Source organism: Rhincodon typus, chromosome 13, assembly GCF_021869965.1.
Source record: "Rhincodon typus isolate 14 chromosome 13, sRhiTyp1.1, whole genome shotgun sequence".
In the NCBI taxonomy this organism is placed as follows: Eukaryota; Metazoa; Chordata; class Chondrichthyes; order Orectolobiformes; family Rhincodontidae; genus Rhincodon; species Rhincodon typus.
This window is the reverse complement of record NC_063344.1, coordinates 27,320,110-27,392,198: the sequence shown is the minus strand read 5'-3', so window position 1 is coordinate 27,392,198 and position 72,089 is coordinate 27,320,110. Positions and strand designations below refer to the sequence as shown.

The window sequence follows — 72,089 nt, the reverse complement described above, 5'->3', positions numbered from 1 at the left end:
GAAGCTCCTTATTCTGACACAGTACAACTGTGTTACTTGATAGTGTTGAGATTCTTGCAGCAGAACAAAAGCAATAAGACTGGTAGAGTCGTACAGCACAGAAACAGACCCTTCGATCCAATTCGTCCATGCCAACTAAACTAGCCCCACTTGCCTGTGTTTGGCCCATTTCCCACTAAATCTTTCCTATTTGTGTACCTGTCCAAATGTCTTTTTAAATGTTGTAACTGTACCTGCATCCACCACTTCCTCTGGCATTTAACTCCACATACGAACCACCCACTGTGCAAAAAGGTTGCCCCTCAGATCCCTTTTAAATTTTTCTCTTCTCACCACAAAGGTATGCCCCCTAATTTTGAACTCCCCCGTTGTAGGGAAAAGACCTTTTACTATTCATCTTATCTATGTCCCTCAGGTCCTGCAACATCCTGGTAGATCTTTTCTGAACTCTCTCCAGTTAATAGTAACCTTCCTATAGCAGGGTGACCAGAACTGGACACATGTTCCAAAAGTGGCCTCGCCAATGAGAGAGAGACAGTATTTAACAGCTGTGAAGACAGCAATCTCTCTATCAACGTCAGCAAAATGAAGGAGCTGGTCATTGACTTCAGGAGGTCGAGTAGAGGGCATGTCCTTATCTGCATCAGTGGTGCTGAGGTGGAGATGGTTGAGAGCATCAAGTTCCTGGGATGCTTGCCAATAATCTGTTCTGGTCCACCCACGTTGACACAACAGTCAAGAAAGCACGACAATGCCTCTACTTTTTCAAGAGGATAAGTAAATTCAGCACATCCATAAAGACATTTACAAATTTTTATAGATGCACCACAGAAGGCATCCTATCTGGATGCATCACAGTGTGGTATGGCAATCGCTCTTCCCAAGACCAAAAGAAACTACAGAGAGTTGTGAACACAGCCTGGTCCATCACGCAATCCAGCCTTGCATCCATTGTCTTCATCTATACTTCCCTCTGCATTAGGAAAGCAACAAACATAATGAAAGACCCTCTCCACTCAGGATTGTACTCTCTTTTATCAGGCAGGAGATATTAAAATTTGTTTACACATATGAACAGATACAAGAAGAGCTTCTTCCCCGCTTTTATCAGACTTTTGAATGGACCTCTTTTAATTTAATGTTAATCTCTCTCTGCACCATCTCAGCAGCTGTATCCTGCACTCTGTTACCCTGATGCACTTGAATAGTATGATCTGCTTGTAAAGTATATAAGACAACACTTTTCACTGTACCTCGATACATGTGACAGTATTAAATGAAATGAAATCAAAACACTCAATGGTCTTAGCAATGAAGGCAAACATGCTAAATGCCATCTCAACCACCCTGCCTACCTGCAACATAACTTTCAAAGGGCTAATTATCTGAACCCCTAGGTCTTTCTGTTCGGCAACACTACCCAGGGCCCAACATTAATTAAGTTAAATTAATTAACTCAACTAATTGAGTTCAATAATTTTAGGGCCTAAACTCCCATGTCCCAGCCCCCTACCCTACACACCAGGCCTTGTTACCACATAGCCTGCCATTACACACTACCTGTTATTAGTCACTAATATTAACAACTCTTCACCCTCCCAGCCTGATCGTTATCAACTCTTTGTCTGTCCAACTGCCGTTCTCTCTCTTTAGGCTCTATCCTATCGTTTACTCCTTACCCCATCCCCCTCCACTTCGTCTGCCTATAAACTGCCATTTTCCCAGCCACCATCAGTTCTGAGGAAGGGTCACTGGACCCAAAACGTTAACTCTGTTTTTTCCTTCACAGATGCTGCCAGACCTGCTCAGCTCTTCTAGCAACTTTGTTTTTGTTCCCAACATTAACTGTTTAAGTCCTGCCCTTGCTCAATTTACCAAAATGAAATACCTCGCATTTATCCAAATTAAACTACATCTGCCATTCTTCAGCCTATTGGCCCAAGTGATCAAGATCCCTTTGTAATCTTGGGTAATCTTCTTCACTGTCAACTAAACCACCACCTTTGGTGCCAATAGCAAGAGGAAACCTAACTGAGGATGGAAGCAAGATGTGGAGCATTGTGTTCTGCCTCGAGTAGTTGTACCTGAAATATTTCCCAATTGGATAGGTAATTTACTGATGCTATGTGGAGCATAATGGAATCATTAACAATTAAGCTCTGTAAATTTAACGGTGTATCAGTCGTCAGGTCTTACTTTAAAAGATTGCTGTAAAGTTTTCTTTAAATCGTAAACTATTGTGTAGTGTTATCTGATTTTCCAATATAAATATCTGAAGTGAGTCTGTCCTAGAATCACTTAAAGAGCATATCTGATCACTAAATCTTGTGGGTTCATGTAACTTATTTAAGTTGCTCTATGTGGAAATACAATGCCCTTACTATATAATTCACTAGAGGTTAAATTTAAGTATAGAGTGAATGTACACTAAATTAATTTTATTTGAATTTCTAATTGCAGTCCTTCTTCCAGCATTACCCTAGTATCCATTGAAATTGAGATTAAGCTATTAATTCTGATTTGTTACTTATTGGATTAATTAGCTGTATTAGTGTGTTTGTTTGGGCATAATTAGTTCATGTTCAATTTTTAAACAAAGTTCTGCAGTTATTAGAATATATCCCTTTCTTTGATCCAGTCAAAGTTGGAGAACAGAATTGCTGCATTTTGCAATTTTAGCCCTCAAAACTATTGCAATCATTTGAAAACAAAAAGGAAAAAAAAGTTCTGTTTGTACTAGCATTTACCATTCCAGCATGTTAGCAATATATCAGAATTCTTTTTATCCACCACATATAATTGTACAAGGTTTGTCACTCAAATGTAAAAGATTATGGGCTCATATCTCTACTTTGAATTTTCCTCACTGTGGTTTTGGATAAACCATACAATGGCACACCGAGCAAAGTACTAGGGTGTAATCTTAACCTCATTTTTTTTCTTTGTTTCTGGCAGCACCATCTCATTGTTCAACCAGAAAAAGGTGGTAGAAACAGCCTAGCATAGCCATACTCACTGATGTCTTACTGACGTGACAAATGACTGACTAGACAATACCATCACCATCCCTTGGGATGTCTTGTCCTACTGGCAGGATACATCCACTGGAGGTGAAGGCACAGTGGAATACAGTTGTGAAAGAGTCACCCTGGGAGTCCTCACATTGACTGCAGACTCGAAGTTTCATGGAATCAGATCAAACATGAGCAAGGAAGTCTCCTGCTGATTACCATTTCACCCCAACCACTACCCTCAGCTAATGAATCATTTCTCCTTCTTGCTGGACACCAGTTGGAAAAAGGACTGAGCAAGCATGGTGTCTTTAATGTCCCTTAACCAGTAGCACCACAATTGATCAAACTGGCTGATTCCTTAAAAAGAATATAGCTGCTGTACTGGGGTTTGTGGCAGCTGGTGAAGAGAGCAGCAAGAGAGAAAAACCTATGATCTTTTCTTCAGCAATGCATCTGCCATAAATGAATGTAGTATTAGTAGAAACGACTAGCACACAGTTCTTGTGGGAAACTTAATTCCTGTCTTCATGTTGCAGATATCATGGATTGTGTATAACTACCACTGTGCTGAATATGTAGATTTGAAACAGATCGAGCAACTCAAAACTGAGCATCCATGAGATACTATCGGCCACCATCTGCAGAATTGTATTCAACCACAATATGTAACCTTGTGTTTTCCCCATTATCATCACCATCAATCTGGTCCAATATAGAGTTCAGAAGGATATTTGTAACTGCTCCAAGGTTTTGTGCAATGATCAGCATTGGCATGGCGATCATGGTATTGACTTCTGTTATCAGAAGTCATCGTCATGCATGGACCCTGGAGGCCCACACAACCTGATGGAAATTAGAGGGAACGCTGCATACTAGGCATAGGACTAGGCATACTTAAAAGTGAGTTATCAACCTGTGATGCTGTAATACATGACTATTTGCATGCCAAACAGCAGAAGCAACATACAGTAGACAGAACTAAATGATCCCCACAACCTACAGATCAGATCTAAGTTGTAGTGCTGTCACATCCAGTCGTGAATGGTGGTGGACAATTTAATGACTAACTAGAGGGGCAGGCTCTACAAATATCCCCATTTTCAAAAAAGGAGTCCAACACCTCAGTGCAAAAGGCAAGACTGAAGCGTTTGCATCTACCTTCAACCAGAAATACTGAGTGGATGATCCATCAAGGCCTCCTCCTGAGGTCCCCAGCATTACAAATCCCATCTTCAGCCAATTTAGATCACTCCACATCATATTAAGAAATAGCTAAAAGTGTTGGGTAATATAGTGGCTATGGTTCCTGACAGCATTTGGGCGATAGTACTGAAGAATTGGGTTCCAGAATTAGCCGTACTCCTGTTCAAGCACAACTGCAACACTGGCACCAAACCGGTAATATAAAAATTTGCCAGGTACATTGTGACTGTGAAAATCAGGGTTAATCCAACTCAACCAACTACTTCCTCATCAGTCTACTCACAATCATCAGCAAAATGATCGACTGTGCTACCATGTGATACTAACTCTGGAATAACCTGCTTACTGATCCTCAGTTTAGGTTCTGCCAAGACCACTTGATTTGACATTGGTATAAACATGAACAAAAAAATCTGAATTCCAAAAGTGAGGTGAGTGTCAGCCCTTGACATCACTGTAAACTTGACTGCGTGCGGCCTCAATGAGCCCTTGCAAAACGTAAGTCAGTGGGAATCGGGGAAAACTCTTACTGGTTGAAGTCCAACTAGGCAGAAAGGAAGGTGGTGCTGGTAGTTGGAGGTCAGTCAGCTCAGGTCCAAGACATCAGTGCAGGAGTTCCTCAGGATAGTTCCTCACTTGGTGCAACTGCCCTCAGTTGCTTCATTAACAACCTTCTCTCAGTCACAACCTCTGAACATGATTGTCTAGTGGTAATTGCACAACATTCAGAGTCATTTGTGACTACTTGGGTACTGAAGCAGGCCTATTTGCAGCAGGGCCTAGATGACAGTGGGGCATATGCCGATAAGTACCAAGAAACATTATACCACACAAGTGCCAGGGCAGTGACCATCTCAAACAAGAGCAAATCCAACCATCTCTCCTTGACAGTCGATGATATTGTTGAATTCACAATATTGATAGCCTGGTCAAAGTCAGAAGTAACATGACACCAGGTTATAGTCCAACAGGTTTATTTGAAATCACAAGCTTTTGGAATGTAGCCCCTTCATCAGGTGAAGTGTGTCACTTAAGAGGCTATGCTCTGAAGGCTTATGATTTCAAATAAACCTGTTGGACTATAACCTGGTGTCATGTTACTTCTGACTTTGACCAGGCTATCAATATTGTGAATTCAACAATATCATCGACTGTCATGTGACTTCTCACTTTATCTCCCCCAGTCCAACCCTGTCACCTCCACATCAATTTCCTGGTGGTTAGAAACTGAACAGAACCAGCAATGTAAGTAAGTACTGTGGGCTAACACCACATAAGGAATTCTTCTGTGAGTAACTCATCACCTGATTGTCCACCATCCAGCAGGCATAAATCAAAGTTTAATGTGAGAGGGGGAAGATTAAAAAGGGACTTGAGGGGAACTTTTTCACATAGGGTAGTACATATATGGGATGAACTGCCAGAGGAAGTGGTAAAGGTGAGTACAGTTACAACATTTTAAAGGTATTTGGTCAGGTAATTAGATCAGAAAGGTTTAGAGGGTTATGGATCAAACGCAGGCAAGGGCATTTTTCTGTGCTATATGACTCTATGATTCTACGTTAATTGTATTTTTTTCTATTAGTGAAATAAAATTAGTTGAATAATACTGATATGTTCTGGAAATGATGAGCAAAGCATTTGGCAAGCAAATGAAATTCTAAACAAGTCTGAAAATTGAAATGGTTTTCTTTTTACATGGAATAAAAACTCCATGTATAATAAATGCCTTGATGTTTGTAACTGTTGGTAGTTTACACCTGTGACTGAAATTTCATACAGAAGTGTGATTTCAGAGTATGTTGTTGAATATATAAAAAAAAAATTCTCTAATCTTCTTTCACAGAGACAATTCAAGCTTTCGAAATACGAAAATCACCTTATGAAATCTTCGTTGCAGTCCATTTGTTTAGTCGGAAGCTATATCCTGCTTCATTCTGGAGGAACACCAAGTTTTTTTAAAACAAAATTGGAACGGGCTGATGTTCAGTGTCAATCCCAATCAGGACGTCTTTATTTCAGGAAAGAGTTACTCTGTCATTGGTCATATTAGTTGTTCTGACCTAATCAGATTTTTATTTTTTAAGTTGTTGATTCTGTTGTGCTCGTGTCTCCCATTTCTAAAATGTTCTGGATACTTCTGTTTTGAAATATGTGAATATTGTAAATGTCTGTGTTCCTGGGTAAAGTATTAAACATGGAGACAATGGCTAGAATTTAATGTCCTTCCTTATGGTGTATTTTGGGGGTAGGGCATTTAATCAGGTGGATGGGTAGTGGGTGGGGATACAGTTGCCTTCCTGCTTCTACCCAGATCAAGTCTATGACGAGAAAATAGTGCCCAATTTAAGGGTCTCATCACACCATTGCTGGTATTAACACAGCAGCAAATGGAGGACTCGCCATGTGTATTTCATTCAAAGACTGTCCATGCTAGATTGGGGATCTTACATGAGGAAGGACGTAGTATGAGAAGAACTAATACTAAAGTCCTGGATGGATGCTGTATCTGTAGCAACCACTGCCTATAGTGCTAGCATACAGTATAGTTACTGGTCTCTGACCAGCTTGCAGAGAACTTTCACCTCCAGAATATCTTGTTGTGGCAAAGGCCTATTAGGGTACAGTAAAGAGCATGAGTGGCACCTAATTCACTGAATATCCTTTTAAAAAGGCACCATTGAACTCTCACTGGCTCTCTAGCTGGCAGGCAAGACTCCTCTCGCCTCATCCAAAAATCACCCAATTAATCTGCGTGCTGGCTGTATATAAATTATTGGTTTCACCTGACTTGATGCATTTTCATCTCATTCTCTGATTTTCTAATTTATTTTCTTTTTTTTAACATATTTATCCTCTGTTCTTTTGCTTTTATGGAGTAATGCTACACCTTTGTAAACAGTCTTTTATTTGAAGATGTAAATGTTTGAATAGGAATCAAAACTTCACATTATTTGTCTGCTTGGTGCTATTTTGAAATAAAGAGCACTTCATTACTGAAAGCATTTCATGTGTATTCAATTTGGCCTTTCCCTTTGGTTTACTATAGCACAGAGATTTGGAATGAGTAAATTGCAAATTGAATATTAACGATGATAATCACATTGGTCTTTACAAAGGGATAACTTTTAAAATTTAGAAGGACCCAGTGAAACCTGGAGAATTAGAAGCACAAGAGATATTGAAGTATCATTTAAGATCCCAGTGTCAAATCATGTCATATGTTGTCAAATAATTTTACTTTTGTTATAACTCATGACTGGCTAGGTGAATTGTCCTAGACACTGATTCATTGTGATTATTATGTGTCACTATATGATCTGAGATGCAAGCTGGTTTGTTGCTGTTCCCTGACTCAGTCAGAAGGGAAAATAGGTTAAAAGGTAATATATTAGAGAATCCGCAACAGACGTTTACGGAGGTATTTTATAACACTCAAACTTATGTTCCACTGAGACAGAAAGACTCTAGAAAAAAGGTGCAGCATCTGCAGTTAACTAAGGAAGTTAAGGATGGTATGAAGTTAAAAGGAAAGATATACAGTATAATTCTGCAAAGGTTTGGGAACATTTTAGAAATGAGAAAATGATGACTAAAATTGGAAATTGAAGTATAAGAGAAAACTAGCAAGAAGTATAAAAATAGACAGAAAAGCTTGTGCAAATATATAAAAATAGAGTAGTGAAAGTTAGCTTTGGTGGCCTGGAGGATGAGACTAGAATTTAACGTTGGTAAACAACTAAAGAGCAAGGACATTTGAACAAATATTTGTAATCTGTCTTCATAGAAAACAAAATGCATTCCAAGAATAGTAGATCAGTAGGGGGCAAAAGGGAGGGAGGAACTTAAAAATAATTACTATCACTAGAAAAAAAGTACAAGGAAACTAATGGGACAAAGGCTAATAAAGCCACTGGACCTGATGTCCTGCAACCTAGGCCTTTAGAAGAAGTGCCTGCTGAAATAGAAGATTACAACCATAGTATCCAGTAACATTCACTACATTATGGAAAAATCGCAGCAGGTTGGAGAATCACAAATTAACACCACTACTCAAGAAAGCAAAGAGAAAAAAGGCAGGATACTGTAGGCCAGTTTGCAATCTTTAGGAAAATACTAGAATCCATTATGAGGGAGCTACTAGCAAGGTATTTCCAATAAAATTGGGCAGAATCACCACGGTTTTGTGAAAAGAGCTGAGCTTGACAGATTTGTTGGTTATTTGAGGATGTAACAAGCAGAGTGAATTAAGGGGAATGAGTAGATATAGTGCATTTAGATCTCCAATGTATAAAAGATTATTACACAAGGTGACAGTTCACAGTTTTGGAGATGATTTATTTTCTTGGGTAGAAGACACGCTTTATAGCAAACTTGCTATTGACAAAGACCAACAGGTTATCCATATCTGCAATGCAAGGATGTCTGTAACTGAGACTTCAAGTTGACTGGGATTGGAGTCAATGCATGGGAAATCCTCACTGCTGACCGGAATGCCTTGACACAAGCTGTTAGGAAGTGCATGGAGAAAGCAGAGGACAAATGAAGTTACAAGATTCCAGAAAAAAACAGCCCACTGGAGTTCAGCAAATCTTTGGCCAATTGTAACAGCTCTGGAAGGGAGGCTATTCAAAGAAACTGTCCAAATAACTAGGAAGATTGGCAAACTAAGAGGAAACAGCTTGAATAAATTGCATTGAATATTGTTTAAAATAATAGTAGATTTTCTTTCTTTTTAGCACCTTATCCATGTTGGATTCTACCTTTACTGTCCTGCAAATTAACCTCCAAACCGTCTGTTTTTCCACAGTATCAATCCCACTTACCTTCCATGTGTAATTGCTACTTTTCTAGCTAAAAATGCATTACCTCAGAAATTATGAAATTGAATTCCATCTGCACCTTGTATTTGGAAATCATTTTTATATGGGAACAGGTAGGGCCGGCTTTATTTCACTTTTACATCACCAGATTGTGTCCTTTCGTTGCCTAGTTCAGTGCAGCATTCCTGGAATCTTTCCTCTGCCTCCCTGTTGAGAAGCAGTGTCTAAGTTCTTCTAGATAGCTGTGGCCATGGGTTTGGAAGGTGCTGTTCATGGAGCATTTTTGAGTTCCTGTCGTGCATCTTGCAGATGGTACACATTGCCGCGACTGAGTGTTTTGGTGGAGGGAGTGAATGTGGATATGGTCCAAATCAAGTGGGTTACTAAGTGGGTTGTGGATGATGTCAAGCTATTCGAGTGTTATTGGAGCTGTGCTCATCCAGGCTTTGGGGAGTCAGCAGATGCATTATTTGCTTCAGGATTCTTAGCCTCTCACCTGATCTTGTAGCCACAGGATTTATGTAGTTAGTCGAGTTCAGTTTCTGGTCAGTGGCAGCCTTCAGAATGTTAGTAGTAGGAGATTCAGCAATGGTAATGCCATTGAATGTCGGGGGCAATGTTTAAGTTGTATCTTGTTAGAAATAGTTATTGCCTGACACTTGTGTACTGTGAATGTTACTTGGCACTTGTCAACTCAAATCTAGATGTTGTCTAGGTCTTCCTGTATTAGGACTGAGGAGGCACAAATGGTGCTGAAAATTATGAAATCGTCAGTAAACATTGCCACTTCTGACCTTATGGAGGGAAGGTCATTAATGAAGCAGCTGAAGGTAGTTGGATTTAGGACACTACTGTGAGGAGTACCTACAGTGATGGCCTGGAGCTGAGATGATTTATCTCCAACAACCACAATCCACTCCCTTTACAACAGATATAAATCCAGCCAGCAGATAGTCAACCACTTCCCCAGTTAAATTTGGCCTCGATGTTAAGCCATTCATCTCCCTCTGGAAGTCAGCTTTTTTGATCATTTTTGAATCAAGTCTGGAATGAGGTGGTGCTGAGTGATCAAGTGCTGCTTGATAGTTATTACTATTGCTGTGGTTATTGCTAAGTAAGTGCTGCTTGATAGCAATGTTTATGATCTCTTCCAACGCTTTACTGATGATCAAGAGTAGGTTAATAAAGTGGTAATTGATTGAGAAGGATATGTTCTGTTTTTTGTAGACAGGACATACCTGGGAAGTTTTCCACATTGTTGAGAAGATGCCAATGTTGTAGTTGTACTAGAACAGTTTGATTAGGGGTGCACCAAGTTCTGGAGAACAAGTCTTCATTTTTATTGCTTGAATGTATTCAGGGCCCATAGTCTTTGTGGTGTCCAGTGTCTCCTGCCATTTCGTTATACCACACAGAGTGGATGGAATTGGCTAAAAACTGGCATATGTGATGCTAAGGACCTTTGGAGGATGCTGAAATGAATTGTTCACTCAGGACATCTGACTGAAGATTGTTGCAAATGTTTTAGCATTATCTTTTGCACTGATATGCTGGGATCACCCATTATTGAGGGTGGGGATATTCTCCACTGAGTTATTTAATTGCCTGTCACTATTCACGATTGGATGTTTGCTTGGATGGCTCTCATTGCCAAGTTGTGGTGAGATAGGAAGAGCTATTCACATGTCCACAAACTATTGCTGAGGAGTTTCTGTTTGACTTTAGAAGGGTTAATTGAATTTTGAAAAGTCTCTTGTGATTTCTTCCTGAGATAAATACAGTCAAGTCTCAATACCAATTGAATCTGCAAGGGTAGTCATGTGACTTCTGGGATCCAATTTTCTAAGGTTCTTTATCCATTTTAAAAACAGATTGGCTTTGTTCACATTATATGTTACACACTTGTGACACTTTGTTCAAATTATTGCTATTCACATTGAGAAAAAGTGGCCTCAAGTTGGAGAATTTAATTATAATTCCTAGATTTCCTGCAATTCCATGCCCCATTTCTGTCCAAAACCTTGAATGTATTCTGTAAAATCTTTGTTTTTCTTAATCTTCCTTTAACTTAGCTGATTTATCTGAACTGGTCCTTTTATCCATAATTGATTTTTATCCTTCCACGGGATGTGACGGATAAGGCCATCAATTATTGACCATTCCTGACTGCCATGGAGTAGGTGGAAGCGAGCTGACTTCTTGAATTGCTGCAGTCCTTGAGGTTTGCCCACACCAGAGTGTTGTTAGGAACGAAGATCCAGGAATTTCACCCAGGGACCATGAAGGCACTGTGATATAGAATAAATCAGGATAGTGGGTGGCTTGGAGAAGAACATGCTGGTGGTACTGTTCCTATGTATTGGCTGTCCATGCCATTCCAGGTGGTAGAGGTCACAGGCAAAGAAGATGATCAAAGGAGCCTTTGCGAGTTGCTGCATTGCACCTTGCATATGATATACAGCTGCCACTGCATCAGTGACGGAGAGAAAGAGGCCCCAATTTTCATTCATGGATTGGACATACAGAGGTGAAAGAAATCCTGGGTGTGGGTTGTAGGCTGTACTAGGAGTCAGGCCAGGTGTCCTGCAAATTGCATGCGAAGCCTGCCTCAGGGTTTCAGCGCTCTAGTCAATGTTTAAAGAATAAAGATGAAAACATAAAACATCTCTCTTGTTCACACCCCTCACTCTAACACACTTTCCATCCCCCATTCAAGCCCCAATACTAATCTCCTTATCCTCCTGGCCCCTCATTTTCCTGTGCCACCCCATGCCCATTTAGCCATTCCCCTGGCTCTTTGTAACACCTGTACCACCCTATACCCATTTACCATCCCTCGTACCTCCCCCCTCACCCTCCCATGTCCCCAATTATTCTCATGGCATCTTTAAAGCCACTATTTCAAATCACAACCCCTACTCACAACCTTTTATCCTTCCCTGTCCGTGCCAACCTATGTGGCATTCACCATGGGGAAACCTCAGGAAGAATGCTGAATGTTTGACTGATAATGTCACTGTTGGAAAAAACACACTGTCATCAATAACAAATATTCAATACACTGAAATTCCTTTAACTAATCTATTGTAAAAACAAGCATTTCACTAACAGCTTAATCCCTTAAAGGCTAGATTCTTATGTAAACAGATGTTTGCAGTCACCAAGCAGTCAGAGCTGTCCATCAAAATTCTTACTTGATGGGTGCCTCATTATGAAAATGTTAGTTTGGGAAATCAGTAATGCAGCATAAATGTTTTTATGGCTTATGTAAACAATTACTCTGAAATACCACAGCATTTTTTAAACATCCTATTATTGGACAGTTCCTTGACAGCTATAGCAGTCTCGATGTGTTTAAGCACTTTTTATTCAAAATCCCCCAAAGGATACCTTCCCTTCACTGGAAGTATCCCAGTTTCAGATCTAAAGGAGCATGTTTGCTCTCTGCAGGGAAGAAATTTAAAATATTCTTCCAGTCCTCACGCCTCAGACTCCCATCATACCCCTCAACCCCATACACACTCCTCATGCCCCACAAATGCCAACACATGCAACGTAATGCCCTCTACCCATCCTCCATAGTCCACCATATCCCTTACATCACTTTATGCCCCCTACCCATCTCCATGCCCCCCCAGTCCACAGTGCTAACTTAGTGCCTACTCCTACCCATCACCTTTTCCTTCTTTACTTATCATGCCAACTCATTGAGTATGCAAAAGAAACCATGCACAAAAACATCTAGTTCTATTGTTACTTAAATCCAGACACTCAACACTCCAAAATCTGATTTTAGTGATGTAGCTGGTAAATTGAATGGCTGGACGGCTCTAGGAATGATGCATGGGCAAACTATGGCACATCCCCAATCATATGCCCAGTGGAAATTGGAAATGTCAGGTTTAGGGCAGGACATTGGATTTCTGACTTCTCCCAGCATTTTCGCCATAGAGATATTCTCAATCCTGATGAAAATTGAGCTTGAATGTTTAAACTACTGGATTGGGTGCCAATCAAGCAGACCGCTCTGTCCTGGAGTTTCTTGAGTGTTGCTGGATCTGCACTCATCCAGATAAGTGAGGAGTATTCTGTCACACTCCTGATTTGTATATTTTAGGAGATGGGCATATTTTAGGGAGTAAGGAGGTGAGTTATTCGTCACAGAACTCCCACCCTCAGACCTGCTCTTGTAGCTGCAGTATTGATATGGCTGATCTCATTAACTTTCTAGCCAACTAACAGACTGTCGATAAGGGGGAGTTCAGCGATGGCAATGCAATTATATGTCAAAAAAAGATAGTTAGATTCTTTCTTGTTAGAGATGGTCATTGCCTGGCACAACATATCTTCTTTGAACTATAATAATATCCTTTATAATTGATGTTTTTACAGTTTTTATCAAACAACCTTGCTTATGATGGGAATGGAAGGAATCCTGCAGTTCAGCTAATTTCAAAGAACATGTAGTTCTGTAAAAAAAGGAAGCATGGGATGGTAAAACTAATTAAAATTTTAACACTGAAATAAAGTTTGATCATAATTACAACTTACGAGTAGGAATGCAGCAGCCAGCAAAAGTGCCTTTGCATTTAGATTCATGTTGACTGGGACTATTAAAAAAAAGTAAGTTAACACACCAGGATCAGTTTTCAATCAAGTGTCTTAACATGAGCATAGAACATATCATACAGGCAAAACAAGTCTTTTTGCTTCACCAGAACCTCCCTTTCTTACCTAACTGTCAGCATAACCTTTTATTCCTTTCTTTGTCATTTAAGTATTTAACTTAGTTCTGACAAAGAGTCACCGAATTCGGAATGTTAATTCTGATTTCTTCCCACAGATGTTGCCAGACATGCCGAGTTTCACCAGTAATTTCTTATGGTGGAGCTGTGTTGTCTCTGCAATAGTATGGATATACGTTTGGAAGTTTGTCTCAGGATCAAATATGACAGCTAAATTGTGAACCGTCTGGTTCAACTTCATATAGTTACCAAGGACAGAGATGGTGTTGGTAGCTGCTGAATAAAGTTTGCAACAGGCAGAGAAGCCAGTAGCCTAATATTTCATTACAGGAAAATTATAAAAGCATTTGAACCCATGGTGCTGCAGCTTAATTGAGCTAGAACAATTCGACATAAAATTGTCCTCGTACTGGTTGAAATAAATAAGAGCAAAGCCTGATTAGATTTACCTCTGCTTAATTATGCCAGTTTGTTCTTTCTGTGCATTGAACACATTTAGCTCCATTAGGCAGCATCCAATACAGCAGGAATCTATCCAGAAAGGTCTGGCTAAGTGCAGTACCTCCTCCGATTGTGGGTCATAGATCTTTATATAACAGGACCAAGCTGTACCACGTAAGTTCAAACACAGGCAGGTAGTATCTGAAGAAGATATAGAACTGATGAAGTTTCATAAAAGGATATAATGTTCTTCTAACTATTCAGTTAACATTATTTTCCAGGTTTCAAATTAAAAGTTTCTTGTGAGTTTGCTTTCTACTAGAGCTGCTTTCCCAGAGTTCAGTGTTAACTCTTCAGGATTCTTAGAATGCAGTGTGCATAAAGCATAGTATTTCAACTTCCCATTGTGTTTTGGAGTATACAGACTCCATACCAAAGGAAAAAAAGCTCACTTACAAGAATAGTCTGAAGCCAAAAATATTTCATCAGAAAAATTCCAAGCACAAGGAACTGTTTTAATACTGTAAACAAAGGGTCTCAAATCTCATTGTCTTTCTACCCTAAATCCCCTTAAGTATTTGCTCAATTTTCAATGTGTATTCTGCCAGATTTATTTCGGTTTCCACTTCATTGATACAGTTCATTTTCATTCGTACACAGTAACGTTTTTTGTCTGTTCCATTGTTGTTTCACCCAAAACTTTACCTTCTGATGCCATGTACAGTTGTTCACCTTTTTGAGAGGTGATAATGTATATTCTGCCAGGATCACAGGTAAGGCCTAAAATGGAAACATAGCATTATAGACTAAATATTATCAGAGCTTCTACATTATAATGAAGTAAAAAATTATCAAACATAATAAGTGAAGGTTAGTCATCCTCTTTTTGTACTTATTCTCAATATACATTTTGTGGGGGTGATCTTGTCTCATAAACTTGATTGAGTTTTTTCAGGAATTGACAGAGATGATTGATGAGGGTAGCACAGTAGATATTGTCTACATGGACTTTATTAAAGTATTTGACGAGGCCCCTTAGTAGGCTGGCCCAGAAGATTAAGTCTCATGGAATACATGCTGTATCTTGTATCTATAGATGAGGCTCCTCTGGTGCCATGGTCTTGTCTCTGGAGAAATCAGTACCCTCACCAGTTTCCAAAATGCAGTACCAAATTAGCAAACAGGAGAGACTGAGCAGATTCTTATATAACCTGCCTGGTTCTCCTAAACTGCATAGCGGTCACCAATTCCCTCTCTGCCTGCATGCTTCTAACCTGCGGTGACCACCTTTCTGTATGTGTTGTCCATGCAGTTCTCTGCCTGGCAGATCCATATTTGAGACTCCAGCCACTGCTCATGTTCCAAAACTACCTGTTCAAGCTGTGGCAGCCAGTGACACTGTGCAGATGTGTTTGTCTGTGGCAAATGGTATCTCCATGACCTCGCACATACCATGGAATGCATATTCCACTTGACCCAGCTGACCCGCCATCTTGTAATGCTAAAAACTACTTGTTACCCTTAGAATAAGTATAAACTTATGATAAAAACTTACTAGTAACAACTTTACTTCACTTGCATTAACTTAATTTTCCCTTGGTTTACTTTATTATTTTATTTAACTTTGACTTGATTTAACTTTACTTCCCATTTGGTAGTTCTCCTTACTGAAATCTATACAGATACTCCTTCTTGAAAAATGATCATTTTTCTAGTTTTAAGTTGTTTTAACTCACTTCCTAACAGTAGCTTCTCACCAACCAATGCATGTCAGGTTTTCCTATGATATAACTCTTGGATATTTGGCGCACCCAGCCAAGTTGCCGAGTAGCCCTGAGTAGATAGGTCTACCAAGATCCAGCTGTCTCTGCTCCCAGAGAGGAGTGAAGGTACTGAGCCTCACACTCTCTTTATCCATTGTTCAGGTAAAGGTTTATCCTGTGGGTCTGGCTCACTCCTCTCCCAGAAGGTTCCCAGCCTTGTTATCCCATTGTTATCCAATCCCTTGTCCATAAAAAAATCTGCCTTTGAACACTGCTAAATAAAAGACTAATATTTTTGCTTTTCCTCTTATTCCATGCTTTCTCTAATTTTTCTTACTTCTCCCACCACACCTTGATTTGTTTTCTTTCTTTTTTACACATTACGTTAAAGCTTCTATATAGGTATAAACTGTTAATAATTTTGAAAAGACTACAGTTTGGAAAACTGGATGAAACTTGTAATTTGGCTGTCTCATATTTCTCAATGGTTTACAACTATCTAAACACTGTACAGTTTTAATGCTGCATAAAGTAACTGATATAAGGAAATTATATACACACCTTGGTATTCAGCTTTTGCTGTGATACATAGCTGATGGAATTTGAAGAGTGGCTGTAATCCAGGGAATTCCTGCACAGTCCTGCATCCTTTTACTTCCTTAGAGAGTGAAGATGTGTGAAAGGCAGTTTGTAACCTCTCTTCTTTTTTGGAATCATTAAACTGCATCTCAAAGGAACACTCTTCATTTGTGTTCGCAAAATTTCCATCAGCAATTTTGTCCTCCAATAATTTTGATTTTTCTGAATTAATCTGATGGAGCCTAAGTGCTGCCACGTAGCACCTGAAAGTACAGTATTATCCAATGGTTCTTCAGTTTGTTCATTTCTCTTTCTTTCTCATCTACCGAACAGATTTTCAATATGTTTTTCCCTTTCTAAAAGTCCAAAAGGAGCAGGTTGTGTGGTTACTGCAGACATTTCTGCTTGCTTCTTTATATTTGTTTTAAAAAAATCCATTCAAACATGGTTTCAGATTACCAGGGTTATCATTACACAGACTGGATTTTCATTGTTTTTTTAATAAAAGTCTCACTAAGCAAAAACCCGACCTCTTTCTCAGGAGGATATCTGCAACATTAACAAAGCCCTTCAGGAATGCAAGACAACATTGAATATATTAGAATATATATATATTAGAATAAATTTGGGACACAGAAAAGGTTCCCAAGAAATTCTGTTCAATTTCACAAGCCTGGAAGGTAAAATAAGTTTACATATTTAGTTTTAGGACAATTGAGAGTAAATACTGACAGCGAGATTCTATGAAACCCTAAATGATGGAATATATCAGCTGTATTCTGCGCTTACCTTTAGTATTCATAAAGTTGGTCATCACTCTAGGACTGCACTGTCACAGAATTCATGTGCAACTTTCCTCAGCTCAGATATGTGCTGGGGCCTGCCCAGACAGGTAGATGATTTGTAACATAGCAAATCATAAATCACAAACCAGGCAATAATGGTTGGTAGAGTCAGGTCCAGCAGTGGAGAGACCCTACTGTAGATATAGGATCTTCCAAACTCTATTCAGCTGGATAACGATGCTGACCCTCAGGAGTTGTTGGCACAGAGAGCAATTCTGGAGCAGCAGGAGTAAATGTGTGGGGGTTTGTCAGCATTTTCAGCTACGCTATCCAAAATTAGGAATTTGAGAGATTGAAGAAGTCTATTCCTAGAATGATTGCGTTTATGTCTCAGGCCTTTGGGCTAGTCTCTGTATCCATGGAAAAAGTGGTGTTGTGTATGGAGTGTCATTCTCAGGGGTCAACTGACTGCGTGCTCAGAATGTCACTTTCAGCAGGATTGCCCTGGCATTTACTGCCTCATTGTAATTGCAATAATGTGGTCCCGAAGGCTTGGCTGTAGGGAGATGCATGGGGGCTGTGAGAAGGAAGATGAAGAAAGGAAACACATAACTGGAATTATGAACAGGGGCCCTGTTCAAAATGCTTCCTCTCCATGCCATTGCCCCACACCCGCCTCCACTTCAGTCAAACCCCCACATATTGTCTCCTATCCAGGAAGCTGAGTCTGCCCTTGCATAAGTTTAGGTGGAACAGTCTTTGGAAGGATCCTCTCAGGTTGACCAAAAGCATCTGAGCAGTCAGTGCAGGTGTACAATGCTTGCTTTTAGCATTGCTAAAACTACAGAGATTGCACCATGTGTTACAGAAATAGAAAAATGTAGACAATGGATTTGAAGTTGCACAAGGGTGTTAGTTCTAATCTTCATGTTCATGCACTCTCACATTTATGTCACCACTCTATTATCCTGTCTTGCACATCTTTTCCTGTTACCTGCTAATTCACCTTCTGTCTTTTGAAAAATGATATGACAAGAGTTAATGTCAAGTAATAGGTGTGAAATGGATGGATTATTGATTGTAGGATGACCTTCTCTGGGAAGCCCAGTGGCTGCACTCTCTCAGTTTAGTTGAGCACCTGGATACAAGGCTACTGATGTACTCACCACATTACATTCCTCCTCCTGTACATCCCACCCTTGCTGCCGTGCTACATATTAAAAGGCATGTAAAAGCACCACCATTTTGGATATCCTGTCTGGTACATGAAAATAGCCACCGTAGGTCTGTCCAGAAACCGGAATCACATTTTCATCATGAGGATTACTTGCTGTATAACAATGTGAAATAACATTGATAACAATCCCAGTCAGAAAACTTTTCTTCATCTTTCCTGAACATCATTACTTGGACGTGCACAAATGTCATGAACCACATCTTTGGAAGGTAGCCCTTGTCTCCAGCAAGCTAATCGCTAACTCAGGTCCCCTCTCAGGGAGATTAGACTGGTACAGGATGGATCCGTTATGGCAGCTCCCTGGGAATCTAGTCCACATGTGCATGATAACCTTTCAGTGGTAGCCAACTAGCTGAACTTTCATAGAGTGAAAATTCTTTCTGCTTGATCGAGATTCTTGGGAAAGAAATCAAGGGCTGTGGTGAATTTGTCTGCCCTGCATATCTCATGGGTGCTTTCCAGCATGCTACAGACCACATTCAGGATAAAGATAGAAATTGATCAGTTCATGGCAGCTTCCCGACACACTGAGAGTTTCAAATTTTTAATCCGCCAACCAGTCTCAAATCTGCCCACACTGTCCATTTAAAACTCCCCATAGATTCACAAAGGAACCAATAGAAATATTAACATGGAACTCATAAATGAAAAATACAATATTGGACATGCAAGAATTAAAAATATCACTTTCGATCAAGAGATAGAGAAAAGCTCCCCCAGTCAGTTGAACTATTTATCTGGCCGCTCTTGGGACAAAAATGAAAAATCTAATAATTCAGGCCAGAACTAATCATTTCTGAAGTTGTAACAAACTACTGAGAACTAGACAATTTTAAATGAACGAAATTTAAAATAAGGAAAGATTCTGGCTATGCCAAAATATTAGGTTACCTGATTTTATGCTTTCATGATGAACAACATTATTCCTGGCATCTCAAAGATACTGTTAGGTATTAAACATTGGAGATGTTGAACTGAAGGGGCAGCTAATCAACAGCGAGGAAGAACATTGTCTGTACTTTGAACATTTTGACTCATTTATGTATTAAAAACACTTTACCCAAGTCCTCTTGTCGGTGAGGCAGACAAAAGGACACAGAATTTGTTATGCAGTTTAACTCAATTTTATTAATAAAGAATGCCTTATTAAAACACTATGTGAGCATTTCCCAAATACCCCAATATTTATTCTCTATTTAGCTCTAGCTATCTGAGAAAGGACATTATCTGTAACGATCCATATGTTTGAGCTGGGTGATTGGAATCTCATTCCTTTCTGACATAGGACTAGACTTCTTCCACAAAGCTGTGTCTCACAGGGATCAGGGCAGATCTCTGTCTCTCTTTGTCTCTCTCCAGGTGATCAGAGCTCTGCTGCTGGGCAAGGTTGAGTCTTTACTGAGGGGTGGTGTCCAGGTGTGTGTTCTTATCCGGTTTCACTGCAGACATTACAGAATGTTCTGTAGTCTTTAGCCAGTGGAGTCATGAGCTGGGTTCAAATTATCAAAAGGAGTCACACATTTAAAGTGCCCAGTGCTCAGGCAGTCAAGATGCCAGAATGCCTGATCAGCACTTTTCCATTGCACAACCCTTGGGCTGGTTGTAACTGGTTCACTTTGAACTATTTTTGATTTTGTTTTCCATTGTTCTCTGTTGGTGATAGATACTGGCTGCTATTTAATTTAGTTAGGTCAATTTTCTGTCTGGCCTGATTTCTCCGACTATGGGTCAACTTAGAATGTCCAATTTTGGGCCAGTGGTTGCTTGACCACCAGTATTTGGGCAGTTTGTCTTAAAAAGAACATTGGACTAGTGTCAAGTTCCTGGTGGGAATATTATACTGGAAACCGATCCTCATTAAAACTTGAGCCATCACAAGTGTAAAGGATGATCAACTTAATCTCTAGGATAGTTAATGCCTGTCTGTGATTACTATAGGTATAAGAAACAGAATTGTATTTATTATAGCAAATTTATTCACAAACTTGGCAAAGACAGATTTTTAATTATTAATCTGCAAACATAAATTATACCGCCTTTAAATTTAAACACATTCATTCATAATTTAGATATACAAATGGATAAGGCATGCAATTTTTTTAGGAGTATCATGAGTGGGAAATTTATTGACAAACAGGTAAAAAGTCTGTGGATCCAAGCTCAAACTAGAAAAAGAATACAAGGTGACTCTTCTCACGCTTTTCTTGGTTTTTGGTGAAGGTATCATGTTGTTGTCAACGGTGGCAATCATCAATTTGGCAGCCAATTCATTAAACTTAAGTCTTGGCTTGAATTAGAAGTTTTCCTTCTTTTTGTGAAGTTTTTGACCGTTGTTTCTTTTCCAATTAAAAAGAGAGAAAGAACGGACCAGCTTCTTATGGCTTTTCAGAAGTCTATCCCAGGCTATTGAGTGAGGCAAGGGAGGAAATAATGGGCATTTGCAAAAATTTTCAATTCCTCTCTGGCCTCAGGAGAGGTGCCAGACAACTGAAGGATAGCCAATGCAGTACTGTTATTCAAGAAGGGAGCAAGGGATAAACTAGGAAACTACAGTCCAGTCAGTCTAACATCAGTGGTGGGGAAACTATTGGAAGCAATCTTGAGGGACAGAATCAATCTGGATTTTGACAGGCAATGATTAATTAAGAACACACAGCATGGTTTTGATTTTTTCAAAGAGGTGACTAAATGTGTAGATGAAGGAAATATATTTGACATAGCCTACTTGGACTTCAATAAGGTTTTTGATAAGATCCCACATGGGAAACTGATTCAAAGAAATTTGGCTAATTTACTCCAGAATTGGCTGAGTACCAGGAAGCAAAGGGTGACAGTTGAGGGGTATTTTTGTGACTGGAAGCCTGTGTCCAGTGGGATTCCATAAGGAGCAGTGTTGGGACCTTTGCTATTTGTAGTATATATAAATAATTTAGACTTGAATATGGGAGGGTTGATGAATAAGTTTGTGAGTGATAAGAAAATTAGTGAGGTGGTTAATGGTGAAGAGAGTAACCTTAGATTACAGGAGGATATGGACAATCTGTCAAATAGACTGATCAGTGGTAAATGGAATTCAATCTGGATAAGTGTGAGGGGATGCACTTGGACAGGACAAACAAGGCACATAGGACCTTGGAACGCACCAAGCATCAGAGGGATAACAAGGTGTAGAGCTGGATGAACACAGCAGGTCAAGCAGCATCAGAGGAGCAGGAAAGCCGACGTTTCGGGCCTAGACCCTTCTTCAGAAAATATTGATGCTGCTGATGCTCTGATGCTGCTTGGCCTGATGTGTTCATGCAGCTCTACACCTTGTTATCTCAGATCCTCCAGCATCTGCAGTTCCTACTATCTCAGCATCAGAGGGACCTTGGCATACATGTCCAAAATCCATTAAGATAGTGGAACGGACAGTTAAAATGATTAAGAAGGCACATGGAATACTTGTCTCTATTAGCTGAACCTTAGAGGCTATGCTGAAACTATACAAAATGTTGGTTAGACCACAGCTAGAGTATTGTGTGCAGTTCTGGAATCCACGTTATAGGAGAGATGTGTTTGCACTGGAGAAGGTGCAGTGAAATTTACCAGGGTGTTGCCTGGAGAGTTACAGTTATGAAGGGAGATTGGATTGACTGGGGTTGTTTTCCTTGAAGCAGAGGAGACTGATGGGGTTCATGATTAAGATGTATAAATTTATGAGGGACATAGACAGGGTAAACAGAAAAGAACTTTTCTCTGGGTGGAGGGATCAATAACTGGGGGCATAGATTTAAGGTAAGGGGCGGAACGTTTAAAGGAAATCTGAAGAAAATGTTTTTCACCCAGGGGATCGTGGGAATCTGGAACTCACTGCCTAGAAGAGTGGTAGAGGCATAAGCCCTCATAATAGTTAAAAATTATTTAGATGTGCATTGGTGATCCAAAGGCATAGGAGGCTATGGACCAGGTGCTGGAAAATGAGATGAGAATAGTTTATTTTGACTAGCACAGACTTGATGGGCCAAAGGGCCTTTTCGTGAGTTGTAGATCTCTATGGGTCTATGACTATTCCAACTGCTTTCTCCCTTCTCAGTTCAGTGTCAAACTGCTATTTTAAACCAATCCAAACCCTGTTGCTAGACAGTAAATTTTTTTCCCAAAAGATACCAAGCACAAAATTGTCAAGTCCAGTTCCAGCAAAGGAACACCACACAGTTCCACTTCCTTTCAGTTGGAAATAAAGACTAATAATTCAAACTTACATTTTCTGATATTTGTTTCCAAATGAGATATGGCAGGTCTGTACCCTTCCAACTAGATTACACACTGAGGGCAAACTCTCTGTACACAGCTCAACATTTGGGGATGAGTTCACCTTAGCATGGCTGGATCACACCAAGTTTTTGGACAACAACTTTTTCCTTATATCAGGCAGGACACGTAAAGCAATACTTCTATCTGCTGTCAGGAGGATGCCCTGTCTCATGGATCTGCCAGTCAGTTGGAGGCTGGCAGCTGTGCACCACACCAGGATCGATGGCCACACCAGTCTTACAGAAGGCCTAGGAGAAAGAGGAACCAGGGATGTCTTCAAAGCCAGGTGAGTCCAGGATATTGCAGGGGTCGGGTTCTCAGGCCCCCACAACAGGGATGGGAGGGCACGTTGGACAATGCAGTGGAGAAAAATAGGGAGGCAGGGTTGGGAAACCTCCTGATTGGCACAGGAGCCCAGGAAAGAAGAACCCTTCCATCTGTATCCCGTCTTCACTGATTTGCAGCCCACAGCATTAAACCTGCAAAGGTACACATTGAGTGCAGGCCTTCCCTGCTCTCTGTTAAATTGGAGCAATATTGGCTAAAGTTCTTAATTGAGATTTAATTACCTACTTCAGGGCCTCAATTAGAAAGATGGTATATCCTATACCTCCCTTGATACTGCAAAATCATGCCAGTCTTACAAAACGCCGAGGAGAAAGAGGAACTGTGTTGGGTATGTTGCCAAAAGCATGACACCCTAAATTATGGGTTCATCCAAATTTTCTTTCATTGGCCGGTTGCAACTGTTTTCAGGGAAGGTAGTTCATAGAAGAGAAACTGGGTTGATTCTGGGAATAAGACTTTATATTATAGAGAACTAATTTGGCTCCATTAGAAAAAAAGGATTGTAAAAGAATACTGCTGATGTCAAATTAGTAGCTTAATGTATTGAGTTTTTCTGGATTCACTTAACAGTCTGTTTATAATATTTCATAAATTTCATGATAAATTGTAACATTTTTCCATGACTAATCTATGATTGTCCCAAAAATATGCCAATGCAAAAGTAAATACCTAACCACATAATAAGAATATTTAAAATCTTTGACTGAGCCTTAAAAATAAGTGCTGGAATTCCAAAGTTGATTTTTGATTAAATGCACCAGTATATCTTATAAGAACTGCAACTAAACACAACTACAGAATTTCAACACTTCCAGGTTATTTATGTATATCCTTGACAAGAGAATGAGTGCATCGTTCTCTAGATTCTGGAAAGTATAGGCTCCTTGTGGTGATGATGCAGGGCAGCATAGATTTTATTGCATACTGGACATGCTGAAGAAAATGTAACAAAGAAATGAAGAATCTTAAGCTCACAACAATAGTTTGCATTTCCCTCACCCAAACAACTAAACTGAACAAACAGAACAATTGCATAGAAGGATTAAGATTCTTAATATATCAAAGCTACATTGCTGTTTGAAGCAGAAAGGCTCAATTCCCTGAAAATAAACTGTTATATTTTTCAAATACTGTGGTTCTCATAACCTGACTTGTATTTAACAAAATACTTATTTCTTTTATTTAAGAATTACATTCTTCTCCTTTATTTGCATGTGGTAAATTTTGCAAAGCACCAGGTCCCATGACTGTAGCAACCAGATGCTAGGAGGTGCATGGATGGTTGTATCTTTTCTCATTTGAAAAGTGTTTATTTACTGTCCAACAGGATATTATGATTTGGGTCTTCATCATTGGAGTGCATATTATGCTGCTCCTTGGCACGGTGCAATTGAATGTATCACAGTCAATTGTATAATACATTCTGAACAGCAGAGAAAGGGATATTGACCCTGTAAAGGTATTTTGAATAATCTCACATCTGTAGCTATCCAGTAAATTCATTTGTGCTTTGATATTCTTTATTTTCAAATTCTGTTAAGCTATTGATAACATGCATGTTTATCTAATAGTGGACAAGCAAATATATTTCTATTATTGACATAACCACACAAAGTGCTATTTGGAACCTAGATGGGTTCAGGAGAACAATTTCAGTCCTAATAGAGGAAAACAGGCAGATACAATTAATCAGAAAACATTCCAGTGATATCTGATCTGAATCCTGCATTTCAGTTTTAACTTACTCTTCTGAGCAGATGACAAGAGACCTGCCTGAAAACTCTGGGACTAACAGAAGATAGAGTACATTTAAAGAATGTTGTTCAAATTACATTTTGCTCTGTGGGTGCCAGAATATACAACCAGTTGAATCAAATTATAACATTGTTCTTAAAATGTATTTGAAACAAAAGATAACACGATTAAGCAAGGAATAATGCATTACTTAATATCATGTGTAATATAACTGAAGCCAACTTTGATACAATGCAAAATAGAAATTATTAATACATAATTACACAAGAAGTTTGCAAAACTAATGATAATACTGTGTATAGATTATGAAATAGCACAGATTCTTTTTGGCAGTATCAGCTATTTGATTCTCTCCCAGGGATTGGAATTTTTGGAATACAGTATTTCCTTTGGCTGGAGTGAATATCATAAAAATACTTCTCACATCTTGTACATAATACTGTATGGATTATAATTGTGGAATAGTGTCAAACCAACTATTTTAAAAAGTGCTGTGCAATCCAGGGCATTTAAAAATACATAAGCAGACATTTTCATTTTAACTGTTCTGAGAAAGCAATGCTCACAGCTATGTTCTTGTGTGTGGAATACCACACCCTGTACATTCAAATCTCAATTCTTGCCTATGGATAGATACATGAATAGGAAAGGTTTGGAGGGATATGGGCCAGGAGCAGGCAGGTGAGACTAGTTTAGTTTGGGATTACGTTCGGCATGGACTGGTTGGACCGAAGGATCGGTTTCTGTACTGTATGACTCTATGACTCTATTTGCAACCCAATATATAACTATGAAGCTGCAGCTGTACACCACAATATATGCTACTATTACAGCCAAAGATTCCGCAACATCAATATTATAGGCTGGTCAGAAAATAAACTGCTGATTTCAAGGTTTTCCATCATTTCTATTATTCTCATTCATTATATCACAAACAGATCAAAACCTAACTTTAATGGCTATCCAAATATATATTTAGTGACTATAAAAAATTAAACAGTCCAACAAGGATGGCTACTATAATCGGGACTTAGAAGAACCTTCCAGAAGCTTCTCAGGAGTCTATGTCAGCCAGGCAATGAACTCCATGTACTTCCTGATGGAATGGGAATACTAGCTATTTCCTTATAACCTGCTACAGTGATGGTTTTCTCCATGAAAATAAAATCCTTACACAATAGAATTGAAAGTTGCACCTGCTCTGTAAAAGGACTTAATACTTAACTTCTGAGATGGGCCATGGAAAGTTGATTTCTTCAATGCAAACTTTTGTCTGAATGGTAACTGTTTACTCCCCATTTCCCAGGAAGATTGGTCAGATAACTCCCATAGACTGAACCCAACTGCCTTCCACTCTTACAATTTTAAAATAGCAATCAGTTAGGGGGTCAGTGCTGCTCCATACAACATCTACTGACAATATTTTTAGTAATGTTTCTCAGAAAGCTACACTTCTTTAAAGAGAAGAAACTGGATAAAAGTCCTCACGGACAGCAGGAAAATCAACCACAAAGGAATTCCAGACTGCCATCTCCAGCTTTGATTTTTTTGGATTCTATCTCAAAAGCAAAGCCACTGCTAAATTAATATATCTCGATTGTTTTACATTTAATTTATTGCTAATTGAATGTATATTCATCTGTTTCAATTTAATCTCTCCCATTGTATGATTCAAAGTGTGCATTGTGAATTATTACAAACTTCCCCACCATCACCATACCTGCCCTATGTGTGTGATATAAAACTTGCTTCCAGTTTGACTTTACAGTAGAGTTGTTGTGGCCTTACAAAGTCAGAATCCACAAAAAGCGGGAGGCAGGGAAATATACCACCACTGTTTAAGAAAGGGGAAAAAAGTTAAATCACAATCTGCTTACAGACAGGTGGTGAGAAAAGGGAGAGAAATTTGTTTTAAAACTCGCCATCTGTCCGTGAGAATACCAATGTATGTCTGCATGCATTATCGTATGCACACACAATTGCATTTTTTATTTTACATTTATTTCATGTTTCTATATATGTATAGATTTGTATGGTATATTTTCCAACTTTGTATACATTGCCATGGCTTGTGTGTGTGTAATGGGAACGGGAAGAGTGATTGGATGATGAGCAGTGGGGGTAAATGGAATAGTATCTTCTGCGATATCCTGTAGTTCATGAATAATTGAAAGCTACAAACATCGTGGGCGATCAGCTGAATATTCAAAGGGATCGCCTTCAAATGGTAATGATGGAGGATGATTAAGGTTTCCCATCAAAAATATGACAAATGTTGCACAAATCATTATTGGAGTTATGATGAACATACAGAGCCTGTCCAATGTGTGAGCCACTCGATTCCAGTTGTCAACTTCCTGAAACACAAAAACAAAATATTTCAAGGCCAGGGCACTTTTTTTAAAGTTTCATGCAAAGTTCTCTGTGTGCTAACATAGTACTATCATACTAACTCTGCTACCGAATCAAATGACCACATTATTCTCAAAACATACTTAAGTTAAAAGTTAAAATAACCAAGCAATTAATTACATTTTATCTGATGTGTTATTGTCATTTACATAAATGAAACATAATGAAAGCAAACATTCTCACAGTACCACCAACATATATATCACTTTATGAATAATAATGTCAAGGAATTTCAAATTTAAATTTCATTCACTATTTGCATGTATTTATCCATTGTGTATGAACTTTGAATTGATTGAATTTCTTAAAAGTCTACTTAGTTAATCAACAGCAAATCCTGTTCATATATATGTTCTGAATGCAGGAGATACAACACCACCATTGAAGATAGTCACTGTGATCCATCTGTGTGTGCACAGTTGCACCTGTGATGTCATGCCATTGGTGTAAAAGCTCTTGATGTACTTTTAGAAAGTTGTAAATCACACGTAGTATTTATTGTATCTTAAGCCCATTATATCTGGTAACAGGTAAGATATGCCAAAGGCAGCTCAAGACCAATGTAACATTATTGCTAACAGTGACTAAAGGAAAACTTGCAATGATTATCAGAAATAGCTGCTCCAAGATTCTTAAATTGGCATTAAAAATGAAATAATTACTTTGCTGCAGATGGCTATTGCTTGGCCTATTCATAATTTAGAAAAGCACAAATCAAATCAACTTTAATGTTAACATTTTCTTCAAGGATCTTATCAGGAATACTCAATTATTCAGGTTGACTTGATTCGTTTTAACTGTGGAACAAATTATAGTTATTTCTACATCAAATATAGAATTAGATGAATTGTTTGATAAACATCACTTTGCTGCTGGATGTGATTTTAGAAGCAATGCTCTGATTTTGTGCATAAACTGTTGGTGACATTGGCCACAAATGTAGATATGGCTTTGGAAAACATTCCAAAGGGCTCTACAGGAGAGCGATCAAATAAAAAATGATACCTATCCATAAAAAGAAAGGCACCTTATATCTTAAAGTCATTTACAGCCAATTAGTTACTTCTGAAATTGTCAGTGTCATAAATGTTGAATTGTAATCACTGTTACGACATGAAGACGGCCAAATAAAATCAGCTTCCCTATCTCTGTATTTGCAACACAGTAAGATTAAAATCTTCAATGACCCTCAAACTTTCCCCCAATGATTACTAACCAATTTTTTTTAATAACCTGTACTAGACTTTGTGAATAACTGTTACCAGACATCAGGTTTATAGCTTGAACAAAATAATTAACAATTTATTAATAATACAGTAACTTTAGCAGAGTAAAGTTAAGCAACAAAGTCATCTAATTAATGTCTATGATTTAAATTTAAATTTAAATTTAAAGATTTAAATCTTCTTACACAAAGACAGACATATAAGCAAACACAATTAAGGGATAATTAAATGAGATTTAACTGGCCAGTTCACTTCAGCAGACTCCATGATCCATAACATCACATGGAATTGTATCTTGCTTGGTTTCTGAATATGCCAATGCTTGCAACAAGCTTCCAGTAGGCACCAAGGAATATTCACTTAATACTTAAAACTGAGATTCTATTCTCCAAACTTTCAGTAAGTTGACAATGGGAGAACAACCAGGGAGCAATCAAACTTCCTTCCTGCAACTTATACAGGCGCAATCTTTCCGACTTAAACGCAGCTCAAGAGTGAGTTCAAACTTTGGTTTCTCTTTCTGTTTATTAGACTGTTTCGCAACATAACTCCCTATGAGGCCCCAGTTAATATTCAGGCATCCGTTATCTGTTTGAATATAATGTCTCTCTGGAACCAAGCGTCTTTTGAGTACTTTGAACAAAAAGCAGCCTGCAATTAACTTCCAGGCCTGACCTCATGAACACATAACCACTCGTTCTCTTGGGTTGTGTTATAGAACAGAGAGACCTTGGGGTGCAGGTACACAACTCTTTGAAGTTTGTGTCACATATAGACAGGGTGGTTAAAAAGATATTTGATGCACTTGCTTTCATTGCTTTGTCCTTTGAGTATAAGAATTGGGAAGTCATGTTAAGGTTGTACAGGACATTGATGATGCCTCTTCTGGAATACTGTCTCCCATTCTGATCGTCCAGTTTTGGAAGGATGTTATCAAGCTGGAGAGGGTTCAGAAGAGATCTACCAGAATGTTGCTGGGTTTGGAAAGTTTGAGTTATAAAGAAGGGCTGGATAGGCTGGGACTTTTTTTCACAGAAGTGTAGAGGTTGAGGGGCAGCCTGTTAGAAGTTTAAAAAATAATGAGAGGTATACATAGAGTTAATGGCAGTTGTCTTTTCCCTAGGATGGGGGATTTTAACACACTTTTAAGGTGAGAAGAGAGAGATTTAAAAAAGACACAAGATGCAAATTTTTTACAGAGGGTGGTTTGTGTGTGGAATGAACTTCCTGAGGAAGTGGTGGATGTGAGTACAATTACAACATTTAAAAGACATTTGTATAGATACAAGAATAGGAAAAGTTTGGAGGGATATGGGCCAGGAGCAGGCAGGTGGGACTAGTTCTGTTTGGGATTATGTTCGGCATGGACTGCTTGGATTGAAGGGCCTGTTTCCGTGCTGTATGATTCTATGTCTGTGACTCCAGGTGCTGTGCAACTCCCCCTACCAGCCAGTCTGATTGAGAGTGTGTTGAGACTGAAACAGGTTACCCTGCTGTAAGGTTCATTTTATGACTTGTAATTTAGAGAATGTTGGTGGCACCGCCAAAATGCTCTCAGTACATATGCAAAATGTGCATGCAAGTATCCTTGCCAGTACTGACTTCACTCATATTTATTGTGATTGTTTGGATGCCACCATATTATTTTACTGGCAGAGTGATTCACAAAGTGTGTATGTGTAGAACCTTCCACATATGCAAATATGAACCTTTCAGGGCTGTCAGGAGACATAGTATGTATTTTACTATTTTAAATCAACTTGCCATGGAATAAACCAATCTCTGATTCTTTAGTCAATATTATTAATATGACTAAACACCATCCCTGAAACATTACTCTGTGCAATTTAATCCATTCTGTTATAGTTTTATCTGTAGACCATTACAATAAGCTTTTATTATTCATTGGGCAACACTGTTTCTTCAGTGAGTAGATATTGGTCCCACAACAAGTAATGATTCAAACAAATAACAAACGATCATCAACCTCAAATGTTAATTCTGTTCTGCTTTCCACAGATGTTGGCTGAACTTCGGAGTTTTTCTACCATTTTCTGTTTACATTTCAGATTTCTGGGATCTGCTTTTTTTTTGCTGTGATGACTGAATGTGCTGTGATGACTGTGATGCTGTACTATATTGCAGTTAATCCTTTCCCTTTTGAAGGCATCTCAAAAATTCAGAAACAAAAACAAATAGCTGGAAAAACACAACATTTCTGACGGCATCTGTGGAGAGAAATCAGGGTTAACATTTAGGTTCGAGTGACCTTTAAAAATTCACCATTTTTTATGTTTCTCTATTCTTTCTCCATTTAATCACTGTTTTCCATCATCCCATAATGCCTTTGAAATCATTCCCATCTGTGAGAACATTATTAAAATTTCACTTTTTAAGTGCAAAAGATATCAACTGAAGAAAAGTTTGATTAATGCATGATTTTCTAGTTCATCAAACCTTACCTCATCATAGTCATTCTTTTCCTTAATGTGTTTCACAATGAAGTTAGCCCCATCGATGCCTGACTTCAGCTCGGAATACAGCTGATCTGGAATGTTTTCATTATCATTATGACTGCTTTTCAGACCTGCTTTAAAAATGAATTGTTTTTGTTGGAAAGGATTTCGAAATAAAATGTTTCTGTCTTATTGAGGCTAATTCATACACAATTCACTTAAGAAAATCAAATTCAGTCTCTCCCATTTGCTCTGATAATTACGTTCAAGCAAAGGAAGTTTAAATTTAAGGGAACTTTGCTGACATCAGTAAAATTCATTTTTAAAATATTTTTTATAAATTACAACTGCATATTTTAATTTGAAAACTGGATCTTATAATTAAGAACATTATGCATCATTCTTATCAGCTCATAACGTTTTCTACAATTCGAGAAAAATAACTAAATTTATTTAAATAATATTGCAAAGCAGTTAATTCAGATTCAAGAGCCATGTTTTGAAATTGAAACTCAAAGGATTCAAATTAACAGTGCAAATTAGTTTTTGTTCTATGTTATACATTCTATGCTAAATGTGTTTTCACTGTTCAAGGCAGGAATTCAACTAAGGAAATCTCCGAGTCTCTCAAAGTGCTGAAGAGCCAAACTTCACGGCGTCATATAAACCTTTGAAGCTTTATTTAATTAGATTGGCTGGAATCTGATTAACTTATCCATGTGATTTCAATGCTGTTGATTCTCACTGATAGCTGGAGTGGCCCGTGGCTTCAATCCATGTCGTTCGGATTGTTTCTCAAACATAAGTTCACTTCTGGATTTGATAGTGAAATATTCTTGTGCTTTAATGATGTATCCAAGGGAGCTGCTGCGTCGCTGCAACACACCGTTCTCCCACGGTGGTGAGTTACTGTCATCAGGTTGAGACATGAGTAGGATCCGTGGGAGTTTTTCCAAAAACAGCTAGAAAATCAGAGTAGAATTATACAGATTTATACAGTTTTAACTGAAATCACTTGATTTTAATGATAGACGTTATCACGTGCAAGGTAAAGTGCAAATTTGTTTTACCTGCATATTACATTTACTAAGCTCTAATATGAGCTCCACTTTAATGTTAACCAGAGTATACTGACAAAGTACATTTGAGGCTTTAATGTACTTTGCTTTGCGTGGAAGGGTACCAGTTTTACACCAGAATTCTCCATTCTGCAAGTTCCATAGGCTGTACTGCCTGGGTCAGAAGGAAGTTAAAGGTAAATATTTCTACTCAAAGGGCAGGAGAGAAAATCAATTGAGCATTATGTCAATCTAGCATGCTTCTAATGACTGGTTTAAGAGAAATCCCACTAGAAGCCTGGAACTAGACATACTGACAATCTCTTTGTTGGGAAATGAAGCATAAAATCAAAATAAAAACAATTTCAAATTAAACGTTCAACTAAGGCTTTCCTTGATAATTGAGATAATTGAGTCCATACAGTGAGAGGTAACTTCTACAAGCCAAGATATTCCAAGTTTAAATCCCAAATTATGCTGAGTCGTTTGATCTGAGCAGGAAGAGGTAGCTTACCTCATCCGTCTTGATTTAAGAGAGGAAAATTTTAGTCCTTAAATCCCACCCCAATTGTTAGCCAGGAGCTCTATTGGAAAGTGTACATATAGTTGATAGGTGAGAGGACAGGACTGGAAATGCCCTGTAGGAACCTGTCAACCCTCTTGCCTGTGAAACTGAAAAATGGCTATTTGCTTGGTGTCACAAAGGCCAATGGAAACCCATGGAGCTAATACCAAGGAGAGACCTATTGCTTTGAGGAGAGGAAAACCAATGGAGTAATAAAAATTAAATTCTTGCTTTTAGTGTTATATGCCTCAGAAGGTTCAGAACAGATTCAGTGAAGACAGTTACCACTGCAGTTGCAATTCAAGGGCAGGTGGTACTGAAGACCTCAGTGTGCTTCTCAGCATTATATTTCCTGCTTCCAGTGGGTAACCAAGATATTCCCATTCTGGTACTGTACCAACCAGAATTATTGAATCCACCTGAGCCCATCCTCATCCTGAATATATTGCTTTCTCCTGTGCCACTTTAATATCGGATTGAGGAATTCTGAACTGTACATTTTAACTTGATAAATAGTTTTGTATGGACATTGTTTTAATAGTCTGTTGATGTCAGTGTTTTTAGAGTTTTATTCTAATTCACTTTTCCAAATCAAAGCAAGGAGTTTGGGTATTCTGCAGAATTCAGCCTTTTCCTCATTGAGGAATGTGATACTGCTTTGTTACTTAAAGGGAGAAATTGAACACCACACAAAGGCAGTACTGTACCCATTTAGTCCAGGATGAGAGAACGTGAGTGTTGGGAGTTCGGAAATGGAAGTTTAACACAATGACACAGCTCACTATCACAATGGTGACCAGAATCATTATGAACATCAAGTATCTGAAAAATAAAACAAGTAAGGTTGATCAAAATTTTCTCATCAAAATAATACCTTTTATTGTTTCAAATTGTACAAATGGAGGCTGATTTGCTGATAGAAACAGTAGATTATTTTCTTGATATGAAAATTCCATTCTCAAGTCTAAAAGTTGCCCATTACTCCTAACTGCGAAGTATTTTTTCTACCATTGGGTGAACATCTGAAACTAATGCTCTGGTGCTGTTTGTGCGGTCATTATCTATGTCATTCTGAAGTTGAGTGTGGTGGTCACCTTGACAACCCATGAGAGCTGTTTCATAATTCAAGAATGTCAGTAGCTCCTCAGGCAGTACATAACAGAGTTACCCTGTTGCTTTTACACAATTCCTCACACAAATAACAGTATATTCTGTGGAGGTCATATGACATCTAGCAGACTGCATCCTCATTAAGTCCTGCAAGACTACTTTGCCCCATCTTGAAATGCTTCCCCACTTTCTCCATGACAATGTCGCAGAGAGACATTCCCAATGACATTGTGTACCTGTTTCCAAGAACTTTTTTCTGTGTGGAGGGATGGTTGGGGAGAAAGGGCTAAAAAAAAAATTGGAAACAAGTTCAGATTATCTGAACAAAGAATTTGAAAATTTTTGTTAAAAAAGATGTTTGTTGCTAAAGAAATTGCTCTCCCAACTCATCAAGCTTAGAAACTCAACACTTCTGCTGACCTTGGTATCAATCTCAGTTGGCTATGGAGCATTAAGAATGTGTAAGGTGGGGCAAAAATCCCCATCAGTTTATTGACTTACCTGAGACTAAAACCCTCTGAGGGCAGAAGTTATGGAAATTACATTGGATTACATTCACTGAACTTTTGGGATTCAAGAAAGCATGAGCTGCAACTGAACCAGGAACAGGCTGGCTGGGATACAGAGTAATATGCAAGCCCATGAACAGATGTCTGAAACAGCTTGCAGAAACTAAAAGAAGGCCCCCGTTCATGCCCCAGCATAAAAATAATGGAAGCCAGTCTGCAGGAAACAAACAACTTCAGAACCATTGGAGCCTACAGAGGTACAAAGCCGAGATAGTAGGAACTGCAGATGCTGGAGAATCCGAGACAACAAGGTGCAGGACTGGATGAACACAGCAGGCCAAGCAGCATCATAGGAGCAGAGAGGCTCAGGCCAAGCAGCATCATAGGAGCAGAGAGGCTTGCTTGGCCTGCTGTGTTCATCCAGCCCTGCACCTTGTTGTCAGAGGTACAAAGCCATTCAGTTTCTAATCAGTGCTCAGGCACAAAAATACTGAACATTCCACACCGTTGTGCTAGATGTAAACATGTTCCACCTATGGATGTAAAGACATTCACACCTGAAGATATTCAAACCTGAAATAATACCCATCCAAGGGAAATACTGGACATTCCAAAACCATCAAAACTATTCACCTCAATCAAAAAACCATTCATACCTACTCCAGTGCTCAGGAAGCCCATTCAGCCTCAAGAGGAGGAACAATAGCTCAACAGATTTGACAGGAGATAAGGGGGCCTGAAGTTGGGTGCAACTGGAGACCCTGAGCCCAGCAAGGAAGAGAAGTGAGTGAAAGAAGAGAAGGAAGAGAAGGAGAAATAGCGTGATACTAGCAATGTGCCCTGACTCCAACATGGTGTGTGCTCTGAGGTGGGCTCTGTGAGGAGACTTTGAGCAAAAAGCAGGTCCGCACATGAAGGAAAGCAGCCCTCGCAACCACTGAAGACCAGCAGCTAACCATGATCTTCCACTCAACATCCAGAGACAACCGAAGGCATCCAGAAACCCAACACATTGACCGGGGCAATGCCAGCAACATTTACCGCTATCCAAGATAACAACCCACTCGCAAGGATCACTAGAAAAGAAAGAAAACCTAAGGTATTCACCAGTCTGGTCCCATGCATCTGTAACTGCATTAGTGGACACCAATAGACTGACTGTTACTGATACTTGCGGCCCTTCGTGGAGTCCCAGCTACAGCAAGTGACTACAGACAAGAGCCAATCAAAATCGTGTTTTCACACTAGGACTGAGCCTAAGGTCATCGAGACCTTCTAACACATCTTGGCTAGTCTTAGATAGGGGAAGGTGGGGTTTGGGAGGGCTAATGGTGTAGGGCAGCCCTCAGGAAGGGAAGTGGAATAGGTCAGCAGGTCCTCTTTTTCTCTCTCTCTCTCCTGTTAGCATAAGTAACAGCCACCCACTGTATCTATTTTGCCCATTGTATCAAGCCTTGGTTGCAAGGCTTAACTGAAGGTCAGTTAACTGGGAGACAGGTCTCAATCAGAGTTATCTGGGTTTTATTATTCACTTTCTTGTTTTCTGTAAATATATTCAATTTGCTTGTTTTTTTTTCAATAAAATCAGTGTTTTCTTTGCCTTTGAAGCATCTGCCTCCTGTGTTTTCCACCACACCACATTCCACTACATAAGACTAGCGTCAGAACCACGGAGCTCATAAACAATAAACCAGGCAGCACTCCCTACAAGTGCAAGAACAGGGAAAATGAAGCTGCTGCACCATTGGCTCTTGCTTTGATTGTGTTGAATTTCTGTGGTTGAAAAGGTGAGAATCCAAGGAAGCAGTGTCATGGTGGAAATGTCACACACTCAATTTTGCTCTTTGATTTAAAAAAAAAACCCTGCACCATTTGTGAAGTGTTTCAGTACATTAACAATCAGGGAAATCATTCCCCTCTCCCCCATTTTATGCATACAATTGTTATATATATATTTTTGAAGGGTCAATAACAAGGGGGCCAATTTTAAGATGAAAGGCAGGAACTTTATAGGGAATTTGAGGAAAACATTTTTCAATCAGAGGCTGGTGGTGGTCTGGATTATATTACGTGGGAGGGTTGTGCAGGTGAGAAACGTCCCAACCTTTAAAAAGTACTCAGATGAGCACTTGAAATGTCATAACATTCAAGGCTATGGGCCTAGAGCAGAAAACATGGGACTTGTGTAGATTTAGTGTAGTTTTGGCAGTACAGACCTGATGGGCCAAAGGGCTTCTTCTGTGCTGTATGATTCTAATTAACTTTACTCATCCAAAATGTTGCTTTTTATATGCTGGGCACATGTGAATGAGGGGGTCCATTAACTCGGTTGGTTGGATGCTGGTTTGTAATGCAGGCTGATACCAACAGTATGGGTTCAACTGTCACACTGGTTGAGGTTGCCACGAAGGGCTCTCCTTCTCAACCTCTCCCTCGCCTTATGTGTAGTGACCCTCAAGTTAAACTACTAACAGTTGTCTCTCTGTAATGAGACAGCAGCCAATGGTCTGGTGAGACTATGGTGATTTTACCTTTTACCTGTCAGCATTTCGGTAAGGGTTGTCTTTCTGACTCAACTGAGTAAATTGTCTGCATTTAGTAGGGTTGACTTATTGTGTGTGCACTTAGAATCCAAGAAGATGCAGGCTTGAAAGTCTCACCGTCCCTAGACATCATCATGTTATCATGCAGTACCTCTGCAACTAATTTTGGACCAGGAACTGGTTTGGAATTTTTCATGGTCTATTGCAGCAGCTTACAATCACTCACTTGCCAATTAGTGGAACAGCTAGAGCTGTCTCTGGCAATCTTTGAGAAATCAGCAGCAGGAAGACAGACTGAGCAAGTAAGACAGAAATAGACATGGTCATTTTCTCACCACCTGAAAAAGAAGGGAGAAAAGAATGTCAATAAATAAGTAAGTTTGAAGCTTTGCATTTCATTGAGTTATTCTACCTCTGTTAGATAATCTGCATATTTTGATGTCATGTTGAAAACATTTTTTTTTTTGCTTGTTTCTCTAGCATGCATACTCTAGCATGGAATCTAAAGTGATGGGTTTGAACTTGAAACATTCCTATCTCTCCATTCCCTGTAAAAACTTCCACATCTGGTCATATAGTTTAAGTGAGACACTAAATGACACTTGCCACTTGCCAAGAGAAGGAAGTTATCTTTAATTCAGCTTACATTAACTCTTTACAGCCAGATGAGTATGACCAATGGCAGAAATATGGAATGATTTGCCTACTTCAAGGGTGCAGGATTTCTTGCAAACCCCAATGTACAGTAAAAACGAAATGCCTTGAAACAAGGATTTGATAAAATAAAATGCCTGAATTTTGGGCATTCTCGAGCAATGAATTCTTGTAATGCTACTTGGGAATGAGGGTTCAATCTTAAACATGGTGTAGCATGACTAAAGATGTGATCTAAGACAGAACTGAGATCCAGATCCAATGGCCAAATGGCAGTTGTGACATACCAATTTTTAACATCAATGACATCCTCTTCAGGTATGATGAAGTGAATTTTACCATTGCCAAGAAGAAAAAAAATGTAAATTTTGTAAGTAATTCCTTATTTTGTATGTGTTCCTGAGCATGAAGACTGAAATATTTTTAAAAGTTAAAAGTATTGTAATTTTTGTTAGCGTTGCATGATGAAATGACATTACAATAAAGAAATTCTGGGAAGTTTCTCTAATGATTTTGCAATGGGTGTTGCTTCCCAAGATAAAGCAATGTTGTATGTTATAGTTTTCTGTCATTTGTTAGCACCTTCACTTTTTTGAATCAGAAGATTGTGAATTCAATCCCCACTTGAAGAGTTTGGTAGCATTCTAGGCTAGTATTTTGTTGCAGTATTGAAGCAATACTGGATTGTCACAAGGACCGTCTTTTAGAAGAAATGTTAAAGTGGGATTTTGTCTTCCTGAGCAGATAAATGTTACAGATCCCCAAGCATTACCTAACCTTGGTCAACACTCATCTTTCAGCCAACACCAACAAAAAAATTCAATAAGCTATTTATCTTATTTGTTGTTTGGAATTTCACCGCGTGCTAATTGACACATAACAATTCAAAAGTACGTCATCGGTAATAATTAATTTTGAACATAAGAACATAAGAACTAGGAGCAGGACTAGGCCGTCTGGCCCTTCGAACCTGCTCCGCCATTCAATGAGATCATGGCTGATCTTTTTGTGGACTCAGATCCACTTACCCGCGTTCTCACCGTAATCCTTAATTCCTTTATTGTTCAAAAAAAATCTACCTTTTCTTTAAAAACGTTTACTGAAGTAGCGTCAACTACTTCACTGGGCAAGGAATTCCATAGATTAACAACTCTCTGGGTGAAGAAATTCCTTCTCAATTCAGTCCTAAATCTGCTCCCTCTAATCTTGAGGCTATGCCCTCTTGTCCTAGCTTCACCTGCCAGTGGAAACATCCTCTCTACTTCTTTCTTATCTATTCCCTTCATAATTTTATATGTTTCTATAAGATCCCCCCTCAATCTTCTGAATTCCAATGAATGTAATCCCAATCTACTCAGTCTCTCCTCATAAGCCAACCCCCTCAACTCCGGAATCAACCTAGTGAACCTCCTTTGTACCCCCTCCAGTGCCACTACATCCTTTCACAAGTAAAGGAGAGATTTTCTTTCATTCACTGGATATGGATTTCACTGGTTAGACCACAATTGTTATCCATCTCTAATAGCCCTTGAGAAAGAGGTGGTGAACTGACCTTGTGATCCATTTCAATTCTTGGAATGTAGGAATACTCACAGTGCTATTGGGAAGGGAGTTCTAGGATTTTGACTCAGAGACAGTGAAGAAATGGTAATATAGTAAAGAAGATATGTGCATTGGAGAGGAACTTGTAGGTGATGGTGCTCCCATACAGCTGCTGCCCTTGTCCATCTAGGCAGTAGAAATTGCAGGTTTGGATGGTGCTATCAAAGGAGCCTTGGATAGTTGCTGCAGTGAATCTTATAGATGGTGCACGTTGCTGCTATTCTGTTTCAGTAGTGGAGGGAGTGATGTTGAAGTAACAGATGTGGTGCTAATCAAGTGAGTTGCCTTGTCCTGGATGGAGAAAGTTTCCTGAGTGTTATTAGAGTTGCACTCATCCAGACCAATAGAGAGTATTTTATCACTCTCTTGACATAAAGAGTCATAGAGTCATGTAGCATGGAAACAGACCCTTCAGTCTAACCAGTCACACTGACCATAATCCCAATCTAAACTAATCCCACCTGCCTGCACTTGGCCCAAATCCTTCCAAACAATCCTTATTCATGTATTTTTCTAAATGTCTTTTAAATATTGTAACTGCACCTGCATCCACCACTTGTCTGGAAGTTCATTCCCCACACAAACCATTCACAAAAAAATTGCCCTTCATGTCTTTTCTAAACCTTTCTCCTCTCACCTTAAAAGACTCCTAGTCTTGAAATATATTTGTGCCTTGTAGATGATAGACAGGATTTGAGAAGAGGAGGGGGCTTACTGATTGTCAAATTATAGTCTCTGAACTGCTTCAGTATTTGTGTGGCTAATACATTTCATCTTCTGGTCAATTGTAATGTCCAGAATGTTGATAGCGAGGGATTTGGTGATGAATTTAACATTGAGAGATGATAGTTAGATTCTCTTTTGTTGGAGACTGTCATTGCTTGGCAATTATATGGCATGAATGCTTTTTGCCACTAATCAGCCAAAGCCTGGATGTTGTCCAGATCTTGCTCCATATAGAAACAACTGCTTCAGTATCTGAGCAGCCATGAATTGTGCTAAACATTTGCTGTTGTCAGCGAACATCACACTTCTGACCTTATGATGGAAGAAAGAGTATTCATGAAGTATCTACAAATACTTGGGCCTAAAAAAACTCTGAGGAATTCCTGTAGTGGTGTTCCAACACTGAGGTGACTGACCTCCAACGGCCACAAACATCTTCCTTTGTGCGCGGTATGACTCAAACTAGCAAATGCTTTCCCCCAAATGACTACAGTTTTGCTGATGTCGTCGATGCCACACTCAGTCAAATGTTGCCTTAATGTCAAAGGAAGTCACTTTCCCCGTACCTCTGGAGTGCAGATCCTTCCTCTGTGTTTGAACTAAGGCTTAATGAGGTCAGAAGCCAAATGGCCCTGCCAGAACACAAATTGGGTGTCAGTGAGCAGGTTTTATTGAGCAACCCCTGCTTGATAGCACTGTTGTTGGTGCCTTCCATCACCTTGATGATCGAAAGAAGGCTGATTGGGGCCTAACTGGCCAAGCTGAGTTTGACGTTTCTGGGCAATTTTCAGACCATCATTGTGGTACCATGATACTGAATATCATTGTCAAATAGTTGACATGCTTCAATGATTAAATTGTTACCGTCAACTTTCCTGGTGTCAAACAAGTTGAAACAATTATTCAAAAAGTGAGCTGTACTCTGGCATCTGAAATAGCAGATAAATGTACTTATCCTTTTGGTGTCTCATAGTGAGATTATAGGTGGAGTTGACTTTTCAGTGGAGAACTGAGTATTCCCTTGTTTGTGATTCAGATTCATTACACTGAGAATGTCAAACAACTTGCCAAGTAAATGAAATGTATTTGTCTCAAATGAATGCATGCAGATGCTTTATATTTCATTGGCATTTCCATGGCAGTGCTATTTTATTTTTTAAAATTCATTTGTGGGATGTGGATGTGTCTGGCTAGACCAGCATTTATTCCTCATCCATGGTTGCCCTTGGCAACAAGAATCAAGATGCTGATTACACGGTGGGTGCGCAATATCACTGGAACATAATTATTATTTCCCGAAAAAGACATACAATAAACTGTTTCAAGGAAACATCACTCCAAATGCAAAATGCTGTGGAAGGGAAATCTGAAATAAAAACAATATGATGGCAATCCTCAGTTGACCTAGGCAACAAGGTTCTGATGAAAGTTTACAGGCCTGAAACATTAACTGTTTCTCTCTCCACACTTGGCGGAGAGAATTGCTGGATATTTGCAGCATTTCCTACAAGACAAAAGATAAGATATGAGAGCAGAATTAGGCCATTCAGACTAACATGTCAGCTCCATTTTTCGATCATGGCCGATATTCCGTTTTTATTCCAAGGAAACTGGGGTTTGTTTCAAAAAGTACTTCAGCTGTAATCTATTAGCTTAAAGTGCTTTGGTATACACTAATGTTGTGAACTGCCCTATAAATCAAAGTCTTTCTTTCTCAACACGGCTGGCAACAATGCATGTTAGGTGCTAGCTGTAATTTTCTTGTATGGCCTTTATCTCTATTAGTTAGTCTGCAGCCAACCTGATTAGGAAATGAGGAAACCCCTAATAGTGTAAAGCTTTGTCACAGGTCCAAAGTCAACAAACATTCTCTATCATGTATTTTTTATTTAATCTATTTTTCTGATCAACCTGATCAGAGCTATTATTATACACCTCTGGAACTGGTGGGACTTGAACCCGAGTCTCTTGGTCCAGGAATAGGATACTACCACTGCACAACAAGAGGGCCCTTCTCCAATCATTATATAACTTTGTTCTTTACCATTTGAAGGTTCATCTAACACTCTACAAAAATTAAGTATTTATGTTTTCTTTAATCTAAAGCTTTATTGCTGTGGTAATATATCTACTAAAGTAAACTACTTATGCATTATTATAGGATAATGCAGCAGAACACTTACTGTTGGCAGGAAGATAAAAAGCTAATGATGCCAGAAAAGAAATGAGAATGCAAGGAGTAATGATGTTGATGACATAAAATAATGGCTTGCGCCTAATAATGAGGTAGAATGTTATATCCTGGTATTTGGTGCTATTCCGAGGAACATCTGTATGGATATTCTTTTTTGCAGGTTTGTGAATAATTTCCCATTCACCATTTTCTGTAAAAATAAAAAATAAAGATGTCAGGAACAATTAAGAAATTTCATGTCTAATTTTCCTTCATGTAGCATGCCCAAGCATATTATTATAGTCAAATCTACATAGTTATCTCGTGTTTTCTTTCTCTTTGCCCATCTGATCATCTAGTTAAGAAGAATACTGTTAAAATGCAATATTTTCAGACAACTAGTTTCTTACCTTTTATTTGTGATACTGCTGTTTTTGCTGGTGTTTGTTTTAATTGAAATTTGAAGTAACATTAGTCAATTTTTTGGAGAATGCAATGACAGCTATACAGATAAAAACTGTTCCTCCACTCCAAAATAACTTTGTATTGTAGCAAAACAGAGGTGCTGTGAAAGCTCAGCAGGCCTGGCAGCATCTGTGAAGAGAATTAACTTTTCAGTTTTCAGGCCTGGTGACCCGTCCTCAGTTCTGAGTTCTGAGTTCTGAGGAAGTGTCACCGGACCACAAATGTTAACTCTGATTTTTCTTCACAATGCTATCAGACCTGCTGAACTTTTCCTGCAACTTATGTTTTCATATCTGATTTACAGCATCCACAGTTCTTTCATTTTTTTAACTTTGTACTGTATCTTTTTTATATATATTGTAATTTTAGTTTGTGACTTTCATTTTGGGCCTTATAATCCAGACATGTCAGAGTAAGGTTTCTTTGCGTGCACCTTCCAAACCTGTGATCTCTGCCAGCTAGAAGTAAAAGGGCAGTAAGTGCATGACAACACAACCACCTGTAAGTACCTCTCCATTCATGCACCATCCTGACTTTAAAGTATATCTCCATTCCTTCAATATTGTTAGGTCAAAAACCTGAAACTACCCACCTAACAGCACCTTAGGTAAACCCACACCACATGGACTTGAGGTTTTTGAGAAGAAGTGGATCATTACCATCTTCTCAAAGACAATCATGGATGCCCAATATATGCTGGCTTTGCCCACATGCCATGAACAAAACAAAATTACTTTGAAGTTCAGTCTTCATAGTTTTATTTACTCATTCAATCTTATTTGTCTCCTGTGCTTTACTTTTAAAGTGCAAAATTATTTGCAGCAATACAGGATTATGTTATTGAGAAAGTTCTATCTTAAGAACGCCCTATATCACTTATTGAGGAACTTAAAACAAATGAACACATCACTTGCATGTCATTGTGACTGAAGAAATGTATTTTCATTAAATGTTACTCGAACATTAATCTTTACATGCCCACATTAGAAAAGAATGAAAGTCCAGCATGAGAAGAACATGTCAAAACCAGAATATGCAAATAGAATTGCTGAAAGACAGCTTACCATCAGCAAAGAGATAACAAGGTGTAGAGCTGGATGAACACAGCAAGCCAAGCTGCATCAGAGGAGCAGGAAAGCTGACGTTTCGGGCCTAGACCCTTCTTCAGAAATGGGGGAGGGGAAGGGGGTTCTGAAATAAATAGGGAGAGAGGGGGAGGCGGATAGAAGATGGATAGAGGACAAGATAGGTGGGGAGGAGACAGACAGGTCAAAGAGGCGGGGATGGAGCCAGTAAAGGTGAGTATAGGTGGGGAGTTAGGGAGGGGATAGGTCAGTCCAGGGAGGACGGACAGGTCAAGGGGGCGGGATGACATTAGTAGGTAGGAGATGGGGTGGGGCTTGAGGTGGGAGGAGGGGATAGGTGGGAGGAAGGACAGGTTAGGGAGGCAGGGACAAGCTGGGCTGGTTTTGGGATGCGGTAGGGGGAGGGGAGATTTTAAAGCTTGTGAAGTCCATATTGATACCATTGGGCTGCAGGGTTCCCAAGCGAAATATGCGGAACACCTACGCTCGGTTCGCACCAAACAACTGCACCTCCCAGTCGCGAAACATTTCAACTCCCCCTCCCATTCCTCAGACGACATGTCCATCCTGGGCCTCCTGCAGTGCCACAACGATGCCACCCGAAGGTTGCAGGAACAGCACCTCATATTTCGCTTGGGAACCCTGCAGCCCAATGGTATCAATGTGGACTTCACAAGCTTCAAAATCTGCCCCCGCTCTACCGCATCCCAAAACCAGCCCAGCTTGTCCCCGCCTCCCTAACCTGTCCTTCCTCCCACCTATCCCCTCCTCCCACCTCAAGCCCAATCCCATCTCCTACCTACTAGCCTCATCCCGCCCCCTTGACCTGTCTGTCCTCCCTAACTCCCCACCTACACTCACCTTTACTGGCTCCATCCCCGCCTCTTTGACCTGTCGGTCTCCTCTCCACCTATCTTGTCCTCTATCCATCTTCTATCCACCTCCCCCTCTCTCCCTATTTATTTCAGAACCCCCTTCCACTCCCCCATTTCTGAAGAAGGGTCTAGGCCCAAAATGTCAGCTTTCCTGCTCCTCTGATGCTGCTTGGCCTGCTGTGTTCATCCAGCTCTACACCTTGTTATCTCAGATTCTCCAGCATCTGCAGTTTCTACTATCTCTTACCATCAGCAAAGTCTTTCTCAAAATCCATATTGGCAAGTCAAACCAACCTTCGCAAGAAAAGTCTCAATAATAATTGATTTGAAATCCTAAAACACTGATGATAAATTTACTGTTGACTGACCAATTGTTTATGCCAATATCTTCTGTTACATTAGCAATTAACTGCACAGGGAAACCAGGTTGGTAAATTTCAGTTCTGTCTAGTGAATAAAGCATGCTTCATTGGGTGACCTCCTGCACCATGCATAGTTTAACATTTTTGTATCCTTTTTGAAGAAACAGTAAGATGGAAAGTAGCATGTGATACTTGGTTGTACTACACTGTACCATTACATAAATGTTGAAAGAAACACGCATATCTGAAGAACCTTCAAACTTTCAGTTTGCTGCTGAAATTTGTGTATGCTGCCATAACCAGACCTGTGTTCAATCACCAAGTTCAGTTGGTAATACTGGTTTTTGCAAAACAAGCCACTTGTCTTAGAGTTATAGCATAGGGCCACTCTGATTTTTTTTGCTAATTCCTTCATGGAACGTGGGCATTACTGGCCAGGTCAGCGTTTATTGCCAATTGCTGATTGCCCAGAAGGTAGTTGAGGGTCAGCTGCTTTGCTGTGGGTCTAGAGTCACATGTAGGCCAGACCAAAAGTTTTCTTCCCTAAAAGGCATTAGAGAACCAGATAGGATTTTCCCCTGAAAATCAGCGACGGTTTCATGGTCATTATCAGACACTTACTTCCAGACTTTTCAAACAAAAATCATTGAACCCCCATTCCACCACCTAGTTTGAACCTAAGTCTCCAAGATATTACCTGGCTCTCTGGAGTGATAGCCTAGTGATAATACCACCAGGCCGTCACCTCCCCTAACATATGGAACAGCCATCAGCTGATTTATTAAATTCTATACCTCATACTAAATTTATTTTCTCTGTAACAAATTCATGGGATTCCTTTTACTCCTGTAAAAGGATGTTAATTCTGTGCTTTGTCTTTTCTGTAAATGATCTCATTATCTTATTACAGTTAGTACTCTGTTAATGAATGAGATAATTAGCTATTCTGACTGAATTAAGGTTTTGTTGTTTGGCAAATATAGAGTGCATCAATAACGTTTACCTGTAAAAGCTTCAGGGTCAATATTAATCCATTCAATAGGAAACTCCTTGCCATTTTGAAAATCTGTTTGTAGTTCCAAATTTATCTCCTCTGCATTGTAATTAAATGACCTTTTAAAAAAAAGTCAAAAGCTGAATTTCTGTCAGTGGTTAGGATTAGTAACAGAAGTATTAACAACAATAGTGAGTTTGGAGACAATAAGTTGAGGAACCAGAGGCTTATCACATCAGGATGACTGATCAACACATTACCGTTGCTGGGAACTTACCCTGGGGGTGTGCTTTGATTGGGATTTGGTGTTTGCTCTACAGAAGGGGGCAGCCAACTAACGTGGGGAATGCTCCAATTAGGAATGATTTTATGACTCTGCCAACATTTTGCAGTCACATGTTGAGTCAGTCAGCTCAATAGAGGAGTATCCCTGCTGCAGACCGGGGGGGCTATTGGAGCTGAAATCTCCATGTCCCCAGTGATGGAGCAGTTTCCACTCCTTTCTAAGCAGCTTAACAGCTCCAGCTCTCATAACGCTTGAAGTTGGAGCTGTACCATGATGGTGTGGCATCTCCTTAGTGGTCACCAATATATCTCAAGAGTACACATCCTGGATAATGGAGCTTCCAGCCCTCTGATTGAGCCTGCAGCATTGGGAGCTCACTTCTACATGTCCTTCTACATGGAGATGGCTAATTAGGAGGATCACATTGTCAGCATCACTGATGACAAGTGTTGGCTATGGAACCCTATTTAGTCTTGATGTCAGTGTCCCAAACTGAATTTTGGAAGATTCAGTCCAACAAGTCATTCAAAACAGTATCTGTAAGTAATGATTTGAAGAACTGTTTGTTCCAACAGTGCCAACAACAAATCAATCTGTTCTGGATTACTCTAGTCCAAATAACAATAATTCTAACAGCAGGGAGAGTTTGAGATCCTGCAGTATATCAAGTTTGTGGTGGACAGAGCTTATGTGCGAGGTCTGACAAACTTTAGCAGTTGGAATTTATAACCACCATACTATACACATGTGGAATATAATACTTTAACTCTGGAAGATAATACAGAAACTCTGGAAGATAATACAGAGTTTGTATTTATTTATGTGCAAAGCACTTTAAAGGATATCTTCACTTCCTCTACCAACTTGCACCAATGTTTCATGAACATACAGCCTTCTCACTAGTTATGTTTTTCATAGACCCCTATTTATACAATTGAACTTAAAAGTTTGGATTGTTCCAGCACTCTATTCTCTGTTTTCAAACTTTGATCAATTTAATGTGAAACATACCATAACACAGATAATACCTCAGTCTATACCAAGGAGAAACTCCACTATGGTGGGAAATATTGATCACTGTAATGGGTGATATTTTCCTCATTATCACCTTTTTTTTTTTTTTGCAAACAGTGAACGCTAACTGTTTTTTAGATAAAGTTAGACAGCTGTGAGGATGAAAATTTCAACAAAACAGAGGCCATGTGCTTTGCACTGGGAGTCCACCACATGTGGTTTTGAGATGGAGCTTCCTTTGGGTTCCCATCAAAAACTGACAAAGCCCTCATTAACACATTCAATTAGGAGTTAACTGATGGCAGAATCCCAAACTCAACTTTCATGTCAATCAGTGTGATAGATATCACCGCCATGAGTGGCAGTAAGAGAAAGCTGATAGCACATCTGACATTTATTTACTTTAACTTTTCGGGCAGGTTTGAAACTTGAAAACTTTCATCACCTTGCTGCTGTTTGTTTTTAACAGTTTTCCTGTCAATAAAACATGCTGTTTCCATTAAGGATTCTAACTTTCCATCCTTCCCTCCCTGTCTCTCATGGTGCTCCTTTAATTCAAATACCAGCAGCTGTTTTGGTAGATACTTTTCCCACCCAAACAGCTGCCCTTCTATAGACATTTCTTTTTCTAACCAGTCTGTTGAGAGATGTCATTACACATCTTAGGTGCAGGTGGATTTGAAACTCATAGTGTCCCTACATGTGGGGCTATCAGTGCACTATGAAGGGCGTATTAGTTGTACTGTAAACTGTGCAGTTAGCACTGGCAGCTCACCTCCTACCTGCTAATTGAGCAAGTCCACCAAAATCGATTAAACCTCTCGTCAATGTTACTGGGTAGGTGACATAGGTTACACAAAGAAATTTCAGCCCCTTCCTCCCATTTGCCATTTTCTTTTAGTTAGAATTTAGAAACAGCATTTCTTCTATATGTACAATTAATACAATGTGTACTTACGTAAATTTCAGGGAGCAGTTCTGCCAATCAAAAGGAAAGTAAAGAGTGTTGATAGGACAGGTACTCCTGAATATTGCTGGGGGAAGCCATGTAACAAATCCATTTGCTCGGACCAGCAAATTGCAGAAAAAGGCCACTTCGTGTTGTCCATCATTGCTGGTGAATAGATTACAGAATAGGAGAGGTTTCTTACAAGTAATGTCAATCAGCCTTCTCATTTTCAATTTTCTTTTGCTCACCAAAGTGAGGCATGTTACTGATGGGGAATTGAACACATTATTTCAGGCATCCAGGCTTAGGTGGATCTCAAGTACCCTACCAAGTCAGGTATAACTCAACACTTTATTCCAACAACGCACCTTGACCTTAGACATAGAAAAGCATCTACTCCCACTTCCACAAGATGCTGTTTCCATTTCCCACAGTCATTTTATGGTCTCAAAGTGAAAAAGGTTAGTAGCATCAAATTGAGGGCAGCTACAGCCTTTGGACACATTCTCTTGCAACTGAATTTGAACTATTCAAAACATGGTTTTCAGCCAAGCCCACAGAGATGCCCTCCTTACCAATCTGGATTAAATCCAGAAATGAAGAAAAAGTATCTAATCCACCTGACCATCAAACCTTGAAGCTTACATTTCATACAATTGACTCGTAGATCTGGGATTTTGTTTTCCTGAAAATGATGAAAAATCTTTCTGATCTGTGGGAATATTATACCATCTATTTTACAATAATGATCTTTCAGTTTGTAGTGTTTATATCCTAAAGTATTCTGCATAGATAATATTGAATCTCAGGATTAGGTGAGGCTACAGTCATGTCACCAGTGAAAAATTAGAACATAAAACAGTACAGCACAGGAGCAGGCCCTTTGGCCCACCATGTCTGTGCTGACCATGATGCCATTCTAAACTAATTCCATCTGCCTTCACATGGTCTGTATCCCACTAGTCCTTGTCTCTTCATGTGTCTTTCTAACTGCCTCTTAAATGTTGCTATTGTATCTGCTTCTATTGCCTCCCTGGCAGCGTGTTCCAGGCACCTACCACCCTCGTTGTAAAAAAACAACTTGCTTTGCACATCTCCTTTAAACTTTGCTTCTCTCACCTTAAACCTATGTCCCCTGGTAGGTGACATTTCCACCTTGGGAAAAAATACTCTAACTATCCACCCTATCCCTGCCACTCATAATTTTATACATTCTACCAGGTCACCCCTCAGCCTCTGACACTCTAGCAAAAACAATCCAAATTTGTCCGATCTCTCCTTGTTGCTAGTACATTCAACCCAGGCAACATCTTGGCAAAGAAAGCAACAAATGCTGGAGATCACAGCAGGTCAGACTGCATCCATGGAGAGAGATCAGCTCTGATGAAAAGTTATCTAGATTTGAAATGTTAGCTTGCTGTCTCTCCATGGATGCTGGCTAACCCATTGTGATCTCCAGTATTTGTTGTTTTCAGTACAGATTCCAACCTCTTGGTAAACATCCTTTGCATCGTCTCCAAAGTCTCCATATCCTGCCTATAATATGGCAACTAGAACTGCACACAATACTCCAAATGTGGCCTAACTAAAGTCTTATACAACTGCAAAATGACATGTCAATTTTTATACTCAATGCCCTGACTGATGAAGGCAAGTATGCTGTATGCCTTTTTTATCACCTTATCCACTTGTGTTGCCACTATCAGGGAGGTATAGAACCCAAGATCCCTCTGTATATCAATGCTCCTAAGGATCCTGCCATTAACGATATACTTTTGACCTCCCAAAATGCATCTCCTCACACTTGTTTGGATTAAACTCCATCTGCCATTTCTCTGTCTGACTTTCCAACTGATCCATATCTTGCTGTATCTTTTGACAACCTTCATCAATATCCACAATTCCACCAATTTTCATTATCTACAAACTTACTAAACAGACCACCTACATTTTCATCCACATCATTTATATATTTTACAAATAACAGAGGTCCTCCAATGCTGATCCTTGTGGAACACCACTGGTCACAGACCTCCAGTCAGAAAATCACTCCTCCACAGCTACCCTCTGTCTTCTATGACCAAGCCAATTCTGTACGCGATTTACCAACTCACAATGGATTCCGTATGACTTAATCTTCTCGACCAGCTTGATATGAGGGACCTTCTCGAATGCTTTAGTAAAGTCTATGTAGACATCATCCACTGCCATACCCTCTCAATCATCTTCGTCACTTCCTCAAAAAATTCAATCAAATTTGTGACAAGACCTCCACTGCACAAAACAGTGCTGACTATCCCTAATAAGTCCATTCTCTTCCAAATGTGAGTAAATCCTGTCCCTAAGAATCTTCTCCAATAATTTCCCTGCCACTGATGTAAGGCTTACCAGTCTATAATTTTGTAGATTATCCAATTTGCCCTTCTTAAGCAAAAGAACAATTTTGGCAATTCTCCAGCCTTCTGACACCTTATCTTTGGCTGAAGAGCATACAAAGATCTCTGTTAAGGCCCCAGTAATCTCCTTCCTTGCATCCCTCAGTATCCTGGGATAGATCCCTTCAGGCAGTGGGAATCTACCTTAATCTTTTTAATGACACTCAATGCCTCCTCCTTCTTAGTAATGATACACCCTAGAATATCAACATACCCATCCCTAATCTTACCATCGTCCGTGCCCTCTTCTTCAGTGAATATTGATGCAAAGTACTCATTAAGGACCTCAGCAATCTCTTGTGGTTCCATACATGAATTCCCTCGTTTGTCCTTGAGTGGACCTACTCTTCCCCTAGCTACCCGCTTGCTCCTAAAATATGTATAAAATGCCTTGGGATTCCCCTTAATCCTACATGCCAAGAATATTTCATGGCCCCTTTTAACCCTCTTAATCACTTGTTTACTTTCTTCCCCGTTCTCTTTATACTCCTCAAGGCCTTGTCTGATTTCAGTTTCTTAGACCTTGCATATGCTTCCTTTACCTTTTTGACTAAACTTTCAATATTTCCTGTCATCCAGGGTTACTGAATCTTGCCATCCTTATCTTTTATCCTCACAGGAACATGCTGGTCCTGAACTCGGATCAACTGGCCTTTAACCGACAACTACATGTCAGATGTGGATTAACCGTCAAACAGCTACTCCAAATCCAATTTCTCCAGTTCCAGCTTAATACTTTTGTAATTAGCATTTCCTTCATTTAGCACTTTCACCTGAGGACCAGTCTTATCCTCATCCATAACTATATGTTTTTAATTCTTTGTGGGACATGTTGTTGCTGGCTGGCCAGCAATTATTGCCTGTCTCTAGTTGCACTTGAGAAGGTGGTGGTGAGCTGCCTTCTTGAAGTGCTGTAGTCTATGTGTTGTAGGTTGACGCACAATGTCCTTGGGGAAGGAACTCTAAAATTTTGACACAGCGACAATTAAGGAATGGTGAGTCAGGATGGTGAATAGCTTGGAATGGAACTTACAGGTGGTGGTATTCCCATGTATCTGCTTCCCTTGTCCTTCCAGATAGAAGTGGTCATGGGTTTGGAAGGTGCTGTCTGAGGATCTGTAGTGAATTTCTGCAGTGCATTTTGTAGATAGTACACACTGCTGCTACTGAGCATCGATGGTGGATGAAGTGGATGTGGTGCCAATCAAGTAGATTGCTTTGTCCTGGATGGAGTCAAGCTTCTTGAGTGTTGTTGGAGTTGCTCCCATCCAGGCAAGTGGGGAGTATTCCAAGACACAAAACCTGTGCCCTGTTGATGATTGACAAGCTATGGGGGGGTCAGGAGGTGAGCTAGTCGCTGCAGTATTCCTAGTTTTTGACCTGCTCTTGTAGCCACTTTATGTGGTGAGCCCAGTTGAGTTTCTGGTCAATGATAACCCCAAGGGTGCTGTTAGTGGTGGATTCAACACCATTGTTGGTAACACCATTGAACATCAAGAGGCAGTGATTAGATTGTCTGTTATTGGCAATGAGTATTGCCTGGCACTGTGGGATGCAGATGTTTACAGAATTGCTACAATAACGAAAGAAGCCATTCGGCTCATCGAGTCTACACTGACCCTGTAAAGGACATCCCAACCAGACCCAACACCCCACCCAAACCCTGTATTTACCAAGGACAATCCACTTAACCTACACATTTTTAGACTGTGGGAGGAAACTGGAGCATCCAATGGAAACCCACACAGACTCGGGCAGAATGTATAGACTCCACACAGACAGTAACCCAAAGCTGTCCCTGGTGCTGTGAAGCAACAGTGCTAACCAGTGGGCCACCTTACTGCCTTTGTTACCTGCCTTATCAGCCCGATCCTGGATATTGTCCAGATATTGTTGCATTTGAACATGGGCTGTTTCAGTATACAAGAAGTTGCAAAAATTGCCGAACATTGTGCAATCATTGGAGAATATTCCCACTTCTAACCTTATGAGAGAGGGACGTCATTGATGAAGCAGCTGAAGATGGTTGGGCCTAGGACACTACCCTGAGGAACTTGTGCAGAGATGTCCTGGAGCTGGGATTACTGACCTCCAACAGCCACAACCATCTGTTAGGAATGACACTAACCAATAGATAGTGTGCTCCTGATACCCATTGCTCGGGATCCTTAAGACCAACTTGCTCAAATGCAGCCTTGATGTCAAGGGCTGTCACCCTCCACTCATCTCTGGAATTCGGCTCTTTTGTCCATGTTTGAACCAAGGCTGTAATGAAGTCAGGAGCTGAGGGACCCTGGCAGAACCCAAATTGGGCAACAGTGAGTATGTTATTGCTGAGCAGGTGCTGCTTGATAGCACTGTTGATGACACCTTCCATCACTTTATTGATGATCGAGAGTCGACTGATGAGGCCGTAATTGACTTGATTGGATTTGTCCTGCTTTTGGTGTACATGATATAGCTGGGATATTTTCCACATTGTCAGGTAGATGTCATCGTTGTAACCATATTGGAACAGCTTGGCTAGGGGAATGGCAAGTTCTGGAGCACAAGCCTTCAGTACTACTGCCAGAATTTTGTCAGGACCCATAGACTTTGCAGTATCTAGTGTCGCCAACTTTTTATCAATATCAAATTGGCTGAGGGCTGGTATCTGTAATAGTAGGGACTACTGGAGGAGGCTGAGAATGATCATCCATTTGGCATTTTTGTCTGAAGATTGCAGCAAATGCTTCAGCCTTATCTTTAGCACTGATGTGTTGGGCCCTTCCACCATCATGGATGGGGATATTTGTGGAGTCTCCTTCTCCAGTGAGTTGTTTAATTGGCCACCACATTCACAAAAGGATGTGGCAGGATGGCAGAGCTTAGATCTGATGCATTATTTGTGAGATTGCTTAGTTCTGTCTTTCACTTGCTGATTATACAGTTTGGTGTGCAAGTAGCCCTGTTTAATAGCTTCACCAGGTTGTCATCTCGTTTTCAGGTATACCTGGTGCTGCTCCTGGCATGCCCTCTTGCACTCTCCATTGAACCAGGGTTGATCCCCTGGCTTGTTGGTAATGGTTGAGTGGGGGATATGCCGGACCATGAGGTTACAGATTGTGCTGGTGTACAGTTCTGCTACTGTTGATGGTCCACTGCGCCTCATGGATGCCCAGTCTTAGTTGCTAGTTCTGTTTGAATTCTGTCCCATTTAGCACAGTGATAGTACCAGACAACACAATATATGTTATTCTCAATGTGACAGTTGGGATAAAAGGGAGTTTTTCAAATTGGCAGGCTGTAACTAATGGTGTGCCTCAGTGATGGGCCTTCTGCTATTTGCAATTGGCATGGTTATGGCATGCGTTTAGAAGGAATGCAAACAGTGTGGAGGACACAAATTGAGACCTGCAAATTGAGTGAGTGGACAATAAGGTTACAGATGGAGTATGACATAGGAAAACGTAAGGTTATTCACTTTGATAGGAGGTATAGAATATCATAATATGTTTTAAATGGTGAAGATACTTTTAAATTTTGCTATCCAGGGAAGCTGGTATGTTCTTGCACAAAGTTAACAAATAGGTGAAGCAAGGAAGACAGGTGCTATGTTAATTTTTATAGCTAGGGGCTGCAGTATAAGAATAGGGAAGTCTTGCTAAAATGTACAGTACTTTGGTAAGACTAGACCTGACTGGAAAGCTGTGAATGGTTTTAATCTCCTTCCATAAGGAAGGATATACTTGCCCTGGAAACTCAACATAAAACATTCATCAGAATAATCTCTGGAGTGAATGTGTTGTCCTATGATGAGAGGCGAGTCTAATAGGTCTATACTCTCTAAAGTTTGAATGAGAGGTAATTTCATCGAAACTCATAAAGTTCTTAGCAGACTTGTCAGGGTAAATGCTGTGAAACTGACCCCTAGCTAGAGAGTCTAGAAGTAGGAGTCATCATCTGAGAATAAAGAGTCAATAATTTAACATGATGAGGAGAAATGTTTTTACTAAGAAGGCTGTGTATCTTTGGTTAGTCTACTCCTAAAAGAACTGCATATGCTTAGTCATTGTATATATTCAAAGCTGAGTTTAATAAGTTTTGGGACCTTAGGTAGGAAAGTGAAGTGTTGGTCAAAGATGAGTCATGACCTCACTAAAGTAGGCTCCAGAAGGTGTATGGCCTAGTTTAGTTCCTATTTCTTATATTCTTTTAAGAGATGTGTAATTTTCCACCAAAACTTCATAGGCTGGTGATAGTGATTCATTTGTGAGAACACGCTTGCAACATTCCTGGAGATGACCATTCTCTTAGAACTGCAGAATGCTTCAGCCTTGCAAGTTGACACCACATGGTCTGAAAAGCAAACTCCTTCACACTTTCAGACTTGGTGCAGAATGTACCAAGTTGGTCTTTGAACACTCTAACAGCTTGAGGGAGGCAAGCAGGAAGAAAAACATAGCTTGCAATTATATAGCAGTTTACATGACCTCATAGCTTCCCTAAAGAACTTTATATCCAAAGACGTATTTCTGAATTGTAGTCACTGTAGAACTGCAGGAAACCCAGATGTTCATTTTCCCCTAGGAAGGTCACATAAACAGCAATGCAAAATTGTTTGTATCATTTCTTTTATAGGTGTTGCTTTTGACTGAGCTGTTGAAAAAGACATGAGGAAAACTCCTCCACTATTTTCCAAACAGTGCTCTGAGAAGACAGAGAGGCCACTGTTTAATTCTGCGTCTGAACCTTTTAAAACGAAGCATGGTGAAATTTACTGAGCCCCAACCACAGCCTGCAACTTTGCATTCAATTGTAATCAACTGATTGAGAATTTCAGACGGCTGGCTTACATTGTTCTGATAAGCTATCTCTTACATGGAAGGCTGTGCTGGTGCTGCTGAGGTCTTAAGAACATACAAACAAGGAATAGGAGTAGGACACTTGTCCCCTTAAGCCTCCTCCACCATTCAATAACATTATGGCTATTTAGATTTTAACTTCAATTCTACCTTCCTGCATTTCACCAATTATCTTTCACCCTGTTAGTAGACCAGAATCTATCTACATGTTCCTTAAAAATATTTAAAGATTCTACAACACTGTCTTTTGAGGAAGGGAGTTCTGAAGATTCACTTTGAAGACTTTGAGAGGAAAAATGATCTCTTATCACTGTCTTAAGTGGGTGACATTTTATTTTTAAATTATGACTCCTAGCTCTAGATTCTCACACAAGAGGAAACATCCTTTCAACATCCACACAGTGAAGTCCTTTCAGGATCCTATATACGTCAATTAAATCAACTCTGACTGTCCTAAACTCCAGAGGATACAGGACTGGCCTGTCTAGCCTCTCCTCGTAAGGCAATCTGCTTGTTCCAGATATTAGTTTAGTAAACCTTCTTTGAATTGCTTCCAATGCACTAACATCCTTGTGTACATACAGTGACCAGTATCGTACACAGTACTCCAGATGTGGTCTAAACAACGGAAAAAAAAGTTGCTCTACAAGTGTAGTTCTGCGCTTCCCAGTTTAACATATATTATTTCTGATGAGCAGAAACCATCCACTTCTCCCAAAGAGATTGATGTAATGAATTTACATACTTGTTTTCTAGGACAATGTCCGGTATCCACACTAAATCGGGGGGTAGACGGATTATTTCAATTCCGCTATATTCTGACATATTCCAAGTAAGTCGTTTATCATACCATCCCTGGAACAAAAGACAAATGAAAGTGGGCCTTATCACTAACTGAATTGTGAGCTAAAATGAAAAATCAGATAATTGAGTGGGATTTTACAGTCCCTGCCAGTTTGTAAGATGCAGTGGGTGGTTTGTCCACCCCCCCGACTGGTCTACCATTTTATTATGGGAGTGGAGCTATTGGACATTCCACCAGTCCTTGGGCCTGTTGAGGTCCTTAAATTGCCATTAATATCTACTGGAGTACCCATCCCATCCCACCAGTATTTTATCTCCAACAGGGGCAGCCACACTGTGGACGGAGACCAATGCTGAGCTTTAGCTGAGTGGGCTGGTGTTAGACAAAGGGTGGTACCTTTTTTGGGGTTCCCCTTTGGCCATTGAAGGAACAATCCCAGGCCATATACTCAATTAGTTGTCCCATTGACCTCTTGTACCTGACCTACCAACCTGTCACTCCCCTTGATGGGGCCTGCTCAACATCTCTTAGCACTTTTGGTTAAGAAAAATCTATCGATGGATAGGGGTTCTTGGCCTCACTGGAAAACTTTAACAGCCGGTCCCCAGGAGAAGGGAGCACATGTGAGTGTTCAGGCATAAGATTTAAAACTGTGAAATATGGGACAAACTGCATCTCGGCAGCAATTAACCAGGGACATGGAGCAATCACCTTGAATACAGCGTGGTGTCCTTGGGATAGAATCCCTCACCACTGGACACACCACACTGACAAGACTTTTGAAACTTGAAATAACTTTGGAAAGCACTAAATGTTTGAACAGCCATAACAACAGCCAAAAGAAATCAACCAACAATTAATGTTTAAGTAGATGATAATTCCTTCTCGAGAGCATTGGGGTATGCTAGGGATGAATTGAATTGAATTACCTCTATCGTCAAATGTACTCAAACGAGTACAGAGAAAGGTTTATACATCGCTACTTACAGTGCCATTTTAGGTACAAAGGTATAGCTTCTTCAGTTATAAGATCTTACAAAATAGAGAAATAAGAAGTCCGGCATTGCAGAAATAAAAGTTCAGAATGATGGTCTTCCAACCCAGACCACTCTGGCACCTAGACTCTAGGCCGCACCTGGCCTTGGTTCCAGACCACATTGGGCTTCACCTTGAGGTTCATGAGGCTGGGAGATTGTTCTGGAATTGCTCGAGTCCAGGAAATCATGCTGAGGCCATGCCAGGCTGAGAGACCATCATGTACTACCGGAAGACTATCACACCATGCTGGGAGACTGCTACACCAGGCCTGGAGTCCACTATACCAGGCCGGGAGGCCACTACGCCAAATTGAGAGGCCACCACAGGAGGCCGCTATGCCAAGCCGAGAGGACCCTTCGCTGTGTCTCTGCTGAGGCCGGACAGTTGGGAGAGAAGGAGGTTTGGTGGTGGTGATGGTTCTTGCTGCTTAACATTTGTTCAGCCATGCAAGGTTATAGCATCATGTTCTATCTGCTCAGTATACTTCTGGTGGATGTTGATTGCACATGCTGTGCATCTGGCATGCTTTGTGGTCGGAGTATGAATGCATGGACATCAGTCACCACATTTCTCTCCAAATGGTACCTGTAGCACCCAAACAACGGACGCCACCAAGTCCAATTTCACACTCAAACTCTTTTAACAATATTGAAAGAAGAATAAATATTTCCTTTGACACCTAAATGTTGACGTCTATATATAGGTGGGAAAATGTATTGTGCTGGGGAGTTTTGTAGTTAAATGTTAATTAGGAAATGTTCCCTAGGATATAAGGACTGGAACACGTTCCTTACATTATGGTGAGAGAGGTTTCATTCAAGGATCAATGCGATGAAATCACATTGTCCAGCTGTAAATATAAAAATGTTACTTGCATTACATTTCTCTTTCTGGTATTTTAGTGATAATTATTAATTGTTTACTAAAAATAGCTTAATATTTTCACTGAAATATAGGTCATCAAATTTCATACACTGACATTAATGAATACCTTCTTTAGAGAAAATTTGATTAGTGATTTTAGTCAGCCATTTTTGAATATGTTCAATTTTAGGGATTGACTGGAGGAGCAGAGAGGATGAAGTCTATGGAGAAGGAAAGATGAACTTTTGAAGCTGTTTCAGTTTTAGTAATATCAGTTTAATATTAATTTATTCAATATTTTACCATTTATATGATTTATTTAGTAATATATTCCATAATCCAAGATGGCGCCGGAACGTGACAACATTATCCATTTTTCATTATACCTGGGTATAAATGACAATATTATATAAATCTAAATCTAAATCTAATATCCAGGCAAACATGATAAAAAGAGAACTCAAATATGCTGCATGCTTGATTCCTTTACTCACATGATCAATCCACACATTTGTAGTCAGTGTCTCATCAACTTCTTTCTGTAAGGAATTGAGAACACAGAAGTACATTTGAGGTGATATGTATTAAAAACACTTGATTTATTAAATTTAAAATACCAAAGCAAGTTACATATGTTGGCATTTCACGGTGCCAGTTCCAATTGCTGCTCAAAACCCTATTTGGTTTAAAAGAAACCCTCCCAGTGCAAGAGGTATCTTCCTTGCAGGTCTGCATCAATAGTTTCTTGTGCATTCATAAGTGTATATTTATATAGGCTTTGATCCCTCAATCTTTGCAAACTACCTATTCATCTTCAATAAAAACCAAAAGAAATGCAGATGTCGTAAATCAGGGACAAAAACAAAGTTGCTGGAAAAGCTCAGCAGGTGTGGCAGCATCTGCGAAGGAGTAAACCGAGTTAACATTTCGGGTCCGGTGACCCTTCCTCAGAACTCAGTTTCCAGCAACTTTGTTTTCATTCATCTTCAAACTTATTTCCTTCTCCAAAGTCACTGAACTTGCTGTTGTCTCCCAAACCATTTTTCATTTCCGAAACTCCACACTCCAATCAATTTTCTGCTTTCGCTACAAAACTGAAGCAGCTCTTATTTAAACAGTAAATGACAGCCTGTATGATTGTGACAATGATAAAATAATCCTCTTTGTGCTTCTCAAAATGTATGCAGCTTTTGATATGGTTGTCAGTCCATCTTCCTTCAATATTTGGGACTGTGCTGAATTTTCTTAGTTCCTGGACTATGTGGGCAATAATGAATCACCTGCTAAAAATATGGCGAGATCAGAAAAATGACATTTTTGATGTCAAGAGAAAAGCCTGATTTTCCACCCATGATTTGAACAGCAAGATGAGAATCTTAGTAGTGAGTGGCAAGAGGCCCATTTGCCTGAATTTATATCTCATTAGTACCTAATCACACCTGATTAAATGCAATTTTCTATTTTGTCATGGAGCAGAGAGAGGTTATATGGTGACAATTCCTGACATGAAAGTCAGAGCAAGCACCCGGCTGTTCCAACTCACTGTTTGCTCCTCCCCATCTCCAAACCTCCTTGAAAGTAAGGCCATCTAATTTTCTACTGCTGTAGCTTAATTTGTACAAACACCTGTCAGCCTAAGCAATGGCTCACTTTTAAAATTCACATTCTCATGTTTCAATTTCCCCCCAAGGCCTCACTATTCCCTGCTTCTGTAATGTTCTTCTGCCCTAGAACCCTTCATGATATTGACATTCCTCCAAAATGGCTTCTCACATCCAATGGTGATCTGACATAATTGGTGGCTGTATCTTTGTTAGGCCATAAACTCAGGAATTTCCTCCTAAGTTTGTCTATCCTGCTTCCTCCTTTTAAGATGCTCCTTAAAGCTTACCTTCTCAACTGAGCTTTTGGTGACTTGTCATAACATTTCCTCATGTGGCTAGAATGAGACTTTACTTTATAATGGTCCTGTGAAGTACCTTGGATTGGTTTATTTGGTATAGGTGCTATAGAAATACAAGTTCTAGTATGGCGCTGTAGAACGATTGCATGAGAAATAGAATACACTAAACAAGTCATAATGAGAGGCATAGATAGAGTGGATAGTCAGAGGCTTTTTCTCAGGGTGTAAATGACTATTACGAGGGGACATAATTTTAAGGTGATTGGAGGAAGGTATGGGGAGATGTCAGAGGTAGGTTCTTCACACAGAGAGTGGTGGGCGTGTGGAATGCGCTGCCCACAGTGGTAGTGGAGTCAGATACTTTAGAGACTTTTAAGCGACTCTTGGATAGGCACGTGGAGGATAGTAAAATGTAGGGTATGCAGGGTAGATTGATCTTAATTGGATAATAGGTCAGCACAACATTGTGGACCAAAGGCCCTGTACTGTGCTGTACTGTTCTATGTACAGAGGATGCACAAAAGCTAAAACATGGTAAATACCTGATAGGTTGAAAGAATTTTATTCTACAGTGGGATAATTTCTGTGTCTCTCAATTTTACGGTATTTTACCAGGACCAACAAGGTTACATGATATCTAATGCTGTGTAGTTTTGTAAAGTCAAATCATTACCATAGCTAGAATATCTGCACACATTGACCACAAGCTTTTGGAGCGCTGTCCCTTTGTCAAGTGATGACCTTATCCACCACAGACAAACACTGGCACCTCCACATGCATTGACCCAAACAAAGTAGGCCCAAAGCATGGGCAGCATGATAGCACAGTGGTTAGCACTGCTTCCTCACAGCACCAGGGACCTGGCTTTGTTTCCAGCCTTGGATGACTGTCTGTATGGAGTTTGCACGTTCCTCCAGTGATTATGTGGGTTTCTGTAGGTACTCCAGTTTCTTCCCACAGTCCGAAGATGGGCAGATTTGGTGAATTGGCCATGCTAAATTGCTCTGTAGTGTACAGGGATGTGCAGGCTAGATGGATTTGCCATAGAAAATGCGGGGTTAAGGGGATAGGGTGGGATGCTCTTTGGAGGTCAGTGCAGACTCAATGAGCTGAATAGCCTCTGCCTGCACTGTAGGGAATCTATGCTGTAAAAAATGTGACAGATCAGAAACAAAGGAGAACAAACTCAATACAAATAAATGAAATAGTCTTATGAGAAGTCTAGTGTCATAGAATGTTATCCATTATTTGATGGGTGCTGGCAAAAGTAGTCAACCTCAGCACTCTACAATTATGAATATAAGATATAGGACCCTTGCAATTATTCTATCATTTAATAAGGTCATGGTTGATCCTTGATCTCTGCTTTCTCTCCTGAAATCCAAATCTCATGAATCCCTTTGAGTCTAAAATTCTACTAGTCTCAGCCTTAACCTCATCAAAATCATTCAAAACCATCTGGAATCAAGAATTCTAAAGACTTACAAACCTTTGAGTGAAGGTATTTCTTCTCATCTCAGTCTGAATGGCCACCCTCTTACCCTGAGACTGACCTGTGGCTCCAACAGCCTCTCAGCATCTACCCCATCAAGGCATCCTTAAGTCTTGTATCTTTCAGAAAGATTACCTGTCATTTTTCCAACTTCAGAAAGTACAGACCCTATTTATGCAATCTCTCTTCATTGTCCAGTCCTCTCATCCCGGAAGTCAACTGAATGCATTGCACTTGCAGGACTTTTTATTGCTGTCATTGTTGTTAACTTAGAAATAGGTGTGAAGAAGAACAGCAAATTGTACTGAGTGTGCCATATATAATACCCAATAGAACAGTGAAGCAAGTAAATGGCACATGTATGCTTTATACAAAGTATTGATAAGCTGTTCTACATTTGCTGCTTGCCCATGCCAAATAGAAATCATGTCTAATCTTGTGCTTGAATACCATTATCCTGCATAATCCTCAAATCCTTTGATGTTTTTAATATGTAAAAGAAGTCCATCGACCTCCATCTCGAAGCTACTCAATGACAGAGCATCCACTGCCCTCTGGGCTGAAGATTTCTAAGAATTAACCACTGTCAGTGAAGAAATTCCTCTTATCTCAGCCCTAAATAGCCTAACCTTATTCTAAGACTGTGTGTGCTGGTTCTGACCACCCCATCCACCAGAAGAAACATCCTTCCTTTACCTACACTGTCAATTCCTGTAAGAATTGTTTTAGGTTGGAAGGAGATCATTTCTTTTACTTTTAAATTTCAGAGTATAAAGGCCCAATCTGTTTAATATTTCCTCATAAGACAATCCCTCGATTCGAGGAGTTAGGTTTGGCACATCTTCATTGCACTCACACTGTGGCAAATATATCCTTCAGTAGGTATGAAGACCAAAACAGCACACAATACTCAAGGTGTGGTCTAACTAAGGCTCTGTATGATTGCAGTAAGACATCTTTACTCCGATATTCAAATCGTCTTGTAATAAAGGTCAATTTACCTATATATACAGTAAAAAAATTGGAAATAATGGTGTCTTTCAAAAGCTCCTGTGCAAGTACAACATCCTTTGTACCCAATTTTTATGCTACCCTGGCACAGATTCTGGCTAAATCTACCAGATATTCGTTTAATATTATTTGTTATCATGAAGTTTATTGAGAGAAATAAAATATGATTAATGTGTGGAAGAGTACTAGCAGACTCTTTGAGTGCTAACAGCTTGCTTTTTAAAAATTAGCACTTTAATATGCAGAAATGTAACATTGTAATTTACTTCACTGCATTAGTAATTTGTACATATTGTGTTTGTGGATTCAGGAGTCAATGCCCCTCAATTACTGTTAACTTACTAATGAAATGAGATTGGAGAGTGTTAAACCCAATGAAATCTTCACCACTTCATCCTTATGCTCAACTGGCCGTACATCTTTATTATACTTTCTGACTTCTAAAAGATCATGAATCAACCTCTCTTCGTCATTCCCAACGGAACATCCTGCAGATTAAAACAGAAAGAACACAAATAATTTTGAATGTAAATATCTTCCAGGCCAGCCTGTTTGGAGATGTTACTGCACACATCTGAAAGAGAACCCAGGCCACTGTTAGGGGCACTACCACTGCACCACACAAACCCTTTGTGTTTGGGATGCATGTAACCATTTTCTCAATAGTTTAAATATCTTATCAACACAATACCTAGAACATCTGTAGCTTGTGACTTAAAAGAAAACTATGAGGAATCTCACATAAAATAAAACAATGTCAACACCAATATATTTCATATTGGGTTCTAATTTGCAGACTCAACAACAATTAAGCTCTAATTAACCTTCCGCTGCAAAATGGTTTCAGACAATTAAATACCGATTCAACTGAAACATGCTTACTGAACAACAATTATAACTTTATTATTTAATGGAACACAGTTCCAACTTAACAGCAGGATAACCTATAATGCATTACATGGAATAACATGCCTACCCTTATAGTGGTAAGCAACAGGAAGCCCTTTTGCATGAATTTGCTCATCATGCATGCTCATTAAAAGGCTATCTCACCAGAATCAAGTTACCCTTCCATTTAACTTCTTTTAAACCGAGCAATCGGTGTCTTCAGATTCCCAATTATTTGTAAGAAGTGTTCAGCAGGCAAGATACTGTACTTGCTGGACTTTAGAGTCATAAAGTAATGCAGCATGGAAACAGACCCTTTGGGCCAAATTGGTTCATGCCGACCATGATGCCCACTCAGCTGGTTCTAATTGCCTGCATATTGTCTATATCCCTTTAAACCCTTCTCATCCATGTACCTAGCTGAGTGTCTTTTAAATGTTGCTAATGTACCTGCCTCAACCACTTTCTCTGGCAGGCAATTCCATAAATGCACCACTCTCTGCATGAAGGTGCTGCCGCTCAGGTCCTTCTTAAATGTTTCCCCTCTCACCTTAAACCTATGCCCTCTAGTTTTCAATTCCCCATCCCTGGGAAGAAGACGATATGCATTCATCCTATCTGTGCCCCTTATGATTTTATACATCTCAATAAGGTCACCCTTATTGATATTGATACCAATAAGGTCATTCTCCTAAATTCCAAGGAATAAAGTCTTTTCCTGGCCAACCTCTGCCTATAACTCAGACCTACTAGTCCTGGCAACATTCTCGTAAATCTTCTTTGCACATTTTCCAATTTAACTATGTCTTTCCTATAACAGGGTGACCAAAACTGTACACAATACTCCAAGTGCAGCCTCACAAACGACTTATACATTGGGTCCCAACTCTTATACTCAATGCCTTGACAGATGAAGGCCAACATGCTAAATGCCTTATTCACCGCACTGTCTACTTGTAACATCGCTTTCAATAAATTATGTACATGTACTCCTAGGTCCCTCTGTTCCACAACACTCCTCAGGACCTTGCCACTTACTGTATAAGTCCTACCTTGGTTTGACTTTCCAAAGTGCAACACCTTACAACTATCTGTATTAAATTGCATTTTCCAATCCTCAGCCCTCTTCCCCATCTGATCAAGATCCCTCTGTAATTTTTGATAACCTTCCTCACTATCAACAATACCTCCTAATTTTGTATCATGCCTTACACATAAACATCCAGATCATGTATGTAAATAGCAAATAACAAAGGTCCCTGTACCGACACCTGTGGTACACCACTAGTGACAGGCCTCCAGTCTGAGAAACTACCTTCAATCATCACCCTCTGCTTCCTACCATCAAGCCAATTTTGAATCCAATTAGCTAGCTCTCCTTTGATCCCATGCAACCTAACCTTCATGACTAGCCTGCTATGTGGGACCTTGTCAAAGGCCTTACTAAAGTCCATATAGACAACATACACTGCCCTACCATCATCTATCCCCTTGGTTACCTCTTTGAAAAACTCTAAAAGATTTGTCAGACATGACTTCCCACACACAAATCCATGCTGACTATCCCCAGTCAGACCTTGACTATCCAAATGTTGGTTGATCCTGTCCCTCAGTATCCTCTCCAATAACTTGCTTACCACTGATGTCAGGCTCACCGGCCAATAGTTCCCTGGCTTGTTTTGGCTACATTTCTTAAACAATGGAACAACATTAGCCACCTTCCAGTCTTCTGGAACTTCACCAGTGGTTAAAGATGAAGTAAAAATCACTACAAGGGCCTCTGCAATTTCTTTCCTAGCCTCCCACAATGTCCAAGGATGGACTTGATCAGGCTCAGGGGATTTATCCACCTTAATGTGCTTTAAGGCTGCAAACCCCTCTTTTCTGGTAATGTGTATGTGGTCCAAAACATCCCCACTTGTTTCTCTTATTTCCTTAACATCCATGAATCTGTCCTCAGTAAACACAAAGGAGAATTATTCGTTAAAAATCTCTCCTAGCTCCCGTGGTTCCACACATAGACAGCAATGCTGATCTTTAAGGGGATGTATTCTCTCCCTAGCCACCCTTTTACTCTTAATATAGCTATAGAACCTCTTGGGATTATCTTTAACCTTACCTGACAGATCCATCTTATACCCTCTTTTTGCTCTTCTGATTTCCCTCTTAAGCGTACTCCTACACTTTTTATAGTCATCTAGGGATTCACTTCAGGTTGATAACTAAAACCCAATGTATGCCTTCTTCTTTTTCCTGACCAGAGCCTCAATATCCCTTGTCAGCCAATGATCCCTAAACCTGCCAGCTTTTCCCTTCACCCTAACAGGGATGTACTGTCCCTGGACTCTTGATATCACACTTTTATAAGCATCCCATTTGCCAGTTGCTCCTTTTCCTTCAAACAGACTCACTCAATCGACCGCGGTTAGATACTGCCTAATGGCCCTGCTCCAGTTTATCACCTTAACCTGTGGATCTATCCTATGTTTTTCCATAACTATGTTAAAACTAAGAGAGTTATGGTCACTGGACCCAAGGTGTTCTCTGACTGACACTTCAGTCACTTTCCTGACTTTTTTTCCTAGGAGGGAGTCCAGCGTTACGCACCCCACCCGAGTAGGGTCCTCTACATATTGATTTAAGAAACTTTCTTGGACACATTTGACAAATTTGACCCCATTTGGGCCTTTTATACTCTGGGTGGCCCTGTCAATACAAGGGAAATTACAATCTCCAGCCAATACCACTCTGTTATTTCTACAGGTATCTGCAATCTCTCTACACATCTGCTCCTCTAGTACCTGTTGGCTGTTTGGGGGTCTATAACCATCCCCTTCTTGTTTGTAAGTTGTGACCATATCTCCTCATTTGATGACCCCATAAGAATGCCCTCGCTAAGCACTGTTGTTATGTCCTCTCTTATCAAAAGGGCAACTCCCCCCTCCTCACTTACTTGTACTTCTGTCATGCCTGTAGCTTCTATATCCTGGAACATTGAGCTGCCAGTCCTGCCTTTCTCTCAGCCATGTTACTGTTATGGCTATAATATCCCAGTGCCCAGAGCCAATCCATGCTCTGACCTCATCTGTCTTACCAGTCAGGCCTCGTGCTTTGAACTAAATGTATTTTCCCCTGACTTCTTGATGTCCCCTCTCTTATTCAGAGTCCCACCACCACCCCCGCCTCCGCCAAACTAGTTTAAACCCTCCTGGGTAACGTTAACAAATCTCCGAGTAAGGACGTTGGACCCCCTCTGGTTCAAATGCAACCCGTCCCTCTTGTGCAGGTCACCTCTACCCCGGAAGAGTTCCCAATGATCCAAGAACTGAAAACCCTGCCCCCTATACCAGATCCTCAGCCATGCATTCACTTGACCTACCTTTCTAATTTTTAATCCTCACTGGCACATGGCACTGGCAGTAATCTGGAGATCACTACCTTTGAGATCTTGCTTTTTAACTTCTTACCTAACTCCCTGTACTCATTTTGCAGGACCCTATCCCTTTGTCTACCTGCGTCATTTGTACCAATGTGCAAAATGACCTCAGGCTGTTCACATCCCCCTTCAGAATGTTCTGCAATCATTCAGAGACATCTTTGACCCTGGCACCCAGAGGCAACACACCATCCTGGTGTCTATTCTGCAGCCACAGAATTTCCTGTCTGTCCCCCTCACAACTGAGTCTCCAATCAGTATCGCTCTGTCTGACTGCGCCCTTTCCCTCTGAGTCTCAGAGCTGGTCACAGTGCCACTGACCTGACTGCTGCTGCTAGACCCTGAAAGGTCATCCCCCTGCAACAGTATCCAAAGCAGGACACCTGTTAATGAGGGGAATGGCCACAGGGGAATCCTGCACTAACTGCCTACCCGCCTTACTTCTTCTGGAGTGAGTAGCCACTGCATGGTCCCCTTTGAGGAGTGTTCGTCCAGACCATGTAATGATTCAGATCTGTTGGCGGTAGTCTTGGTTGCATAGGGCATGGATGACAACAAATGGAAGTAGACTGAATTATAGTGGAGATAGGCTAAGGAGGATGGCCAAGCATCTTCCTGGCCAAGAGAGGCAGGCAGACCAGGGAAAGGTGAAAGATCAGAAAGTTTGGCTGCAAGTATCCACTTTAAGAACCTAATAAAATAAGATAAAGATAACATGCATGCTGCTTCTGCCTTGTAGAGAATGAATGTTTATGCAGGTACCCTTTAAAAATGGTGGCCAAATGCTGTGTGGTTAAGGTTCATTGTCTGATCCAGTCATAAGGTTTGCTTTGCCACTCGTGTGCACCTCCTTCTCAACAGCAATAAAGTCTGGACACCACACGCAATGTCTACATCCCTTGAGAGAATTAAAAACTTGTGATGAAAAGATTCATGAGAATGATTCCAGGTCGAGGAACTTCAAGTATGTAGATAGGTTGAAGAAGCTGGGACCTCTTCATAGAGTAATGGAGACATACAGCATGGAAACAGACCCTTCCATGAAGCAAGGAAGATGAGAAGAGACTTGTTAGAGGTATTCAAAGTCATTAGGAATCTGGACAAGGTAAATGAGTGAAACTGTCCCCTTATTGAAAGAATTGAGATTCAGGGGGCACAAGTTTAAGGTAATTGACCAAAAAATAGCAATGAAAATATGAGGAGAAACCTTTACACGGCAACACGTGATTAAGGTCTGGAATGCACTGCATGAGAGTGGGATAGTGACAGGTTCAATTGAGACATTCAAGAGGCAATTTGTTTAATATTTGAAAAGGAAGAATGTGCAGGGTAACAGAGAGAAGGTGAGGGAATGGCAATTGGTACATTGCTCACTCAGAGACCTGATGCAGATGGACTGAATGACCTCTTCTCTGCTGTAACAATTCTTACCCTCCACTCTGACCACTGCCCACCATATCCTAGAAGTATCCCAGGTTCTGATACAGCATGAGTCCCATGACACTACCAAAATTGCATTGCCATGAATATTTGCTACTGATTGGCCATAAAAATAATGAAGTAAATAATGAAGTTAATAAACTTCATTAATTTCCTGTCACTGCCAGCGGGTTATCATCGCTGTTCAAAGCTGCTCAGGAAAAGCAAGAGGAGATGGCAATACATCAGGGAACCAGCAAAATGTGTTTTCCTCTAATATTGAACAATATCATTACTGTACTTCGGAGTCATCATGAGATATCACACAAACGCAATTACTCTGCTTGAAGATTTAGGAGCTTCAGCAATACTATTATGTCCTCTCAGAACAAGACTTTTGTTTTGTGAATTTCTTGCTGTTTATCATTTTCATAATTGAGAAACAACATAGATAAACCTAAAGAGTTTCAACAGTTTCACATTGATATAACACCCAACTCTCTCCTCTGGCCAGTTAATGATTTCCTGTCTTTTGTCAGCCTCCAACCTTTTGCCATTTCCAGCCTGTTGCCAGTTCTGGCCTGCATGACATCAACCTGTTACCAGGCCCTAGTCTCTTTTCAGCTGTTGACAGATCTGATCTGTTACCACACTCCATCCTGTTGTAATCCCCAATCTATTGCCATGCTCCTGTCTCTTGCCAGCCCTGGCCTGCTGTTCACAGTCTGTCTCTGAGCTGTGATCCTGTCATGGTTTTGGCCTGTTGTCAGTTGTGGCCTAGAGCTGGAATGTTGTCAGGCTCCTGTCTGCACTTAGCTCCGGAATGTTGCATTCCAACGGTGGTCTAATTAGCTATTGCCTGTTGTGAGAACCTTTTGATGCTTTTTATACAGCAATGAGATCTGAATCTTTTAATATTCCAACTACAGTTAGCTAAATTCTGCTGTTTGTACTTCAACGTTCCCTACAGGGTAAAGATTTCTGGATAGTGTAATGATATACATGGACTGCTGGAATCTTTTCCTACTCTGCTTGTCCCAAGACTCTTTGGGATTTATATCCATTTGATTGTCCTACGTTGGTTTTAATTTCATTCCCTGGCTCATTTTTCCTGTCGTTATAATTGCACTTTTAAGTTCATTTTCTAACTATTATTTAAAATAGTAAAGCTGTCCTAAACATATGATTAAGATTGGTGATCACTTTTAAAAAATAATATTCATTACTTAGTTAGTAAACACAGTTTAACAGAAAGCTATGATCATCCTCAAATCGAGCAAAATGTGCTTCAAAAGAAAAGAGCTGTGGCACACAATTTCGCTTAGGACTTCTCTTCAGCTATGCCTTTTGACAGATGTTAAGAAGTACACGTAGGAAATCAATTAGTTAGCATCAACTCATGAACATTGATGAAATGTAAATATTATTAATGTTATAATTGTTAGATGCTTAAGGACTACTGGAATAAGTTGGAGCAAGATTAGATTCACAAGCAACAACTGCACTCAGGCTTTGTGAGTTGTGCGGTTCTGCCAATATCACAAGTTCAAATTTTTTAAAATACAGTTAAAATTACTTATCTAAACTTCTGGGCAGGCCATTTACTAGAAAAACTTATAATTGAACACCACAAAGCTCTTATGATTAAAAGAACATTTCAACTAAAATAGATTTAAGACAACTCTCCTTTAATATACAGATCAGAGAACAATGCTAAGTAAATTCAAATGTTTATCATTATCACTGAAAAATTGACTTGAAACTTTCTTCGGAAACAAGGTATAGCTTACCTGTATAAAACAGGCAGATAATGAGAAGATAAACGGTGTGAACGTTCCCCATTTGGATAAGAACGAATTCTGAACATAAAAGCTACTTGTGCATTTGGCAGCTTGTAACAACTTTGTCTGAAGGACGGATTCTGAAATCTAGTTCAGGGTGAAACTGACAGAAACAGCTGATGGATAGAATTAGGATAGACTCACTTCCATGTGAAAGATCTCGAATCTCACAGCATGTGTCTGGTATCTGTTGTGATACATATTTCATCCGAAGGCCATCTCTGATTACACAAATCAGTGCTCACATTCTCTTCATGGTTTATGGGACAGACTACCAAAAACTTGCTCATGGCACTGAGAAGTCCATATTGAAATTTTGTAATCTTTGTAAGTTCCTGAAGTGTCAACAACTTCAAAAATGATAAAAGTATGCAATAATCCCCACAAAATATAAAAATAACTTCTAAAAGAAGCTGTGAAACAAATTGATTTGCCTTAACAAAAATTTGTACTCAGAACATCTTTAAAATAGTAAAACATTGCAAGGCACGTCACACGAGCAAAATCTGACACCAAGCCACATAAAGTGATATTAGGACAGATGTCCAAGAGTTTGGAAAAAGAGAAAGATTTTAAGACCATCTTAACAGATGGTCAGAGGGATAGAGAGAAGAGGCCTGGAGTGGAAAGTCTGGAACTTGGCGTTTATACAGCTGAAAACACAGCCATTGTGGCAGCACTGTGGACATATTATTTCAATATTTAGATCTGAACTGTTTTGCAAACATCCCCTAATCAATCACAACAAATAATAAGTGACAGAGTTTGAAGATTAGCTGAACTCTCCCTTCAGCATCTACCCTCCATATGCACTGAGGATGTCAATATTTTCATGCATTATCTCTGATCAAACACGTAGACTTTTGCTGGTCTGTTGGATAATGAAGTTGTATTTATAAGCATTGTTATAATTTCTAGTTTGAATCCATGCATTAAAAACTGAAACTTAGAACTGAAAATCTTTCTTAAAGTTTGGTTGGCAAGGAATAGCCTGAAATTTTAACCTTATTTTTAGAGTTCAGCTGCCAGTGCACAGAATATTCACATATCAAGTGAATTTGGAAGATGTGTCCCTTCTACAGTGTTCTTTCACATGACTTTATTGTTTTAATTTTACTTTAGCTCCTTCCATTATGAGGCATCTCTTGCCAGGAGGCAAAAATGCCCTATGTCCAGAACTATCCACAACACTTTTATTGAGCAGAAAATCATAGGTTGTACCAGGTTTTCCCAATATTAATCACTGGCTAGCAACAATATATGCTGAGAGTAAATATCTCACATCCATTTATCTTCCCCAGTTGATGGGCAAACCTGAAGAGTAGAATATTGCATTCCAGGTTCTTGCTTGGATCAGTTTAACCTGTTGTTTGTCTGATTATTGGTCAGCCAGGCTGAGATCAGAAGTCAGCATGTGATGAATTAAAATCAGAAACTCTCCATGTGATGAATTGAAGTGAGGAAGTCACCAGGCGCAGAATTAATACTGATCAGGCCTGATCTTTTGTAGGTCTAGAGACTTTGAAAATGTGTAAAGTTAATTCACATTCGCTTTCCCTTAGATTTTAGTTAAGCTCCTTGACGTTAAGAAGCAACTGTGTTCTGAGGAAGGGTCTCTGGACCTGAAATGTTAACTCCAATTTCTCCCCACAGATGATGCCAGAACTGCTGAGATTTTCCAACAATTTCTGTTTTTGTTCTGAATTCCAGTATCTACAGTTCTTTCAATTTTTAAGGAGCAACTTAATTGATGCAATTCCTGAACTCCTGCAAGAATTAGTCCCAATGTCTTAGGCTCTAATTGTTCAGTGACCAACTCACAACTAACGGTTCTGGGATTGCCAAATTTTGGGATAATCTTCTCAGGAAAAGGTCAGAAGTCACACAACACCAGGTTATAGTCCAACAGATTTATTTGAAATCATAATCTTTCAGAGTGCTATAACCTGGCATAGTGTGACTTCTGACCTTGTCCACCTCACTCCAACACCGGCACCCCCACACCATGGCTACCATTCTCAAGAAAAGACTGAACTGCAGACAGTACCATTAAAGAATA

The 72,089-nt window shown here is 39.8% G+C and overlaps 2 protein-coding genes and 1 pseudogene across 5 annotated transcripts in view; 1 reads left to right on the top strand and 2 right to left on the bottom strand.

Annotated features, from left to right (window-relative positions):
* Positions 1 to 7,180, top strand: part of eif4e2 (eukaryotic translation initiation factor 4E family member 2) — a 45,683-nt gene extending 38,503 nt beyond the window's left edge. For all 4 annotated transcript variants that reach the window (XM_048604351.1, XM_048604350.1, XM_048604352.1 and 1 more), the window contains one exon: positions 6,064 to 7,180. In XM_048604351.1, coding sequence (XP_048460308.1) covers positions 6,064 to 6,103 — 40 coding nt within the window. In that variant the 3' untranslated portion in view covers positions 6,104 to 7,180. The remainder of the gene's footprint in view (positions 1 to 6,063) is intronic.
* A 6,302-nt stretch (positions 7,181 to 13,482) lies between these two features.
* On the bottom strand, positions 13,483 to 16,967 carry LOC125484722 (annotated as a pseudogene).
* Positions 16,968 to 27,135: 10,168 nt separating this feature from the next.
* Positions 27,136 to 70,037, bottom strand: chrnd (cholinergic receptor, nicotinic, delta (muscle)). Its single transcript, XM_020529618.2, has 12 exons — positions 69,980 to 70,037; positions 62,789 to 62,934; positions 58,534 to 58,578; positions 56,078 to 56,187; positions 48,063 to 48,218; positions 45,814 to 45,923; positions 42,034 to 42,234; positions 37,095 to 37,206; positions 33,414 to 33,528; positions 31,829 to 32,045; positions 31,090 to 31,214; positions 27,136 to 27,346 (listed from the first exon to the last, which is right to left on the bottom strand). Exons 1-12 carry the CDS (start codon positions 70,029 to 70,031, stop codon positions 27,164 to 27,166), a joined length of 1,572 nt encoding a protein of 523 aa, XP_020385207.2. The 5' UTR covers positions 70,032 to 70,037; the 3' UTR covers positions 27,136 to 27,163.
* Positions 70,038 to 72,089: the final 2,052 nt, after the last annotated feature.

What these genes read in the sequence shown, in the direction of transcription:
- chrnd (XM_020529618.2), bottom strand. Translation starts at nt 70,031, where the DNA reads ATGGGGAACGTTCACACCGTTTATCTTCTCATTATCTGCCTGTTTTAT. An exon ending in CAAATGTGTGGATTGATCAT is followed by an intron (nt 56,188 to 58,533) that starts GTGAGTAAAGGA and finishes CTTTTGTTCCAG; the next exon opens with GGATGGTATGATAAACGACT. An exon ending in AAAAGAATGACTATGATGAG is followed by an intron (nt 27,347 to 31,089) that starts GTAAGGTTTGAT and finishes TTTGTGTTTCAG; the next exon opens with GAAGTTGACAACTGGAATCG.